The sequence below is a fragment of the Cervus canadensis genome, chromosome 16 (assembly GCF_019320065.1).
Source record: "Cervus canadensis isolate Bull #8, Minnesota chromosome 16, ASM1932006v1, whole genome shotgun sequence".
Classification (NCBI taxonomy): domain Eukaryota; kingdom Metazoa; phylum Chordata; class Mammalia; order Artiodactyla; family Cervidae; genus Cervus; species Cervus canadensis.
In genome coordinates, this window is record NC_057401.1 from 25,444,614 (window position 1) to 25,516,702 (window position 72,089).

General features: G+C 37.1%; 1 long non-coding RNA gene across 1 annotated transcript; it reads right to left on the bottom strand.

Annotated features, from left to right (window-relative positions):
• Positions 1-20,924: 20,924 nt before the first annotated feature.
• On the bottom strand, positions 20,925-46,852 carry LOC122454545. Its single transcript, XR_006273434.1, has 3 exons — positions 46,795-46,852; positions 41,565-41,567; positions 20,925-21,012 (listed from the first exon to the last, which is right to left on the bottom strand). It is a non-coding gene; the product is annotated as an uncharacterized LOC122454545 (long non-coding RNA).
• Between the last annotated feature and the right edge of the window lie 25,237 nt (positions 46,853-72,089).

Consider the following 72,089-nt stretch of genomic DNA (forward strand, 5'->3'; position numbering starts at 1 on the left):
ACAGTTAGTAACAGTTCTGGAACTAAACTGCTGCAGACATCACTTAGACACAAGACACATTGTTCCACCTCTACCCCTTTAAGTGAACCTTTAATAGGTTCATTTGGTAATAAGCTCAAAGGGGAGAAAAACCTTGTGCCCCAATTGCACTGTTCATTCACCTGTGCAAACAACTTGAACTCTACTTTTCTTCCAATGGTTTCCTAGTAATCTTCCCAATGTACAGCTGCTATATATAAAACATGAATTATAGTAGAGACGATCCTGCTGTGTTGTGAATCACAGTGCACTCGACCACACTTCAGCAGGTTATGGGATGAAAAGAATAAAACGTCTGCAAAGGCCTTATTCCATCCCCTCTTCCAGCTGCTATGGTCAACGCATGGCAGCTTCCTGGAATGCTTTATTCTGTATCCAGCTGTACTAGACATGACCCGTCCCATTCCCTTGCCATCCTTTCATATACAAATAAATGGTGAGAGCATCTTTCCTTTCTTGAGGCACTGGGGGCCAAATCAATTGCCTAATCAAGTGAAAACAAAACATCTGTGATGTATGAACGGGAGGATGGCTTTCTCTGGAGATTTTTATAAACTGATTAAGTCAGGGCACCGCTAATCCTCGATGCTGCACTTCAGATGTTACATTGACAAGGAAGATTAGAGTGAAAAGATAATGGTCATGTCACCAGTGTGCAATAAACAACCTGTGAAGAGCCATCAGAGGTTCAGAAATGTTCCCATTACAAATGTAAATGTGAACTTTAGCAACTGGGCTGGAGAGCACCGTGAGAGACGCCTGCCTGTGTGTCAAGGAGATACAAAGGAGCAGAGAACAGAAGAGGGGTTTGTTGTAATAACATGAGACATCAACCCCCATGTGCTCGTCAAATTAAGTTTAGGATGTATGAATTTCATATGATAACATCTGTGCTACTTAATAATGGAGTTGTTTTGGACATTACATTAAGTGATATTTTGAAAGTGCTTTTTAATTCAAAGGAATCCCAAACAGTGGTAGTTGTAAATTGGTGGAATAGTGCAAACATAAAACCAAGTTCTAGAGAAAGTAATCTTTGGAGAATAAAGCTTTGGTTAGAGCTGCTCAGAGGATCCAAGTTATGCGTTAGAAGGAATCATGAAATAAATCAGACATCAGGGTTTCAGTTCATACACACACCTGTTTATGTATAAATCCAGCCTGAGTACATATTGCTTTGTACACAAATTCCTCAGGTGATGAAGTTCATTGCAATGTTACTTTTGTATTTGAAGTTAGTTCCAATTTTGAAGTTACTTCTTCCTTTAATCTTCCACACAGCACATATATAAAGGTTTTGATATTTTAGAAAAACTTTAAACTTGTAGAAGACAAGAAAATATAAGGACAAAATAGCATTATTATAAAAAAGATTACCAGGTGAAGTTACTTCCAATTTTGAAGTTACTTCTTCCTTTAATCTTACACACAGCACATATATAAAAGATGTTGATATTTTAGAAAAACTTTAAACTTGTAGAAGACAAGAAAATATAAGGACAAAATGGCATTATTATAAAAAAGTTTACCAGGTGAAATAGTTACCTACACACTGGTAAAAGAATAATTAAATGCAAATGCATTTTAAAAAATTCTGTGCTAATTTATAATTTTTTTCTGGCCATTCAATATTGATGCAAATAGAAGAAAACACTAGTATTGTTAGTATGCTAAGAACAAAAACTAAAATATATATGGTGGAAGATGATAAATGTTTTTGAGAACAACATATTTTCCTCAGGATAAAAGGTGATTAGGGAATATTTGCTGTGAGGCAACAGACTTCAGGATTAAAAAGTTATTTTTTCCTGTGTCTGAAAACTTTACAACCAGGGGAAAAAAAACATGGGTAAATGTATGATAACCATGGGTCTGCTGGGAGGCACAGTGATAAAGAATCTGCTTGCCAATGCAGGAGACTCAAAAGATGCGGGTTCAATCCCTAAGTTGGGAAGATACCCTGGAGGGGAAAATGGCAAACAACTCCAGTATTCTTGCCTGGAAAATCCCACGGACAGAGGAGCCTGGCAAGCTACAGTCCATGGGGTCACAAAGAGTCAGACATGACTGAGCGACTGCACGCACATGTTAACCACACAATGTGACATGTGGTCTGAGAACCAGTAACATTCTCTTATAGGAGAATGTGGGAAGAACGAAATAACTAAGATGGTGGGTTGTGGGGGGTGGAACTGGGAAAGAAAGAGAAGATGAGTTTGATGTTAATTTTTAATATAAAGCAAAATTATTGAAGAAAAGTTGGAAGGTGTTTTGGAGAGTAGCATGTGCAAAACTGGATTCATAAGATGTCATGACTCCTTTGATAGTTCAGGGTAAGAGGCTCCCACAAAAAGACAAGGAATGAAGAAAATATAAGGCTGCTTTGCAACCCTATGGACTATAGCCCACCAGGCTCTTCTGTCCATGGAAATTCTCCAGGCAAGAATACTAGAATGGGTAGCCATTCCATCCTCTAGGAGATCTTCTTGACCCAGGAATCGAACCTGGGTCTCTTGCATTTCAGGGAGATTGTTTACCTTCTGAGCCACTAGTGAAATCCCACATATAAACAAGAATCAGATCTGAAGAGTTGTATTTTCTTGCTATGGAATTTGGACTTCTGCTTGAGGATTCAGGTATCTATAGCAAATACTTTAAGATACTTGTTGAATGAATATGTGACTTTTTTTTGGCGGGGTGGGCGGGGGGAGATTTTTGGTAACATTTGATTAGATGATGAGATGGCTAGATGGCATCACCGACTCAATGGGCATGAGTTTGAGTAAACTCCGGGAGTTGATGATGGACAGGAAGGCCTGGTGTGCTGCAATTCATGGGGTCGCAAAGAGTCGGGCACAATTGAGCAACTGAACTGAACTGAACTTAGAAAGATCAGTCTGTTAGCAGTGTGGAAATTGAACTAGAGGGTTGATGCTTCAGGCTAGAGGACCAGTTAGGAAGCTTGCATGATTTAGGCAAGCAGTGATGAGGTCTTGAATGGCAGAGGAGGGCATGGGGCTGAAGTGTAGGTCATTGACTGTATTGGAGGTAGGATCAACAGGGTCTGTGGTACAGTACATTGAAGAGCTCAGGGTTCAGTGCCATTTTGCAAGTCAAAAAAATAAAATATGCTCGTTCTAGACAGATGAAGTTCCTGTAGACTGGTAGGCCAGAGAAAATTTTGTGAAAAATGTGTCATTTCCCTCTAACATAGCACATGTGCCCAGGGCACAGGCCTGGGGAGTGGATGGGGGTCTATATTTCAACCCCTACTTGTCATTGTAGCTGGATCCCTCTGTGTGGTGCACAAACTGCAGAGTCTTACGTAGCCATCTTCATGAGGAGGATGTTCTCAGGTTTCTGACTTGAATAACTTCATCACTGGGCAATTTGGTGAACTCAGAAAGTCATCCAGAAAAGTAGATATTGGGGAAAGAAAAATGATTTAGATGTATTGAATTTGGTGTGTCTGGGAATATTCAAATGAAGGTGTCTTGGTTTCCATTTAAAATATGGCTCTGCAGTTTAGATAATTGATTTGAAAATGAATTTATAAATGATAGAAAAATACTGGTATGAGGTGGTTCCAATTATTTTCTTCAGGACTACCTTTGGGATGAGAATATAGCTAGAGGTGGAGTGGGTGAAGACTTTGAGATTATGGTGATTGGAATAATCAAAACCAAAAATGAACTAGTAAGTACTATAAACCTGGTATTGAGGGAAGGTCAGGGTCAAAAGGGTTTTAGGGGATTTGCACCTAAGAAGTAATTGTGACCTTTCTAGGCAAAAAATACTTAGTATGATGATAAAAGCAGTAGGTATATTGGACTAAGTTTATTTTATTTTTAGTTAGGAAAGTTCAGATTATCTGCTTAAAGTCCATTTTTCTTCATTCCTTTATATTAGTAACATATATTAAACATCATGTTTACTGAGCTTTATTAACAATTTTCAGTTTTGTCTTTTACATATTTCAGTTCCAGCTGCATGATGGAATATGACCTTTATTTTGGAAAATACAGCAATAAAAACATAAAATAATGTGGACATATTTGATGTCAAGCATTTCTTCATAAATTCATGCATTTACTTATATATAATATTCTACTTATTATTTATACATTTATATAACTTAAGAAGTGAACAAATGTATAAGGGCTGGTTAGTCAGCCTCCAAGGTGACTTTCAATGAACCTCACTTCCTAATATTCACATCTGTTTGCAGTCCCCTCCCATATTGTACCAGGGTGGCCTGTATAACCAATACAATGTGGAAGAAATGATGCAATGTTACTTTTGGGACTAGGTTAGGGAAGAGTCTGGTTTCCATTTTGGTGTTCTTTCTTGGATCATATCACTCTTTGTGGGGAATGCTATCTACTGTGTCATGAGCAGCCCTGTGATGAGGAACTGGGGATTGTCAACAACCATTATGATTGAACTTGGCAGAGAATCCTTCACCCTCAGTTGAGCTTTTCTATGACAGCAAACAGGCTGAGAGCTTCATTCTAACACTGAGGGTACTCTTGACCTAGAACCCCCCAGCAGCTCTGCTTCTGGACTCTTAAACTGCAAAAGTTATGTGAACTGTGATGTTTTGGAGTACTTTGTTACATAGCATGTTTAAAGAACTGATGCTTTCAAACTGTGCTGCTGGAGAAGACTCTTGAGTCCCTTGGAAAGCAAGGAGATCAAACCAGTCAATCTGAAAGGAAATCAACCCTAAATACTCTCTGGAAGGACTGATGCTGGCACTGATTTTGAAACTGAAGCTCCAGTACTTCGGCCACTTGATGCGAACAGCTGACTCATTGGAAAAGACCCTGATGCTGGGAAAGATTGAAGGCAGAAGAAGAAGAAAGCAAGAGAGGATGAGATGGTTGGATGGCATCACTGATTCAATGGACATGAGCTTGGGCAAACTCTGGGAGATGGTGAGGGACCGGGGAGCCTGGTGTGCTGAAGTCCATGGGGTCTCAAAGAGTAGGACATGACTTGGTGACTGAACAACAACAAATGTTTAATACATATTTGGATCATCTCTATTTGCTGTTTATCAATTTCCTTCTTAAAAACTTTATTAAAAAATAAAAGCTAGATTATATATCTATATATGCACACATATATAAATATAAAATGCAGGTATGTTGTACATGGTTATTTTTTTACTCAATTTATTCTTTAAGATTGAAATAATATCTTTCATCCTCAGATTCCTAAGATTTAGGAAATCCAGTTTAAGGATTCAGGTTAGTCTATCTGCAAGGCCTTAATCTCCGTAAGTTAGATTATTGATTTGTGCTTCAACCACCTTCTAGAGCTTATGACTCTACAGAGCCCAAGACTCTATAGAGCCCCCCTCTGCACATTGGTTGTGCATGATTTTCTCCCTGTCCCTTCTCCTTTTCTCCAAGTTTGTCAATGTCACTGTCTTTGTGGGGTGGTTCTGGGATTGAGCAAGGTGGAGGCAGATTTCAGCTGATTCAAACACAGGAAAAGGGAATTTCCACATCATTCTTTCCCCCTCCACTCACTCTTCTCTCTGGACTCTATTACCTTTTTATTCCTTCTCTCTTTTTCCTCCCTTCTGCCATTCCTGCCTCTTGTTTCTCTTCTTAAATTATATAATATTTTTGGAGTGAGGTCAGTAGTCCTTCCTTGCCATTTTTGCATTTTCAGGTGATCAATCGAAAAGATCATGAAAAAGCATTTATCTATTGCCTTCTCCGGCCACTTTCAGTGAAGACAGACACTTGTAGAGGGGCAATCAGAGACTTTCTAAGTTTTAAACTTCTGGGTCAAGGAAAAAACAGGCAGGCAAAAAATTTTATGTGGCTGTGTGTATACAATATAGATGTAGATATATACACAGATATGCACTCAGATGCATGTATATCTGTGTTATACATTTTTATACTTGGTTTCAGAATACTTTTCATGAAAACATGAAAATATGCAAAAACTGTATGGCTTGATGTCTTAAATAACCGTACCATTCCATTTAATTTGAATTTATAGAACAATATGAGCTACCTAAAATTCTTATCAAGCTAACTGTATTTTACAAAAAAAAAAATCCTTTCTGAGTGGTGACTTGGGTTAAGTACAGTTTTTAAATGCTAGGTTCAAATCAATGCAAGTGTATCATGTGCAGAGTAATTCTCAATTGTTATAAAAATTATGTCCATTATGCTACTTGCTGGGATTCTAGTAATCATCTAAATTCCATAAAACTTAAAATTTTCAAATTATCCTCAGTAATTTAAATGTGTTATTAGGCCTTTCATGAAGCATTTTTCTTCTTTGAAGAAAACAAGCTAAGTTTCTCAAAAGCACTGCAGGATAAGTTATAAGTGACTTTCACTTGTAATTTGCAGATGCTGTAATAGGAATTTTCCTTTTACCACCATCTAAGTCCAACTATTTTGCATTCTAATTTGCAAGTAAAAAGTTGCTTTAAAAGTTGATATAGAAGTTTGCGAGGACTTTAAGAGATTTAAGGTATATTTTTCTAAAAGAGTCAGAAATCAGGCATGAACATGAAGATGTGACTTCTGAAAAAGAAGGAAAAGAATAGAAAGGAATAAATGAGGGAATATACATATCTTTTATTTGACATCTTACTTTGAAAAGCAGAAGATATCTTTAGGAGTTTGCCTACATCATATTAAATAAGCACGTGTTAGGCTCTAACTTTACTTATTTTTTTGGAAGGGAAATGAGGAAATGTCAATAGACACCCTACGGAGGGAAAATATTCAGATTTTACCCCTATAATTTGGCCATTTAGATATGACATTTGAGACAGTGAGTGTCTCAGTTTTACCAAAAGGAACGCTTTTGTTCCTTTTGTGGCTAGAGATATTACCATCTTATTAAGGCATACACCAAGGTCCATATCATTAGTGCTCAACATTAGGGAAAACCAATTTTCTTCACTAGAAGTCTTGGAGATTCATATAAGAAGACTAAATAAAAGAACATAGCTGCCACTTTGTTTTGAGTCTTTATTGCCATTACAAAAAGAACTGCTTATGGATTAATAATGTTTAACATTAGCAGCTCTTCAGTGATCACTAGGCTAAGAATCAGTTAAATTGAGTTGTTACCACCCTTCAAGAAGTAATTCAAAGTACTGCAATGGATTAGCTATTTCAAATGCCTGAAAATTCAATGAATGCTGAAATTTCATAAGAATCATAAATGCCAGAATTGGAAGGAACCTTTGGTATTCTCACATCTAGTCTTGTCATTTAGGAATGGAAACTAAATCTGAGAGGTGAAATGAGCACGACAAGAACATCTGGCTAAGTGACTATTCGGAGTTGCAGATCTGCTTTGTGCCATGTGCAGAGAGCCCCAATTTCTTTGGAAGAACTAAAAGCCAAATAAATGTACATGGTATGAACATATAAACCAGAGAAAGATAGCATATCTTTCTCACACTACTCTAAACCTTTTAAAATGTAGGTGGGATAAAAATTTTATATAAATACAGACATCATTCCTATACACTGGATAGCCATAAATAAAAATCTTAAATTAAAAATGCCATAACCATATTAAAAATAGGGAAGGCTTGAAAAAAGCTGAAATTTTCTTTATTTAGTTGTATAGTTAGTCCACTGAATTTGGCAAAAAGTAAGTTTATTGTGTTGTAAGAGATGTGGTACAAACAGTGACTTAGGATTCAGGGTTTAGAAAGTGGAGCTTCAGGTCCATGATGACACATGAATTAGTCTTATTGGCAAATAATTGATAAGTTTTCAAATTTTATTATTTAGTAGAATCCTTATAATCAGTAATGAAAAGGCCATATTTAAGAGAGAGTAGAGGATTTTTCCTTTGCCTTATTGCTGTAGCTAATCAACATAATTAAAATACTTTTCTATAGTTTGAAATAGGCATCATTTTAGGAAGAGGAATAATTGATCAGTCCTATTTATCAGGAATGTACTTTTTGATTGCTGTAAATTATGATTTATAATAGGAAATCAGTATATATATGTATATAAATAAGAAATGAATATGTATATATGTATTTACCCACAAATATATATAAACACACATATTTCTCATATAGTGGAGAAAGACATGGCTTTCTCTTGAAATGCTTTGCCTTTAAAGATAAGATCTTTAAAAATCTGTAAAAATCTGTTTCAAGAAAATTTTCTAAAAGTATGGGCCATATTATATTAAAAAGAAAGTACATGTGAATGTGGGCTGAAAACCCCCACAATAATCACCATATTAATGACTGTATTAATCACCATTAATAATGACTGTATCTATGGCTATAACATGCAATATTTAGTAGCTGTGATTTGGTAGATTAACAAAAGAAAGCTCTAAATGAATCAATTAGGTTTTTAACAAAGGAAATATATTTCTGCATTTTGCACTGTAGCAATTTCCATAGATGGTAGCAATTTACAACAAGGATTAATAATACAAATTTGAGCTTCCTGGAAGGGGTCCACATGCAGGCTGTTTCTTTGCCACGCAGTTCTCACAAACAATAGGCAACTATTTATTACTTTTACTGTGTATTATTATTACTTCAGCTTAAGATGGGGACAGCAAGATTCTCCAAATTGGATATGGCCTAAGAGGCTTGAAAGAACAATGGTTCCAAATGATCCTTATTGTGTATCAGAAGTCATGGTATGTCCAAGGAGAGTGTGTACAAGAAGGTGGGCTGAGAAGGAGCCCCCAGGAGAGTGCTCAGCATCACATCACCCACTGACATATAATTGCAAGGCTTTGAGTCCAATCCATGACACAATCCATGGTGATTACTCTACTCAAAAAAACCAAAAGACAGATAAAAAGTGCTTAATTTGCTTGTTCTTAAATGTGGCAATCTGCCTAACGAATGAAATTGACTTCATAAAATGCCAGGGATATCTTTTAGTTTCAAATCTGGAATACAAACATACCCCAGATCCCAGCGCTTGCAGCTATAATTGATTCAAAGTGAAGCACGTGGAGTAACACATGGCCACTATCCTACTGAAACAGGTCAAAATAAACAGAAGTGGTCAGAACAAAGATGTGGCTAATACCATTATACAGAGTGAAGTAAGCCAGAAAGATAAAGACCATTACAGTATACTAACACATATATATGGAATTTAGAAAGATGGTAATGATAACCCTATATGCAAAACAGAAAAAGAGACACAGGTGTACAGAACAGACTTTTGGACTCTGTGGGAGAAGGCGAGGGTGGGATGTTTCAAGAGAACAGCATCGAAACATGTATATTATCTATGGTGAAACAGATCACCAGCCCAGGTTGGATGCATGAGACAAGTGCTCGGGCCTGGTGCACTGGGAAGACCCAGAGGGGTCGGGTAGAGAGGGAGGTGGGAGAGGGGATCGGGATGGGGAATACATGTAAATGCATGGCTGATTCATGTCAATGTATGACAAAAACCACTACAATATTGTAAAGTAATTAGCCTCCAACTAATAAAAATAAATGAAAAAAAAAAAAAAAGATGTGGCTAATAGAACAAGAGAGAATCTCAAATCCTGGTCAACCAAGATTATTTCTAAACACTTGCAGATAGCGATACAGAGCTGTCATTTATCGAGCTATTTTCTTTCATTTCAGCATCTCTCAATAACATTTTATATTGCCTGAGTGACACTTGAATACAGTGAGGTAAGTACAAAAAGAAAGATTAACCTTTCTATTGCACATGACAGAAAAGTTCCAGAATATAGAGGGAGAATGTATAAACCTGATGAGTAGCGCTGCTGCTGATGGTGATGATAGTGTGCCTGAAGGCAGGGATTTTTCAGTTAAGCCCAGGGGATTATACCTAGAGCACAGAGCTGAAGGTAGAGTAATAGCTGCCCAAGGTCACATATTTTCACCAGTGGCAGAAATGAGAGTTTGAACCTGGACCTTAAGGCTTCTAATGTTCTGTATGGAATATGCTCTCTTAAAGTTGGCTCTGAATGTAGCCGCTTTTTGCAGTGTGTTCTCCACAGTTAACAGCCATGGGTAAGTCTAGCTGGATGACATCTTTTCTATAGAGAGTCATCCCTGTGGTTTTAAGGTCTCAGGAAGATGGCTGGGAAGTATTTATATTACAAGACTGAATGACACCAATCTATTATATTATTTTTGATTTCACTTTGCAGAGTTCAAAAAGGAATACATGAAACACAGTGCCTCTTGAAACTCATCAATTGTTGTAGAGCAGATATGAAAAGTGATGAAAATTTTAGAGAATGCAGCTTTATGTATTTCTTAAACAGAAAGAATAAGTTAAAAAGTGTAGAAGTGTAGAATATAGGAGACATTTAGATATTGAGTCATTCAAATAACTATCACCTTATTGATTCTTAAAATTGGTGAAACTAAAGGAGGGGCATTCTATCAGTGGGTGGAGTTTTATATAAATTGGAAAAGATGAAGCCCCCAAACAAGGGCTAAGAACCAATGGTGAGAACAAACTCAAAATATTCAGGTGCCAGCTTTTAATTATAATCAGCTAGCAAGTGCTTTTTTTGCATAGGCATTATGTGAATTTTTTAGATAAAGAAAAGGATGAGAAATTTGTGATTATTATTTTAAAACTGAGATTAGTAGTTGTTTATTGTTCAGTCACCAAGTTGTGACTGGCTCTTTGCAACCCATGAACTGCAGCAAGCCAGGCCTCTCTGTCCCTCACTGTCTCCCAGGTTTTCCCAAGTTCACATCCATTGAATCAGTGACGCTATGCAACCATCTCATCCTCTGCCGTCCTCTTCTTTTGCCTTCAGTCTTTCCCAGCATCAGAGTCTTTTCCAATAAGTAGGCTGTTAACATCAGATGGTCAATAGATAAGCATCTAAATCAAGAACTGGTGACTTTTTTCCTGTAAAGGTCCAGATGGCAGATGTTTTTCAGTTTTGTGGGTCATGTGGTTTCTGTCGTACCAACTCACATCTGCCGTTGTAACTCCAAAGCAGTCATTGACCCTGTGAAAATGAATGAATGTGGCTGTTTTCAGTAAAACTTTATTTACAAAATAGGAAGCAGATCCAGATTTCACCTGCCAACCCCTGAAAGTGAAAGTGTTAGCCGCTCAGTCATGTCCGACTCTGCAACCCCATGGACTGTAGCCTCTGTTCATGGGATTCTCCAGGCAAGAATACTGGAGTAGATTGCCATTCTCTTGGGATCCTACCAATCCAGGGATAGAACCCGGATCTCCTGCATTGCAGGCAGTTTCTTTACTATCTGAGCCACCAGGGAAGCCCTTAACTCTGTATTAGTATTGATTCTTATTGATACTAGAAAGCCAGAATTCAAGCCCTGGCAATAAGAGCGTCTTTTTTTTTTCTTGTGCCAATTGTTTCCCTTTTAAATATCCTATAAATATCAGCCTTATCTATTGATAAAGTAATAAGTGTACTGAAAAGAAAATAATTAAATATTTAATGTACCTCCTCTCCCTTAGTATATGAGGAATATAGTTGAATGAAGAATATACACTTAGAAGGTCACCAGCTCAAACCATTATTTCCATTCTAAATATATATCAGGATGACTAAAACCTCACATACTGTACTTTCTGAGTATTTAGTAGGAAATTAACTAGTAGTTCTACATCATACTTAGAAAATTAAATAATATCCATATGCAGTCATAAGGCAAAAGCTGAAAAGAAAGGAATAGGATTAATTTTCCCCTGATAGCACAACATGTGCTATCAGACCATGTTGGAGGCAGTATCCACCTTAGTTGCCAACAATACACCCAAGCTATGTGTGAATATATGCATATTTGTTTATTGATAATGTATAACTTTACAAAAATGCTCCCACTCACATAATTGTAGAAATAACCTAGTGAGATAAGTGTGGTAACTCCATAAGCACTTTGCTTTCCTACCTAATTAGACTTTTGGAAAAAGTGGCTTTTGCAAAAATTTTTTTTTTTTTGCAAAAATTTTATGAAGAAAACTTACATGCATTTTCTGAATTTAGAACTGAATAAGTTATCATCTTTAACCAAATGTGAAAGATATGATTCTAAAATGACAGTGTAGGAAAAGCAAGAAGTAAATACTAACGGCCTCTACTTCAAAGTATTGAAAGGCTTATTACTCTAGATCTGTTTTCTGTCAAATGCTTCCCTGCTCATTCTTATCCATTTTTCAATTTGGCATCCCCTTATGTTGCCGAAGCAGGTGCCTTGCACACAATAGCAGGAGTATGTGTTTCAAAGGGTCCCACAGGGAATCATTTATCATGCAAGATTACTTCATGACTAATGATGATCTCTGTAAACATTCAGGTGCTATTTGACTGCCTGGTTGGTGGTGGTCCAGCCTGGTGACAGTTGGCATGTGTTTCATCTCATCTCTCCTTCCACATTCTCAGCATAGTCTAATATATGTTGGAAAGAAACTCTGGGATGTTATAAGGAATAAAATGATGAATAGAAGCTATTAAATAAATCACTACAAATAAAACATTGAATGTAGAACTTTATCATCTCTGGCTTTATCAGTGACATAGGAGGTCTTTTTGAGGCTGTATTCCAAACCTGAAATGCTGACTGCTGGACACTGTAAGATAATGATAATCTCATTCGAGCCAAGTTTAGGATTGGGAATGTTGGCAGGGAGGAGAAAACTGGTAAAATTGATATGCTGCCCTAGCCAAAGCTTTAAAAGTTACAGATACCAATGCATGTGAAATGCTGTGTAAAGTAATAACACTATATGAATATGAGATGTCTTCTGTATTACTGTAATATTTGAATCATATATGTTTATGAAATAAACATTTTAAATGATCTAAGTTTATCTTTTTTAATTGTGATAATCAACTCTAGTCATTTTGAACTCATTCAGCTGTATCAACAAGGGAGCAAACACAAAAGCCAAATATGTTTCTAGACTAAAACAACACAAAATGTTTTGATATTAGCAGCTGCAACATAAGACCATACTGTTTATAGACATGCTCTAAAACTGATAATTTCACTTCTGAGCATAATTGAAGGTAAAAACTATTTTAGTAGTAAAAATTAGAAAGCTACATAATTTTGAGAAATATGCCTAAATTTTAAACATTTCAGGCTGCAGATAAATCACTATGGAAATATTTTAACCAAAACAGAAATGATCTCCATCACCATGTCCCTATTACATCCAGCATAGTTTGGTGACCTGAGCAAACCAGTAGAATATCATTTTCAGTTTTTTACATTTTTGGTAGACAGGTTAGTATTTTGCTACATGACTATAATTTACAAGCTCTTTGTTTCTTCCCTTTTTTCATATAGACATTGAAATTACAAAGCTCTTCAAAACTTCCTAATAAATAGGAGAATTGTAGTTAGGAGCACTGATTTAGGAGTTAGATTGTGGACCCTTGCTCTCCTATATCAGCTATATCATTTTGGGCAAATGACTTGGTGTCTTTGTCCTTCAACTGCTTCAACTATAACCGAGGAGGAAGAGTAGTGGCCACTTTCTGGGATTATTTTGAGCATTAGAAATAATGCATGTAAAGAATTAGTAATGATTTTTGACACACAAGATATATTCAAAATTATTCTATGTTAATATTATTATCTCTTTTATTTATTTTTAAAGTATATATTCAAGTTTTTTGGGGAAAATGGCATCAGAACGTGGCTACTTGCTGAGCTGTTGTGTTGCAGGCACTGCTAAGCTCCATCAGACCTGAAGAGTGTTTGCCTCACTCACCACAGCTGCTCTAGGACCCAGGAGAGTGTCTGACGTTAGGGTGCATCAATACCTGTCAAATGCATGAACAAATGAATGCATTAATGAACTAGACCTCAAGGCCAATGGAAAAGACTTAAATGTTTTCTCATTGCCCAAAAACAGCCAAAGAAGACTCTATAAACTAAGGCCTGCTTAATCTCAGGTGCCTTGTGTCACTGTGTCCTGTCTGCTTTGGCCTTGGAGCTTTGCCCTATCATGGAGTAAATGTTCTAATTTGGTATCCATCACTTCAGAATATTAGTTGTAAACTTCTGTGTTGATTTTTCCATCCAAGTTTGAGAAACTGGATTAAGTAAGGCAGGACTTAAGATAGAAGATATGTGTAGATCTCCAGAATATTATTCCTAGTTATAATAGCACCTGTATGTATCTACTGCTATAGCCTAGGTATAAAAATATATCCTCATTTAATCCTCATACAAATCCTGCAAGGATATTATCTCCATTTTAACACAGAATAAAAAATGAACACTACAGAAATTAAATTTATTTGCTGAGATCCTACAGCTCAGTTAAATATTAATCAGCACTACTGGCTAATATTTATTGAATGCTAAGTGCCAGACATTCTTCTGTGCCTTCTCTATGTGTGTTTTCATTTGTAATACTATGACATGGGTACCATTATTATAGTTGGAGAAACTGAGGGTAAGAAAGATTATGTAATTGGACATAGGTCACACACTTAATAAACAGCACAGCCAAAATTCAAATCTAGGCAATTTCACTCTCAAGCCCACATACTTAACCATGGGAATGGGAGGACTGCCATTATGAGGTCAATATTTAAAATGATTTATGTTTTATTTCAAAGCCTATTGTTTTCTTTATGGTGCAACTCAACCTTGATGTCAGTTACAAATGGTTATGGACTTTAAAATATATATATTTCCTTATTCATTCTGGATATGGAATCTTTGCAAAGGCAATCTAGAGATTGAATATAAAGATGAGGTTACATTATTTAGTTTTCTTGTACACTATTACATTTATTATTTTTACATGTAAGTTGAAATTAAATCATAATGGTTAAAACTTTCAAGCATGATGGCATTTCCATATGGCATTTCCAGCAATACCATAATCTAAAGTTAGAAATGGCGGTAGTGTTCTTTGACAAACTCCTTTAATAAAGAAGCTAAATGAGATGAGTACATGACATAAAATTACATGTAACTTATGCCTTTTACATAACCATTGCACTTCATAGAAAACTGCCTCTGCTCCATCTCTACACATCACCCTGTTTGATGGACACACAATAGTCTTTTTATTTATAAATGTGGAGCTCTGGAAATTAGAATATTCTTTTTAGGAGAATGCTTAACTTCATTCACATGTCTTAGAGTTTAGGTTAAGCAGTAATTTAGCCCAGCTATAGATTAACATCTTTGTGAGACATCACAAGGAACTAAGGGAAATAAAGTAAAATTGTGCTTACCAAAAGAATCAAAATCAAGTAGACAATCTGGGTTTGGATAAGGGATTTATATGTTGAGTTAAATTTTAAATTATTTAAATAAAATAAAAGTTTCTCTCATGTTTTATAGTAAGATTAACTTTTTGAAATCCCAATTCAACAATTTGAGAAGGGGAAGACACTTCTTAGCTAGAAAATTAAGGTTAAATGTGTTTTTTTAAGGTTGTTGTTGTTGTTTTGATGTGGACCATTTTGAAAGTCTATTGAATTTTTAATAATGTTTCTTCTTGTTTTTTACATTTTTGTTTTTTGGCCATGAGGCATATGGTATCTTCACTCCCTGACCAGGGATTAAATCCACATCCCCTGCATTGGAAGGCAAAGTCTTAACCACTGGACTGCCAGCAAAGTCCCTAAATGTGTTTTACATTAACACCCAAAAATATCTGTTAGTGTGATATGGGATATAATGTAATTTTCCCCTCAAAACTGTCACTGGACATGTTTAAGTTTGATGAAATCAAGTTGGGAAAATCTTAAGATACCAACAATCAGTAAGAATTTCCTAATGTAGAGCTGCACAGCCCAAAAAAGCTATGTAGAAATTTGACATGTTAGATACTTACATTAAATGAAACAACTTGATAAAGTAGGCATTATTATTAGCATTCTGCAAATGAACAAATCATGCCTTTGAGGTATTATAACTTCCCAATGGGTTTATAGCTAGCAAGTGGTGGAGCTGGCATCTAATTCCAGGCTCTCTTTACTCAACGACTTGAACTATTTATACCACATTTTATTGTGTTGGCACACCAAGCAGCTGCATTCATTAACAATGTAAATAAAAGCCCCAATCGAGCATAAATTATGTGGTGTAAGTCAAGATATGTTCTTTAGATGGGAAAATAAAATAAGACACTCTAGTTTCTGCTCTCAAGGAATTCGAATTTAAGAAAAAAAAAAAGCTTCTTGAACAGTTACTTATAAAACAGTTTATCAGTGTAATAGCAGAGGTGATTACACTGTAGAGTGAGAGCCTAGGTGATGAATAAGCTGTCTTAAATGATGAGTTGAAAACTTTTCCAGATAGACCACAAGGGAAAAGTATTCCACCTAAGGAAAATCACATGTAAATCATGAAGCATGGGATACCATGGTATATTGGGGAACAGCAAGTGACCTTTCTTGAGCTGGTATAGAGGCAGTAAAGTGAGGTGGATAAAATCAGGGGCTCTTTACAGTCACAACAGCAATAGTTAAAAATTGTATATAATGAGTGTGTTTCCTCCCATTTTCCAACAAACTCCAACAGAGTCTCTTTAGAGCAATATTAAAGGCTCTTCATCCTCTTCCCCTTCTTCCATACCCCAAGTAATCTCCTTTCACTGTTCTCTTTGCAGATATTAGGCAGTATATACTATGATTCAATCATTCTTTTAAGTATTTAAGATATACCAACTCAATTATTCTATTTATTTTGAAACAATTTTAAACTTACAGAAAAGTTGCATGAGAAAAGTACAAAACAAAACTTCTTTACATGCTTCATGCAGAGGCCAGTAAGGATTTTGACAGCCAATCCTATGTGCTCTTTACAGGAAAATAAAATCCAGTTCAGGATCAAACATCACCTTTTGCCATGTATCCTTAGTCTCCTTCAACGTAAAATATTTCCTTTGTCATTCTCTGACTTTCACAACCTGTATATGTATAGGTATTAAAGGATACTATTTGTAAAATGTCCCATCATTTGGGTTTTTCTGCTGTTTCCTCATGATTAGCTAGCTTCATGTTGCTCATTTTTAGTCAGTATATTATAGTGGTACTACAATCTCATCACATGGTAAAACGATGCTTAAGAAACAAGATGCCAGCATAAAAATTTTCCACTAGATTTCATAATTCAGTCACTATTGGTGATTTGATGGTGTGCTTCACATGATTTACTAGCAGTCTGTCTCTATAACTGGAAGATGGTGAAAACACTTCAAGAATAATGACATATAATTTACCTACTTGGAAACCTCATACAATTCTCTGTGTAGAGCAAGTACTCAATATGAAGCTATCAAATTCATCAAAAGAAATTGAGCTGAACTTAAGTCACTTAGGTAACTATAAAAGGGCGATTCTAGAAGAGGACAGCAAAGAATAGAAATTGAGAGAGAAATGTTTTAAGAGTTTGGATTCAAAAGAGGAAAGTGAAAGGAGATAGGAATTTTAGGTCTTTTAGGGGAAGGTCTGGGTAAAGAAGGAATCACTGTGAGGCTGCCTAATTTCCTTCTAGAGAAAAAACAAATACATGTTTTACTAGCATTCTGAAACAATGGTAGTCAGATGTAAATGTTGCTATTTTTTCATGTTATAGACAAAGTGAAGGAGGAAACAGATAGAATAGGCTCCATCTTGAAAGCAGGACTCCATCTTGGGCCAGACTTTGAGCTATATGCCCAGTATCTATGGAAACAACATGCCAACTGGAAAGCCAGACCTGCTGGATGGAAGAGCCCCAGGGCTCGTACCTAGACTCTCTGTGCCTTAAAGAATACCCTAATTATCTGTGTAACCGAATAGAATCATAAATTCTATTATGCTTATTGGGGTATGACCACAGGCCTATTGATAATTGTCCACTGTTAACTGCCTAGGCTTAAGGCATACAAATCACGGGTTTAAGGCATGCGAATCACGGGTTAACTTTGATTGTATCTTTCTTTTCCTTTGTTCAGACTAGTTTCAGAGAATTTGAGGAGGTGGATTTGAGCACGCACACTTAGGGTATATAAGATTTTCACAAAAACTGGCTGGGGTCCTTGGCTAAGAAGAGACTCTGCCTTGGGCCGGCTGGTGTAATAAACTTCACTCCACTATCTGTATTGTCCTTCTGAGTGAGTTTGTTTCCCGGCACTTGTGGATACAACAAAAGAAGTTGTGACTAATTTAGCATCTTGCCTGAAGTCACACAATGGAGTGACAGACACAAGTTCCAAACCCTCTCATTCTAGTATCCTGATTGTTTGCAAAAGGGCTTTAAGTTGCATGATATTTAAGATAACTTACAGTTCAAAATTATATGATTAATGAACCTGAATGAGTTATACCTATGAGAACAGAGAAGAGAAACAGTAACTGAGGGAAAAGATCATAAGTCATAGAGATGGTGCAAATTGTTATTCAAGGGAGTCTTTTAAGTTAAGATGAAAACCTTCCAGCAAAAATAATAGTACTAGATAGAGGAAGAGGAGGAAGAGAGACAGTAAAGGCAGCTGTAGTGTTTATCATAGTAACTCTTGAGGGTGTCTGCTATGTACCATGCATTGCTTTATGTCATTATATAATGCTTGCTTACAAAATTTCTTCTCTGGAAGGAATTCCTATATTTTTAGATTTGGCACTACTTTTAACTATCAATTATTTTTATGTAGGCCTCTGGCATTTGAGATGAGATAGACAAGAAGATTTTTCTTTATTTTAAAATCCTCTCCACAAAAATGACCTTTAGGGCTCTAGTTCAGTTTTAATGGCAGGCAGGATGTAGCTGCTCTCATCCATGTCAAGCATCCATGAATCGTTATTGTTTTCTCTCTCCATTATCATTTAGACAATCAATAAGTATTTAGCTTCTTTAGTAAATAAGTCAATGATTCCAAGCCTTCACTATTATTTGAACTCACTCTAGCTTATGTCTTTCTGGTAATGAAAGGATGACAAACAATCATATGGTTTTCCAGAAACAGATCATTAGTTTTGTAACAGAAGGATTATCACCTTTTTTATGGTACAATACCCTTTTGAACCCCACTCAAAATATTTTGTGTGTATGTGTATATACTATAATAAAATTGTGTCTAATGGTACCATATTGATATGTATTACAATTTTATCTCTTAATAGTCATTTCTTTAGTTATTCTTTTATGTGTTTCTTCTTTCCCCTCTCCCATCCTCACACCAGTGATGGGGAGAAAGGTTCAGTTCAGTTCAGTTCAGTCACTCAGTCACGTCCGACTCTTTGTGACCCCATAGACTACAGCACTCCAGGCCTCCCTGTCCATCACCAACTCCCAGAGCCTGCTCAAACTCATGTCCATGGAGTTGGTGATTCCATCCAGCCATCTCATCCTTTGTCATCCCCTTCTCCTCCTGCCTTCAATCTTTCCCAGCATCAGGGTCTTTTCCAGTGAGTCAGCTTACCACATCAGGTGGCCAAAGTATTGGGGCTTCAGCTTCAGCATCAGTCATTCCAATGAATATTCAGGACCAAGTTCCTTTAGGATGGACTGGTTTGATCTCCTTGCAGTCCAAGGGACAATCAAGAGTCTTCGCCAAAACCACGGTTGAAAAGCATCAATTCTTCAGTGCTTAAAGGTAAGTGTTAGCAAATTCTAAATATAATAGAATTTCTAAAGTTTGCTTAGGGTAAAAATAAAGTGGGTATTTAAACACAAAGTTGTTTTGATGAAGAAAAATTTAAACAATGTAAGTCATGTGTGGAATACAATTAGCTTTTGCTGCGATAAAACTTACCCCAAAGCTAATGGTTTAAAATATATTCATTTATTTCACAATTTTGTGGAATGGTGATTGTGTCTAGCTTCTGCTGGCTAGCTCTAGTCTGGGACCGGTTTGGTTGATCTCACCTGGACTAATTTATCTGTCTCTCAGTAGTTGGCTGTCTGACTGTGGGCTATCTGTTTTATAATGTCCTTGGCTTTGACAGCTGTCATGATTGTGGTCTCTACAAGGTTTCTCACCCCTCAGCAGGCTAGGCAGGTATTCACATAAAGGCAGAGTTACAAAGATGTAGGGAGTTGCACACCAATGGGCATGTGCTTTTCCCATTCATTGTCATATCACATTTGTCAAACTGTCGTTTTTGCTGTTACCCATTGACTAAAGCAAGCCTTGTGGCCAAACCTAAAGTCACCATGGGAAAGCAAACAGCAAAGTGTGAGGACAAAGGGCGGGTGTGAACAAATTTACCATATTAAATTTGGTGAATGTGTGAAAGTTGCCTACAAATGCCCAATTAGGGCAGCATGTTTTCATTTCAATCCCAAAGAAAGGCAATGCCAAAGAATGCTCAAATTACCACACAATTGCACTCATCTCACATGCTAGTACAGTAATGCTCAAAATTCTCCAAGCCAGGCTTCAACAGGACGTGAACTGTGAACTTCCAGATGTTCAAGCTGGATTTTGAAAGGCAGAGGAACCAGAGATTAAATTGCCAACATCTGTTGAATCATCAAAAAAGCAAGAGACTTCCAGAAAAACATCTACTTCTGCTTTATTGACTATGCCAAAGCCTTTGACTGTGTGGACTACAACAAACTGGAAAATTCTTAAAGAGATGGGAATACCAGACCACCTGGCCTGCCTCTTGAGAAATCTGTATGCAGGTCAGGAAGCAACAGTTAGAACTGAACATGGAACAACAGATTGACTCCAAATAGGAAAAGGAGTACATCAAGGCTGTTTATTGTCACCCTGCTTATTTAAATTATTTGCAGAGTACATCATGAGAAATCCTGGTCTGGATGAAGCACAAGTTGGAATTAAGATTGCCGGGAGAAAAATCAATAACCTCAGGTATGCAGATGACACCAGATGACACCACCCTTATGGCAGAAAGCAAAGAAGAACTAAAGAGCCTTTTGATGAAAGTGAAAGAGGAGAGTCAAAAAGTTGTCTTACAACTCACCTTTCAGAAAACTAATATCATGGTGTCTCGTCCCATCACTTCATGGCAAATAGATGGGGAAACAATGGAAACAGTGACAGACTTTATTTTGGGGGGCTCCAAAATCACTGCAGATGGTGATTGCAGCCATGAAATTAAAAGATGTTTGCTCCTTGGAAGAAAAGTCATGACCAACATAGAATGTTAAAAAGCAGAGACATTATTTTGCCAACAAAGGTTTGTCTAGTCAAAGCTATGGTTTTTCTAGTAGTCATGTATGGATGTGAGGGCTTCCCTCGTGGCTCAGATGGTAAAGTGTCTGCCTGGAATGCAGGAGACCCGGGTTCAACCCCTGGGTTGGGAAGATCCCCTGGAGAAGGAAATGGCAACCCACTCCAGTACTCTTGCCTGGAAAATTCCATGGACTGAGGAGCCTGGTAGGCTACAGTCCATGGGGTCGCAAAGAGTCGGACACGACTGAGCAACTTTACTTTCACATGGATGTGAGAGTTGGACTATAAAGAAAGCTGAGTGCAGAAGAACTGACGCTTTTGAACTGTGGTTTTAGAGAAGATTCTTGGGAGTCCCTTGGACTGTGTGGGGATCCAACCAGTCCATCCTAAAGGAAATTAGTCCTGAATATTCATTGGAAGGACTGATGCTGAAGCTGAAACTCCAATACCTTGGGCACCTGATGCGAAGAACTGACTCATTTGAAGGAACCTTGATGCTGGGAAAGATTGAAGGCAGGAGGAGAAGGGGATGGCAGAGGATGAGATGGTTAGATGGCATCACTGACTCAATGGGCTTGAGTTTGAGCAAACCCCGAGAGTTGGCGATGGACAGGGAGGCCTGGGGTCCTGCAGTCCATGGGGTCACAAGGAGTCGGACATGACTGAGTGACTGAACTGAACTGAACTGTTACATACAGCTAAAAATATCAGTATTTCAGAAATGATTGGTGAGGTACATTTTAACGTTTTGGTAAATTAAGAGGTGATTTTAAAAAAAAATCTCACTTTCATCATTTTTCAGGGAATATGCAACTATTACAGACTAAAATGTTCTCAGAACTGCTTTGATCTATCGATATTTAGGGATTGTTGAGACAGAACCCAGAGTGGTTAAGAGTCTGTATTTAAATCTCACCAGAGGGAACAATTGAATGAGGGTAAAGTTGGTTGAGTACACCCTTTGTACCAGGACCACAGTGAGTCACAGGAGACCAAGAGTTGTCTTGAGCACCAGTGAAGAAGCTTTCATAAGGGCATGCCATTGCACTGAACCCAAGCTTAGAGACACACTCCCATGATACATATCAAAAACAGACTTGTAACAAACAAGCATACAGGCAACACTCAGATAAAGGATAGATTTGTCCACACACACTAGGATCCAAGAAATTGTAAACTCTCCTCTGTAATATGAGACTGAGTAATCTATATCCATCCAGTCTACATCCAGAGGTTATCTTGGAAAGGAAAAGAGGAATGGAAGATTTAAAAATTTGTTCCTATTGACATATTAGAAAGAGAATGAGAAAAAAAAATTTAAGACAGCATTTAATGTTTTAGATGAGACTAAATTTCAAACTGAATAAAACATGTAATTCTCATACCCCTTAACTATAATCTGGCAAAGAAGATGAGAGAACATATAAAAATAAATACTTTCCACTAGTCATGCATAGATGTGAGAATTAGTCCATAAAGAAGTCTGGATTCTGAAGAACTGATGATCTTGAATTCTGGAGAATTCAAAGTTTTGGTTTGAAGTTTTGGTGCTGGAGAAGACTCTTGAGAATCCTTTGGACTTCAAGGAGAGCCAACCAGTCAATTCTAAAGGAAATCAACCCTGAGTATTCACTAGAAGTACTGAATGCTGAAACTGAAGCTCCAATACTTTGGCCACTTGTTGTTACGAGCATGCTCATTGGAAAAGACCCTGATGCTGGGAAAGACTGAAGGCAAAAGAATAAAGGAGTAGCAGAAGATGAGAGGGTTGGATGGCATCATGGACTCAATGGACATGAGTGTGAGCAAACTCTGGGAGGTAGTGAAGGACAGGAGAGCCTGGTGAACTACAGTTCATGGGCTCACAAAGAGTTGGACACAACTTAGCGACTGAACACAGCAGCAATAACAACTATTTGTTAGAATTTTGGTACAAGTAAATACTGAGACTCAAATACATCACCATTTTAAGATTTTTAATCAATATATGTTATGTGCGCCTATTCCTTTAACTATCATTTGCAATCACTTTACTTTTATCCACAGATGAGATACTTGTGGTATAACATAAATAAAATATCTTATACAATAATTTAACTCCTCAGAGACTATATATAAAGAGTAATAGCCAGTTCTGACTTAAATAAATTGGATAAATGATAGTACCATTTACTGAGAAGGTGGCGCTAGTGGTAAAGAACTCACCTTTACAGGAGATGTAGGAGACGCAGTTCAATTCCTGGGTCAGGAAGATCTCTGGAAAAGGAAATGGCAACCTGTTCCAGTATTCTTGTCTGGAAAATCCCATGGACAAAAGAGCCTGATGGACTACAGTCCATGAGGTTGCAAAAAGTCGGGCACAAGTGAGGTCACACACAGACACAGACACAGACACACACACACACACACACACACACACACACACACAGAAAGTAAATCAAAAGCATGTGATATTTGGATGGTCTGTGTTTACAAGTTCAGTTTTAAATGTATTGAGTTTGAGGGGCTTGAGTCATCCACTAGGAAATGTCATATGGACTACTCGATTTATAGTTCAAAAATGTAAGTGTGGGGTTCTACTCACAGGATTAAAAAATTATTTCTCTTCAAGATTTGCATTTATTTAGACTTAAGTGGTTTCATCAAGAACAGTGAAATGATAAATACTTTTTAATTTCCAGGAGTACACTAGTGCAGAAATCAATGCTTTTCCAAGAAATAAACCCATGCACCTATGGGTACCTTATTTTTGACAAAGGATGCAAGAATATAAAATGGGGCAAAGACAGCCTCTTCAATAAATGGTGCTGGGAAAACTGGACAGCTACATGTTAAAGAATGAAATTAGAACATGTCCTTACACCATACACAAAGATAAATTCAAAATGGATTAAAAACCTGTGTAAGACCAGAAACTATAAAACTCTTAGAGGAAAACATAGGCAATACAATCGATGACATAAATCAAAGCAAGATCCTCTATAACCCACCCCCTAGAGTAACAGAAATAAAAACAAAAGTATACGAGTGGGACCTGATTAAACTTAAAAGCTTTTGCACAGCAAAGGGAACTAGAAGCAAGGTGAAAAGATGGCCCTCAGAATGGAAGAAAATAATACCAAATGCAACAACTGACAGAGGATTAATTTCCAAAATATACAAGCAGCTCATACAACTCAACACCGGAAAAGCAAACAACCGAATCAAAAAGTGGGAAAAAGACTTAAACAGACATTTCTCCAAAGAAGACATACAGATGACTAATAAACACATGAAAAGATACTCAACATCGCTCATTATTAGAGAAATGCAAATCAAAACTACAATGAGATATTATCTCACACTGGTCAGAATGGCCATCATCAAAAAGTCTAGAAACAATAAATGCTGGAGAGGGTGTGGAGAAAAGGGAACACTCTTGTACTGTTGGTGGGAATATAAATTAATACATCCACAATGGAAGATGGTATGGAGATTCCTTAAAAAACTAGAAATAAAAACACCATATGACCCAGCAATCCCACTCCTAGGCATATACCCTCAGGACACCAAAATTGAAAAAGACACATGTATCCCATTGTTCACTGCAGCACTATTTACAATAGCTAGAACATGGAAGCAACTCAGATGTCCATCGACAGATGAATCGATAAAGAAGCAGTGGTGCACATACAAAATGGAATATTACTCAGATGTAAAAAAGGAACACATTTGAGTCCGTTCTGAGGAGGTGGATGAACCTAGAACCTATTATACAGAGTGAAGTGAGTCAGAAAGAGAAAGATAAATATCACATTCTAAAACATATATAGAGAAATTAGAAGAAAGGTCTTGAAGAACTTATTTGCAGGGCAGCAATAGAGAAACAGATATAGGGAACAGACTTGTGGATATGGGGAGAGGGAAGGAGAGGGTGAGATGTATGGAAAGAGTAACATGGAAACTTACATTGCCATATGTAAAATAGATAGCCAATGGGAATTTGCTCTATGGCTCAGGAAACTCAAACAGGGGCTCTGTATCAACCTAGAGAGGTGGGGTGGGAGGGAGATGGGAGGGAGGTTCAAAAGGAGATTCATGTTGAGGTTTGACAGAAAACAACACAATTCTGTAAAGCAATTATTCTTCAGTAAATAAATAAATAAAAACAACAACAAAAAAGTTCAGTGCTTTTGTCTTTTTGTTAGACAATTGAATCATATATGCCTTTAAAATATATGTCTTTTTTATTGATTTTTTTTTTTTTTGGTTCAGTTCATTGCTTGCTAATGTCTCTTCCTTGGATTCCATGCCCTCTGACCATAGGCCCTTGGACTGGCTACACCCACTCCATCCTTCCAAATCTTTCCCTCCATTCTCTATTATTAAACATAGTTTTTAGATTTCTCAAGGAATACTTACTACTTTCCTAATGGGGATGATGTTCCTTATCACTCAGAGCATGATACCTTTCTTTAGGGGCATTTACCATCCTTGCAGTGTTATTCTCTTTGTGTTTATTTGGCTAATACCTTGCAACCTCTTAAGAATGTTGAATTCACCTTGGTCTACTTCAATACCCAATTCAACTTCTGACACATAGTAGTGCTCAATAAATATTTGTGAAAGAAAACCTAAATGAATCAATTAGAGAATAGTTGTTAAAATGTAAAGTGTTTAAGTAAAGTACTTTAAAAAATTCACTTGATTATTCATAATTTTTCCTATACATGAGAACTACTTATACTGTTAGATCTCTCTCCTAAGAATGTTGGCTTTAAAATATGATTTTTCAAGGGCTCTTTCTAAAATGTACTTGTCTTTGTCTTATTTCATGGGGAAAACTAAAATTATGTTCATCTTTTCTTGTTGACTTGGAGTCATTATGAGCATGCTTAATTACACTGTATATTATTAGAGTGGTATTTATCTTTGGTGTTTTTCTTAGGTATCCTTTAAATCTAATGTATTATTCTTTCATGTGTCACATTCCACCTATGCTTATAGACTCTTTGACTCTAACCAGCCTTTCTTCCCATCCCTTAAATTGTTCTTCTCATCCATTGTTGTCAAGGAAACAAACTAATCAAGCTTTTTAAAAAAAATAGTTAAAATATGAGCCAACAAAGAACTGAGTATAACTTTTAGGACTGCAGTAGAAAACATTAAAGCATAACAAACTTGTCACTTATTTTTGAATTTCAAGATTTATTAAGGGCATTGCTTTTTCTCCAATCCACACCCTCAAGAATTTCTTCTCAAAAAGAAAATGATTTTTTTTTATTATTATTATTATTTTTTTTTCCAGTGGGTTTTGTCATACATTGATATGAATCAGCCATGGATTTACATGTATTCCCAATCCTGATCCCCCCTCCCACCTCCCTCTCCACCCGATTCCTCTGGCTCTTCCCAGTGCACCAGGCCGGAGCACTTGTCTCATGCATCCCACCTGGGCTGGTGATCTGTTTCACCATAGATAGTATACATGCTGTTCTTTTGAAATATCCCACCCTCGTCTTCTCCCACAGAGTTCAAAAGTCTGTTCTGTATTTCTGTGTCTCTTTTTCTGTTTTGCATATAGGGTTATCGTTATCACCTTTCTAAATTCCATATGCAGATGTGGTTAGGTGGACATTACCTGTAATAAGTCTATCTGTTTGGACCATGAGAACATGATCCAGACATCCCTTCACGTATGGCATCATGAATTCAAACTGAAGATAATAAACAACTTTGTGAGTATAAGCTGCTGAAACGCAAACCTATAGATATATACCACATCTGATGTGCTCAGTCTTTTGTCTATAAAGCATGTTCTAGAACTAAGAGCTTGAGCTCTCAATTCAGGACATGTATCCTAATTTCTTGTAGAGGTTTTAATAATTTTTCAAGTCTTATTTTCAGAGAAGTACAAAATTCAAGAGCTAGTATATCTGGAATGGATTCTCACATATCTTTGTATGTATGACTATCCACAGGTGATCCTATTGTGTGGGTGGATCAGGAAAAAGCATTATCAACCAGACAACTGCTGAATTTCTAAACGTCTACAGTGTAATTGCACCCTAAACTTTCATTCTTGGCTCTGAAATAATCAGCACTACTGCACTGTGGTGAAAATCTCTCTGGCACTCATAGGTGTTGGGTTGAATATTCGCCAAGGTTAATACAGAGGACTTTATTGCACACATTTACGAATTTGTGCTCAGTGTGTTAGAGGCAGACTTCCCAGGTGGCTCAGTGGTAAAGAATCTGCCTGCCAATGCCAGAGATGCAGGGGACATGAGTTTGACCCCTGGGTCAGGAAGATCCCTGGAGAAGGAAATAGCAACCCACTCTGGTATTCTTGTCCTGGGAAAAAAAATCATGGATAGAGGAGCCTGGCAAGCTACAGTCTGTAGGGTCACAAAGAATTGTACATGACTGAGCAACTGAGCATACACACACATGTTAGAGTCAGTTATGTCAGTCATAACATAACATTGTTATGTCAATTTTAGAGCTTCAATCAGGTATAGGGCTGCCATATAATTTGTCATTTATATTAACCTCTTAAATTGGGAAAACCAACAATTTAAATCTCTCAAGTCCAGCTCTAGGAAGTAAATAGATTTATGTACAACAATAATGTTAAGAATATAAAGGGAAAGTATAGCTAAATTAGGGTTTTTCTAAATGAACAGACACTTAAGGTAGACTACAGAAACCTTTTAAAGCACCATGGAAAGCGTTGTCTATGATTGAGATGTTCAGTACTGGTCAACATCTACATCTTTATCAGGAAAACTTCAGCTCAGTCTGTGCTATTAATTAATTTAGGCACAATGATATGTGATTTGATTTATTGCATATACTCATGATAACATGAATCAATTTGGGGAGAGAAGGACTATGTTTTATATCTTTTTTAGCATCCTACTTATTTTACATTTTAATGTAACACTTATTTTTATTATTTAATTAAATTTTACATTAACACAATAAGCACAGACATCAAAATGATACTAGTAAACATGTAAGGAGAGTGTCCTCCAAGAAGGATAACCTTGAATTTGGCATCATAATTCTATTTAAATTCCACTGCTGAGAAAATAGTAACATATACCATTTAGTTCAATGAGTGCTCACCTTTCCCCTAAAATTATTATGTATGTATGTTAAGTCGCTTCAGTTTTGTCCGACTCTTTATGATGCTGTGGAACATAGCCTGCCAGGCTCCTCTGTCCATGGGATTCACCAGGCAAGAATACTGGAGTAGGTTGCCATTCCCTTCTCCAGGGGATCTTCCCCATCCTGGGGTTGAACCATGTCCCTGATGTCTCCTGCCTTGGCAGGTGGGTTCTTTCCATTAGTGCTACCTGGGAAGCCAAAATTATTTAATGTGTATTATTATAATATTCTATCAGTAAGGTGAATCATTGGCTTCCCAGGTAGCATAATGGTACAAGTGAGTGAAAATAAGAACACAATTTTGTATGTAATGTAAGAAGTCCTTTGGAAAGTTCTTTTAGTTCCCAAGTTAGAGCGATCATGAGTACCCAGAGAGTTATTGAGAAAGTCTTCCACTGAATCACGTCAAAGATAAGAAATATCAATGTAATTGAACTGCTTTATAGCCTTTGTAGTTAGCAGACTGAGGACGACTACAGTGGACTGCATTAGAGGTCCTTCATGAAGCTGCAGAGTCTCAATGTATACATTAGGTCAAAAGCTAATCTGTTTGATGTCCTATAGGATGTTAAATGAAGAATAAAAACCTTGATTACATTTAGAAAGAACTAAAAGTTACAGAATTGTGCCAATTTAGAGAATCAGTCTATAGAACTGATATCTACTGATAATTGACCTGAGCATGTTTCTATGAATCTGACTTTAGTTCTACTCAATGCCCACGAAAATTGACATTTTAGAAATTGTGTAAAGACTTGGAACTTGCTCAATGTTATGTGCCAGCCTGTATGGGAGGGAGATCTGGGGGAAAATGGATACATGCATATGCATGACTGAGTCCTTCACTGTCACCTGAAACTACCGCAACATTGTTTTTCTTTTTTTTTTTTTAATTAATTAATTAATTTATTTTTTCAGTGGGTTTTGTCATACATTGACATGAACCAGCAATAGATTTACACGTATTCCCCATCCCGATCCCCCCTCCCACCTCCCTCTCCACCCGATTCCTCTGGGTCTTCCCAGTGCACCAGGCCCGAGCACTTGTCTCATACATCCCACCTGGGCTGGTGACCTGTTTCACATAGATAATATACATGCTGTTCTTTTGAAACATCCCACCCTCGTCTTCTCCCACAGAGTTCAAAAGTCTGTTCTGTACTTCTGTGTCTCTTTTTCTGTTTTGCATATAGGGTTGTCGTTACCATCTTTCTAAATTCCATATATATGTGTTAGTATGCTGTAATGTTCTTTATCTTTCTGGCTTACTTCACTCTGTATAATGGGCTCCAGTTTCATCCATCTCATTAGAACTGGTTCAAATGAATTCTTTTTAAAGGCTGAGTAATATTCCATGGTGTATATGTACCACAGCTTCCTTATCCATTCATCTGCTGATGGGCATCTAGGTTGCTTCCATGTCCTGGCTATTATAAACAGTGCTGCGATGAACATTGGGGTGCACGTGTCTCTTTCAGATCTGGTTTCCTCAGTGTGTATGCCCAGAAGTGGGATTGCTGGGTCATATGGCAGTTCTATTTCCAGTTTTTTAAGAAATCTCCACACTGTTCTCCATAGCGGCTGTACTAGTTTGCATTCCCACCAACAGTGTAAGAGGGTTCCCTTTTCTCCACACCCTCTCCAGCATTTATTGCTTGTAGACTTTTGGATAGCAGCCATCCTGACTGGCGTGTAATGGTACCTCATTGTGGTTTTGATTTGCATTTCTCTGATAATGAGTGATGTTGAGCATCTTTTCATGTGTTTGTTAGCCATCTGTATGTCTTCTTTGGAGAAATGTCTGTTTAGTTCTTTGGCCCATTTTTTGATTGGGTCATTTATTTTTCTGGAATTGAGCTGCAGGAGTTGCTTGTATATTTTTGAGATTAATCCTTTGTCTGTTTCTTCATTTGCTATTATTTTCTCCCAATCTGAGGGCTGTCTTTTCACCTTACTTATAGTTTCCTTTGTTGTGCAAAAGCTTTTAAGTTTCATTAGGTCCCATTTGTTTAGTTTTGCTTTTATTTCCAATATTCTGGGAGGTGGGTCATAGAGGATCTTGCTGTGGTTTATGTCGGAGAGTGTTTTGCCTATGTTCTCCTCTAGGAGTTTTATAGTTTCTGGTCTTACATTTAGATCTTTAATCCATTTTGAGTTTATTTTTGTGTATGGTGTTAGAAAGTGTTCTAGTTTCATTCTTTTATAAGTGGCTGACCAGCTTTCCCAACACCACTTGTTAAAGAGGTTGTCTTTTTTCCATTGTATATCCTTGCCTCCTTTGTCAAAGATAAGGTGTCCATAAGTTCGTGGATTTATCTCTGGGCTTTCTATTCTGTTCCATTGATCTATATTTCTGTCTTTGTGCCAGTACCATACTGTCTTGATGACTGTGGCTTTGTAGTAGAGTCTGAAGTCAGGCAGGTTGATTCCTCCAGTTCCATTCTTCTTTCTCAAGATTACTTTGGCTATTCGAGGTTTTTTGTATTTCCATACAAATTGTGAAATTCTTTGTTCTAGTTCTGTGAAAAATACCGTTGGTAGCTTGATAGGGATTGCATTGAATCTATAGGTTGCTTTGGGTAGAATAGCCATTTTGACAATATTGATTCTTCCAATCCATGAACACGGTATGTTTCTCCATCTGTTTGTGTCCTCTTTGATTTCTTTCATCAGTGTTTTATAGTTTTCTATGTATAGGTCTTTTGTTTCTTTAGGTAGATGTACTCCTAAGTATTTATTCTTTTTGTTGCAATGGTGAATGGTATTGTTTCCTTAATTTCTCTTTCTGTTTTTCATTGTTAGTATATAGGAATGCAAGGGATTTTTGTGTGTTAATTTTATATCCTGCAACTTTACTATATTCATTGATTAGCTCTAGTAATTTTCTGGTAGAGTCTTTAGGGTTTTCTATGTAGAGGATCATGTCATCTGCAAACAGTGAGAGTTTCACTTCTTCTTTTCCTATCTGGATTCCTTTTACTTCTTTTTCTGCTCTGATTGCTGTGGCCAAAACTTCCAACACTATGTTGAATAGTAGTGGTGAGAGTGGGCACCCTTGTCTTGTTCCTGATTTCAGGGGAAATGCTTTCAATTTTTCACCATTGAGGGTGATGCTTGCTGTGGGTTTGTCATATATAGCTTTTATTATGTTGAGGTATGTTCCTTCTATTCCTGCTTTTTGGAGAGTTTTAATCATAAATGAGTGTTGAATTTTGTCAAAGGCTTTCTCTGCATCTATTGAGATAATCATATGGTTTTTATCTTTCAATTTGTTAATGTGGTGTATTACATTGATTGATTTGCGGATATTAAAGAATCCTTGCATTCCTGGGATAAAGCCCACTTGGTCATGGTGTATGATTTTTTTAATATGTTGTTGGATTCTGTTTGCTAGAATTTTGTTAAGGATTTTTGCATCTATGTTCATCAGTGATATTGGCCTGTAGTTTTCTTTTTTTGTGGCATCCTTGTCTGGTTTTGGAATTAGGGTGATGGTGGCCTCATAGAATGAGTTTGGAAGTTTACCTTCTTCTGCAATTTTCTGGAAGAGCTTGAGTAAGATAGGTGTTAGCTCTTCTCTAAATTTTTGGTAGAATTCAGCTGTGAAGCCATCTGGTCCTGGGCTTTTGTTTGCTGGAAGATTTTTAATTACAGTTTCGATTTCCTTGCTTGTGATGGGTCTGTTAAGATCTTCTATTTCTTCCTGGTTCAGTTTTGGAAAGTTATACTTTTCTAAGAATTTGTCCATTTCATCCAAGTTGTCCATTTTATTGGCATAGAGCTGCTGGTAGTAGTCTCTTATGATCCTTTGTATTTCAGTGTTGTCTGTTGTGATCTCTCCATTTTCATTTCTAATTTTGTTAATTTGGTTCTTCTCCCTTTGTTTCTTAATGAGTCTTGCTAATGGTTTGTCAATTTTGTTTATTTTTTCAAAAAACCAGCTTTTAGCTTTGTTGATTTTTGCTATGGTCTCTTTAGTTTCTTTTGCATTTATTTCTGCCCTGATTTTTAAGATTTCTTTCCTTCTGCTAACCCTGGGGTTCTTCATTTCTTCCTTCTCTAATTGCTTTAGGTGTAGAGTTAGGTTATTTATTTGGCTTTTTTCTTGTTTCTTGATGTAAGCCTGTAATGCTATGAACCTTCCCCTTAGCACTGCTTTTACAGTATCCCATAGGTTTTGGGTTGTTGTGTTTTCATTTTCATTCATTTCTATGCATATTTTGATTTCTTTTTTGATTTCTTCTATGATTTGTTGGTTATTCAGAAGCGTGTTATTTAGCCTCCATATGTTTGAATTTTTAACAATTTTTTTCCTGTAATTGAGATCTAATCTTACTGCACTGTGGTCAGAAAAGATGACTGGAATGATTTCAATTTTTTTGAATTTTCCAAGACCAGATTTATGGCCCAGGATGTGATCTATTCTGGAGAAGGTTCCGTGTGCACTTGAGAAAAAGGTGAAGTTGATTGTTTTGGGGTGAAATGTCCTATAGATATCAATTAGGTCTAGCTGGTCCATTGTGTCATTTAAGGTTTGTGTTTCCTTGTTAATTTTCTGTTTAGTTGATCTATCCATAGTTGTGAGTGGGGTATTAAAGTCTCCCACTATTATTGTGTTACTATTAATTTCCTCTTTCATACTCGTTAGCGTTTGCCGTACATATTGCGGTGCTCCTATGTTGGGTGCATATATATTTATAATTGTTATATCTTCTTCTTGCATTAATCCTTTGATCATTATGTAGTGTCCTTCTTTGTCTCTTTTCACATCCTTTATTTGAAAGTCTATTTTATCTGATATGAGTATTGCGACTCCTGCTTTCTTTTGGTCTCCGTTTGCGTGAAATATTTTTTTCCAGCCCTTCACTTTTAGTCTGTATGTGTCTCTTGCTTTGAGGTGGGTCTCTTGTAGACAGCATATATAGGGGTCTTGTTTTTGTATCCATTCAGCCAATCTTTGTCTTTTGGTTGGGGCATTCAACCCATTTACATTTAAGGTAATTATTGATAGGTGTGGTCCCTTTGCCATTTACTTTGTTGTTTTGGGTTCACGTTTATACAACCTTTCTGCATTTCCTGTCTAGAGAAGATCCTTTAGCATTTGTTGAAGAGCTGGTTTGGTGGTGCTGAATTCTCTCAGCTTTTGCTTGTCTGTAAAGCTTTTGAATTCTCCTTCATATCTGAATGAAATCCTTGCTGGGTACAGTAATCTAGGTTGTAGGTTATTCTCTTTCATTACTTTCAGTATGTCTTGCCATTCCCTTCTGGCCTGGAGGGTTTCTATTGATAGGTCAGCTGTTATCCTTATGGGAATCCCTTTGTGTGTTATTTGTTGTTTCTCCCTTGCTGCTTTTAATATTTGTTCTTTGTGTTTGATCTTTGTTAATTTGATTAATATGTGTCTTGGGGTGTTTTGCCTTGGGTTTATCCTGTTTGGGACTCTCTGGGTTTCTTGGACTTGGATGGCTATTTCCTTCCCCATTTTAGGGAAGTTTTCAGCTATTATCTCCTCGAGTATTTTCTCATGGCCTTTCTTTTTGTCTTCTTCTTCTGGGATTCCTATGATTCGAATGTTGGGGCGTTTCACATTGTCCCAGAGGTCCCTGAGGTTGTCCTCATTTCTTTTGATCCTTTTTTCTTTTTTCCTCTCTGTTTCATTTATTTCCACCATTTTATCTTCTACCTCACTTATCCTATCTTCTGTCTCCGTTATTCTACTCTTGGTTCCCTCCAGAGTGTTTTTGATCTCATTCATTGCATTATTCATTTTTAATTGACTCTTTTTTATTTCTTCTAGGTCTTTATTAAACATTTCTTGCATCTTTTCAATCTTTGTCTCCAGGCTATTTATCTGTAACTCCATTTTGTTTTCAAGATTTTGGATCATTTTTATTATCATTATTCTAAATTCTTTTTCAGGTAGATTCCCTATCTCCTCCTCTTTTGCTTGACCTGGTGGGCATTTTTCATGTTCCTTTACCTGTTGGGTATTTCTCTGCCTTTTCATCTTGTTTAGATTGCTGTGTCTGGACTGGACTTTTTGTATTCTGGAGGTCTGTGGTTCCTTTTTATTGTGGAGAGTTTTCCCAGTGGGTGGGGTTAGACGATTGGCTTGTCAATGTTTCCTGGTTAGGAAAGTTTGCGTCGGTGTTCTGGTGCGTGGAACTTGATGTCTTCTCTCTGGAGAGCAATGGAGTACTCAGTAATGAGTTTTGAGATGGGTCTATGTGTTAGGTGTCACCTTGGGCAGCCTATATGTTGACGTTTAGGGCTATGTTCCTGCGTTGCTGGAGAATTTGCTTGGTATGTCTTGCTCTAAAACTTATTGGCTCTTGGGTGGTGGTTGGTTTCAGTGTAGGTATGGAGGCTTTTGGACGGTCACTTATTACTTAAAGTTCCATGTAGTCAGGAGTTTTCTGATGTTCTCAGGTTTTGGCCTTAAGTTTCCTGTTTCTGGATTTCGGTTTTATTCTTCCTGTAGTCTCAGGACTTCTCCAACTATACAGCACTGATAATAAAACTTCTAGGTTAATGGCGAAAAGATTCTCCCCTGTTAGGGACACCCAGAGAGGTTCACAGAGTTACATGAAGAAGAGGAGAGGGAAGAGGGAGATAGTGTTGAGCAGGAGGAGAAAAAGGGGGACTCAAGAGGAGAGTGACAGATCTACGCAGTTGTCTGTTCCCAGAATATTCTCCGTAGCCCAGACACCCACTAAGATTCACAGAATTGGATTGGGAAGAAAAGGGGAAAGGAGGAAATAGAGGTGTTCTGAGGTAGAAAACAGAGAGTCAAGATTGGGAGAGAATAATCAACACACTCCTGAATAAAAATGGGAACTGAATATTGGATTCTTAAATGTTCACAATTTATATCATATATTGAAAAACAAAAATTAAAAATCTAGAGTAGAGATTAGACTCTTAAAAATACTATATTAAAAACAAAAACCAAAACACACACAAAAAATTTTTTTAAAATATATATGAAGTTCAGTTTAAAAAATAGGGCTTTCTCTTTTTTTTTTTGGTAAGGTTATAGTGTATTGAAAATGAAAATTAAGGAGTAGTAGAGGAGTACTAGAGGACTTTAAAAGAAATAAGAGAAAAAGAAAAATAGAAAATAGAAGAGAAAAAGGAGAAAAAAAGAAAAAAAAAAGATTTTTCCCTAATTAAAAAAAATTGTAAAAATCTATGAAAATGAAAGTTAAGGAGTGATGGGGGAGTAATAGGGAATTTTAAAGAAAAATAAAAGAAAAAATAAAAAAGAAAAAATTTAAAAAAAATTGTTTTTTCTTATTAAAAAAAAAAAAAGTAAAAATATATCTAGGAATTTCTCTGGAGCTGTTGAGGTCAGTGTCGGTTCGGCTCAGTTTCAGATATCTCCTCATTCCAGCTTACATTTAGGGATTTTAATCTGTTGCGCTGGTCCCTTCTGAAGCGGTTCCCTTTGTTTATTTGGCTTCTGTTTGCCGGTTTCTTCAGAGCCTCATTTCCGCCCTGACACAGGCGGGCGGAGGTGGACTCTTATTCAGGTAGCTAGTTCTGTCGCGCTGCTGGGAGGGGCTGACGCTGCGGGGAGGGGCTGGCGCTGCTCAGGCTCCTGGCTGCTCTATATGGAGCGCGCCGCGCGCAGCTCCAGCCCTCCGGTGTTCCACAAAAGCGTGGAACAAAAGGCTGCGTCCGCTCTTGTACCTTCCCCGTCAGAGAGGTCCAGGCAGCCAGGAGCTTGACAGGCGCACTCTCTCCGGGTGCGGTGCGCCCACTACCTTCCGCGGTCCCAATCTCGGTTTCCGCCGGCGCCAGTCGGGTGTGTGCGCCTTCTGCCCTCTGCGTCCCCAGCCCGTCCCCGCCCGCGCCGGTCGGGTGCCTGCGCCCTGTGTCTCGCCGCGACCTGCTCCCGCCTCCGGCGGGTCTGGGCCGGTCCGCAGTCTGCGAGCTCTTCTCTGGACTTTCTCGGTCCCTTTATTCTGCGAACGGCCGGCAGCGTGTTCGGGCCGGTTAATTTTCTCTCTCTTCCCTGCTCTCCCACAGTTCAAGTTGGCAACTCACAAAAGCTCCCTCTGATTGTCCTCAGGGCACTCAGGCCCGGACCCTGCCCCAAACAATGCCGCCGGCTCCTCTCCGTGCCGCCCCCACTTGCTGGTGGCGGATGCGGGTGTCTGGGGCACTTTTCTGCTGAGAGTTGCTTTTAGGCACGTAATCTGTGGGTTTTATTTATTGTTTCCCTCCCAGTCAGGTTGCCCTCCTAGATTCCAACACTTCCCCCAGGCCCGACAGTGTGAGGGTTTCCCGGTGTCTGGAAACGTCCTCTAAAGACCCGCTTCCCCGGACGGATTTCCGTCCTTAGCTCTTTTGTCTCACTTTTTATCTTTTATATTTTGTCCTACCTCCTTTCGAAGACAATGGGCTGCTTTTCTGGGCGCCTGATGACCTCAGCTAGCGATCAGAAGTTGTTTTGTGAAGTTTGCTCTGCGTTCGGATATTCTTTTGATGAATTTGTAGGAGAGAAAGTGGTCTCCCCGTCCTACTCCTCCGCCATCTTCACCTCAACATTGTTACTCAGCTATACCCCAATACAAAATAAAAAGTTTAAAATATGGAGGGGAAAAAAAAAGAAATTGTGTAAAGAGGTTAAATTAACTTTGACTTCCTTTGAGGTTAAACTTCATAACTATGTACTAAATAATACCTAGTACAGGGCTTCCTGGTGGCTCAGATGGAAAAGAATCTGCCCGCAATGTGGGAGACCCAGGTTTGATCTCTGGATCAGTAAGATCCTCTGGAAAAGGGAATGGCAACCCTCTCTGGTATTCTTGCCTGGAGAATCCCATGGGCAGAAGAGCCTGGTAGGCTACAGTCCATGAGGTTGCAAAGAGTTGGATATGACTGAGAGACTAACACTTTCACTTTCGCTTCAAATAATAATCAGACCCTGACTCTGGGAAAGATTGAGGGCAAGAGGAGAAGGAGGTGATGGAGGATGAGATGGTTGGATGGCATCATTGACTCAATGGACATGAGTTAGAGCAAACTTCAGGAGATAGTGAAGAACAGGGAAGCCTGGTGTGCTGCAGTCCAGAGAGTCACAAAAGAGTTGGACATGACTTAGCAACTGAACAAGAACAACAAAATAATACTTATAGAGTGCTTACTATATAACAGAAACTATTCCAAACATTTTACATAGACTAAATCATTTAATTCTCACAGCAACCCTGTGAAGTAGACACTATTACTCTCCTTATTTTACAGGTGAGGAAATGTTAAGTCAGAATCCAATGCCTCTATTCCTACTGACCATTTAAGTAAAATAATTTGTGTTTTATCCACTTGTTCTGATATCATACAAATATGAAAATAGTAGACAATAGTAATGAGTAACAGCAAGTTTTTCTGATTTCTTAAAACTATTGCTTATTAGCTTTTCAATCATTCTTTAGCTTCTAGAGAAGCTAGAAGAAACTACCAGTAGGATTCTTGAACATGAATAAGAAAGGCCATAGTAGGTGCTATTTCTACATGTGGAATTTTATTTGGGTCAAGAGTAAATAAAGAAATCAATACAAGAATGGTATAATTCCACATATTACAAGGATAAATTATACCCATACATCCATTTATGTGTTCCAGATTAGGCACAACTCTGAATATTTATTTTCAAAGTGGAAAGAATCAAAGGGAAGAGGCTATTTTTTTTTCTTTTTATCTTAGGATACAATCATTTTACAAAATGAAGAAAATTATATTTTTAAATTTGAATCTGTTTACATCTGTTTCTGTGATACTTTCATAGTAGAAAATAAATGTCCTCCTTTCCCTTTAGTGTGGGTGAAAAGTCCCCATTTTAAAGAAAAGCAGCACAAAATTGTGAGTTCTGAATCATCACTGTTGTTTTCTATCGTGGGGATCCATTTGTGACATTGAGCCCTGCCCAGCTGAGATATGTCTTGACAACTGTTTTACTTGGGGTGCTGCTACTGAAAGCATCTTAGTTGCCTGATTTGTCTTTTGAGTTATCTTCTCTTTTACCTTCATTATTGTGGTCCTTTCTAGTTTTACTGAGCATGCCCTTCCCATGATTTTTTGCTCATTTTTCAGTCTTCTGGGGGGAAGCAGAATACATATTTACAGTTAGGACCTCACTGTAATTTCACAGTGCTTAATGTTGCCATAGATAACAATAAGACTTGCTACATACTTTGAAAGCCAGGGCCTACCATTTCTGAAAGGTAATTCTGTGGACTTCTTTCAGGTTAGTTGCCTAACCTGGATATTAATTGAATTGAGATTTATCATATCTTTTTTCACTGAAATGTTACTTTTAACTTCAAAGTCTCAGCCATATTGTGTACCTCTGCTGAGTTTTTGGAATTCTTTACAGCCTAATTCAAATATGAGATTTTGACTTACTTCCTCATAATGTCTGCACTGATTATTAATGCCAAATCACTCTAGCTCTCTTTTATCGCTGTCTCATATGCACTTCTGGATCCATCTGAGTCTGTCACTTCACCCTGGCTGGCGTGTATATGGCAATAATGTGAATATTCAAATGTTCTTTTTTCTTTCACACTTCCCTTCTATAATCCATGGTTGTGAATATAAAATAGAATTACTCAACACAATTCTCTGATATGCTTCATATGTTCTCTAAAAAAATGGTGAAAAATTTGCTCTTCCATTTCCTGAGTAGCTGCTATTTGCCATACATCATGCTAGAAAATGGATGAACAATGGAAAGCTTATGTCTAAATAGAGGAGACAGATAACGAAGAAGGAAATAAATGATAAACATGCAAATTACAGATTTTGGAGAGTGATACAAAGCAAACATATGGTGTTATGCTATAAAATATTGGAGGACGGGGGATATTGATGGAGGGAAAGAGTTTAAGTGGCATGGGTCAGCAGCAGAGAGGGTGTGTCCTTTATACAAGAGAAGAGAAGGAACCAGCAGTGTAATGAGACTGCGGACAATACAGAGGGCAGAGGGCATAGCACGTGCAACAGGAAGCCTCAGGAGAGTCTTTGATGACTTATTGAAGGAACTGAAGCAAGATGAAGCTGAAGAGGTTAGAAAGGAAGACACTTCATTGTGGAGAACTCCGCAGTAAATGATGCAGCAGAGTTTCCGTTCTTTTTAAAGGCAATGATAAGCCATGATAAATTATCAACCATTTCCCCTGGACTTTCATGCAATAAAAGGCCTGCGTAGGTAAAATGCTTTACCTGGCTTAGAGTTGATCAAAGAACAGTGTATTTGTGTGGAGGGGAAAAGGCTATCAAGGTGATCAATTCACATCTCTGATCATTGGTATCCTATTTTTCTGAATTTGGATCAAGTCAACCAGGTTACCTAACATGTACATAAAAGACATGGTCCTTGTAAATATAATGAATCTAATTGTGGAGGATTTTACAGTACATTTGATAATAATAATTGACTTAGTATTATGTTACTATATCCGTTTTTTATCCTTTACTTTTATGAGAAAGATAATTACATTTGTTAAAATATATATAGTGCACTTGATGTGAATGCACTTTTTACAAAAGAGACTATGCCTCTTTTTAGCATCTTATTTAGGCATTTAATTTGAGCAGTATTACAAAATAGCTCCCTATCCTTCAGATTAAAAAAATACAACAGGGCTTTGAAAATAAAGTTGAGCCATATTTTGCCAAATTATCATGAACATATATCAAGGCTTATCTGTACAGGTGGTTCTTGTACAGGAAACAGCATTATACACAGTTTGACTAAAGGTCACAAAGGAATAAATGCAGTTCTTTTTGAACTTGACGATAATTTATTGGAACGTAGCTTGCTTTAAGTAACAAAGTGGCAGCCTAAGCCTCAAAATTCTCCATTGTATATACTCATTTCACTGACTTGACTAATTCTGGGGATGAACTTGTCCTAAGTGAAACAGAAGGAAGTTTGTGTTCAAAGATGCAATGTTAACCCTTTAGTTAATACTACACTAAGAGGCTTACAGGAATACTGGTCTTAATTTCCATTATCTTTGGCAGATTGAAATCCAACAGTCAGTGATTCAGGAGTCCATCTTTTATTAATCTAGGTATCTAATCTATCTATTAAAATTAAGTCTAATGTAGAATTTGGGCCTAATCTCAGTATATCTAACTAAGATGTATAAACACACAAACTGCAAATTATAGCTTAAATATAGAGTACTTTCTTTAGGTGCTTAAATTCAATGGAGCCCTCTGTCCAGTTATGGTTTGTTAGATTTTCCTCTGTTTCCTGAGTTTATATTTTCCCCCTTTACCCTTCCTCTTGATAAAGGTAGACAGGATGGCAAAGATGTCAGAAAAAATACTTTTTATAGAATTTTATTTTATGTAGGGAGAGAAAATATGTTAAAAAATAACAAACATTATTATCCTATCTCTATTTTGGAAAAAAAATTCATTTTCTAATTTGCTAAAGTAAAAGTGGGAAAGTTGCTCAGTCATGTCCAACTCTTTGTGACCCCATGGATTTTAGCCTGCCAGGCTCCTCTGTCCATGAAATTCTCCAGGCAAGAATACTGGAGTGGGAAGCTGTTCCCTTCTCCGGGGATCTTCCCAACCCAGAGATCAAACCCAGGTCTCCCACATTGTGGGTTCTTTATCTTCTTAACAACCGGGGAAGCCCAAGAAAACTGGGGTGGGTGACCTATCTCTTCTGCAGGGGATCTTACTGACCCAGGGATTGAACCAGGGTCTCCTGCATTGCAGGCAGATTCTTTACCAGCCGAGCTACCAAGTATATATTAAGCAAGTAATTCATACATCACTTTGCGTTAGGAATTGCCCATGAACTCCACTCCTTGTGTGATCCAGGATTTATCTAAGCACTTTCCTCTGGCAAACCACAGTCTATTTTAGTTGCTTCAGTGGATATTCTTGTACACATGCTTTTGTAAAAGTCCATGCTCTTACACATTGTAATATATGCTCCAAAAGTGCGAGGAATCATCTTTTACGAATAAGTATTTTATGTTTAGCAGAAAGTGAAAAATGACTGAGCCTAAAAAATAAAGGTGACATATGGAGCAAGGTTGATGTTTGGAAGATTATTAGTAAGGAGCTAAGCATCTCATTAAACGCTACAGAAAATACCGATCCTGTTTCAGTGATGAGTTTCCCCAGGCCACATCTATATTGATCTTTGTGGAATTTATAAGTAGTCTGTGAGGTCTGGATTGGTATGTCTATCATTTTTTTCTACCTATTTAACTGCTATCTTCCTATAGAGATTACTTTCTATATACTTCTTTTTTATATAACAGTTATTATTGTTAGCCTAAATTTATAATGCTCCCAATTGAATTCTAAATATTCTCCCTTGTATAAAGGATAGATTATGAAACTGAAACCAATGATTGTATTTTGGATTTCTGTCTCCACTCCTTTTTTTAAAGTTTGCAATAATCTCTTTACAATTAATTTTTATTGAAATACAGTTGATTTATAATGTTGTGTTAGTTTCTGCCATAGAGCAAACTGAATAGTTTGTGCATATATATATCTCTTTCCACTCTTTTTTAGATTGTTCTCCCATATAGGTCATTACAGAGTATTGAGATCCCTGTGCTATACAGTAGGTCCTTATTAGCTCTTATTAGTCATCTATTTTATTTATGTGTGTATTTCAATCCCAACCTCCCAACTTATGCCCCTCCCTTTTCCCCTTGCTAGCTGTAACTTTGTTTTCTGGACCTGTAACTTGATTTCTGTTTTGTAAATAAGTTCATTTATAGCCACATTCCCTCAGAGCTTCAAAAATGACTAAGAAGTCAATTTTTAGATAAAGATAAAAGACTGTATTGTCCTTTTGGTTGGTCAGAGAGAAATGGAAAGAAATTTATATTTAATTTTAAAGGTGATTCACTTAAAAATAAAGCAGTTCAAAATAATTTGTTCTTTTTTTCAGCTAAATGTTTAATAGACTGGTGAAAAAAAGTGTGGTAATTTAGGAGCTGCAAGAGGACAAATCCTTTAACCTTCTGTAGATGCTACTTAAAATGGTTTCTTTGTTAATTTTTACAATTTAATATAAATTCAAAAAGATATAATTGCCTTAGTTATTTATCTTTAAGTTACAATATAAAAGCACTGTGGATAACTGTAAGTCCAGCCTCCTGAAACATGTAATAATAATGTCCAAGTGAGGATTAAAATGAGGATAAATGGCTTTTAAACATATAAGTCTGTATTAAACAAGTTCTCTCCTTTTATGAAAATGCATCAAATTTTAGGCAGCTAGACTGGAAGAGTTGATTATGTTAGAAATATATTATGGCTCCTGAATTTTAAATGAAAAGAAAAACTTTTTCTTTTTTGGTTCTCTAGTGCATAATACACTAATGTGTAAATGACAAGCTTTGTTGAGAGAAAATCTGGTTTTATAAGTAAACACTTTAATAAAGTGATCATGAATGGGAATATAATACTTTAAATGGAATAACACACTTATTTACAAATAAATATTCCTTCAAACTAAGAAAGGTAGGTAAAATGACATATTTCCTTTCTTAGGTTTATGGTTAAAATTATCCGAAATGTCAGCAATCAACTCAGAAAATGCCTCGACTGAACAAATTGAAATAAGATAGTTGGTTTCATGGATATGTGATTAAAGACGCTCTATTCCATCTAGCAACTACACAGAGTTCTCAAGGGTAGCCACAAATTTATAGGCTGAAACAAGTTTCCCTATAATCAATTTATCAGAATTGAACAGTAGGGGACGATATTTCACCAGCTTGTGCAAAATCCATCAACATTAAAACAGAAAAAAAAAAAAAAAAGTCTTTAATAGGGTGACAGCCAAAAGTCAGACAAACTACTTTTATTTTAAAATGTTTCTTTTTTTCTTGTTTATCAAAATCAGCTTTCGTTACTTGTGGAATATTTGACTGTACTCTTATCAGTATTTTTATTTAATATTTATTAATAGATTTTATTGGAAAGAAACACCATTATTGTTATTTCCATTACATCTTTTCAAATGGAATTATCTGTTGAGGAAGAAGTTACATTAAAAAAGATTGTTTTAAATTGGAAATATTTTATTCTCTGGCTATGCCAAGAAAAAAAATCAGGAGGGCCAATATCACTGGCTGTGTTTCAACAGACTTTATATCAGTGCTTTTAATTATATTCTGTGTAATATTCTGGACAAAAAAGAGAACCTTATCAAAATTACAGTTCTTTAATTGTGTTCCCAATAAAAGAGAAAATTCAGCAAGGAATTGTTCTAGAGCTTTCATTTACTACACTGAATGTCATAAAATAAATGGCAGAATATAAATCCATCTTTATATGCAGATAAAAATGAAGTGTGTTATATTAAAATATTCCAGAGTAGTTTGTTTCAGGATTTTGAGGTTTGCTGTGTATTTCTACCACAACATTGTCATGAAAACCAGAATCAGGTAATACATATTTTATTTTAAGTAGAATATATTTACTGGTAAAAATTATGTGGTTTTGGTATCAAGCATTTTAACTATATATACATTAATGAATTATTAAGGTTAATTTATAAAAACATTTACCAAGAAATTTTATAATTCATATTTATTTCTTCTAGAAATTGCATTCCTACTTACTATTCCAAGAAATTATGCTGAAGTAATTGGAGTACAAAGTCTAATATATATCTTAGTTTTTCATCAGTTTGCTTACTGTGAATTAGAATTCTACTTTTAACAATTACGAAGTATAATGCATTGAGTGCCTTTATGAAGACAAGGTCAGTAAATAGTTGTTAAAACAATGTTTCTGTGAGTTTAATTAATCTTGCAATACTGAATAAATTACCCAATCTCTATAAATCTTCCCCTTCATGGATCATAGCCTTGTTGTGGTGAAGGGGCTTGCATAACTCAGTGAAGCTTTGAGTCATATTGTGTAGGGCCACCCAAGACAGACAGGTCATAGTGAAGGGCTCAGAAAAAAAAAAAAAAGTGGCCTACTGGAGGAGGGAATGACAAACCACTCCAGTATTCTTACCCTGAGAACCCCATGAACAGTACACAAAGGCAGAAAGATATGACACAAGAAGATAGTCCTTCAGGTTAGAAGGCGTCCAATATGCTACTGGGAAAGAGCAAAGGGCAATTCTAATAGCTCTTGAAAGAATGAAGTGACTGGGCCAAAGTGGAAACAATATTCAGTTATGGAAGTGTCTGGTTGGTGACAGTTAAGAATGTAAAGCTATAAAGAACAATATTGCACAGGAACCTGGAATGTTAGGTCTATGAATCAAGGTAAATTGGATGTGTTCAAGCAGGAGACGGCAAGAGTGAACATCGACATCTTAGGAATCAATGAACCAAAATGGACGAGAATGGGTGAATTTAATTCAGAAATGACCATTGTATCTACTACTGTGGGCAAGAATCCCTTAGAAGAAATGGAGTTACCCTCATAGTCAACAAAAACATCCAAAATATAGTACTTGGGTGCAACCTCAAAACAACAAAATGATCTCAATTCATTTCCAGGCAAACACTTCAACATGACAGTAACCCAACTCTATACTCCAACCACTGATGCTGAAGAACCTGAGGCTGACTGGTTTTGTGAAGACCTACAGTGCATTCTAGAACTAACACCAATAAAAATAAAAATAAAAAAGACACCCTTTTCATCATAGGAGATTGGAATGCAAAAGTAGAAAATCAAGAGATACCTGGAATAATAGTCAAATTTGGCCTTGGAGTACAAAAAGGAACAGGGCAAAGGCAAATGGAGTTTTGTCAAGAGAAACCTCTCATCATAGAAAACACCCTTTTCCAAAAGCAAGAGACAGTTCTATATAAGACATCACCAAACTGTCAATACCGGAATCAGATTGATTATGTTCTTTGCAGTCAAAGGGGGAGAAGCTCTATACAGTCAGCAAAAACAAAACCTGGAGCTAACTGTGGCTCAGATCATGAGCTCCTTGTTGCAAAATTCAGGCTTAAATGGAAGAAAGTAGGGAAGACCACTAGGCCATTCAGACATGACCTAAATTAAATCCCTTATGATTATATAGTAGAGGTGATGAATAGATTCAAGGAATTAGATCTGGTAGACAAAAGAATGTCTAAAGAACTGTGGAGGAAGATTCATGACATTGTACAGAAGACAGTGACCAAATTATTCCAAAGAAAAATAAATTCAAGAAGGCAAAGTGGTTGTCCAAGGAGGCTTTATAAATACCTGAGTAAAGAAAAGAAGTGAAAGCCAAGGGAGAAAGGAAAAGATATCCCAACTGAATGCAGAGTTCCAGAGAATAGCAAGGAGAGATAAGAAGGCCTTCTTAAATGAGCAATACAAAGAAAGAGAGGATGGGAAAGACTAGAGATCTTTTCAAGAAAATTGGAGATACCAAGGGAATATTTCATGCAAAGATGGGCACAATAAAGGCCAGAAATGACAAGGACCTAATAGAAGCAGAGGATTAGAAAGGACCTCATAGAAGCAGAGATTAAGAAGAGGTGGCAAGAATATACACAAGAACTATACAAAAAAGGTCGTGATGATCCAGATAACCATGATGGTGTGGTTACTCACCTAGAGCAAGACATCCTGATGTGTGAAGTCAAGTGGGCCTTAGAAAGCATTACTATTAACATGGCTAGTGGAGGTGATGGAATTCCAGCTGAGCTACTTAAAATCCTAAAAGATTATGCTGTTAAAGTACTGACTTAGGATGTCAGCAAATTTGAAAGAATCAGCAATAATCAAATGAATGGACAAGGTCAGTTTTCATTCCAGTCGTAATAAAGGGCAATGCCAAAGAATGTTCAAACTACTGTACAAATTACCTCACTTTACATGGTAGTAAGGCTATGCTCAAAATCCCTTAAGCTAGGCTTTAGCAGTAGATGAATTGAGAACCTCCAGATATACGAGTGGGTTTACAGAAGGCAGAGAAACCAGAGGTCAAATTGTGAATATTCATTGGTTCGTAGAGGAAGCATGAGAATTCCAAGAAAATGTCTATTTCTGCTTCATTAAGTACACTAAAGCCTTTAACTGTGTGGGTCACAAAAGCTGTGGAAAATTCTTAGAGGTGGGAATACCAGACAACTTTACCTGTCTCCTGAGAAACACTGTATGCAGGTCAAAAAACAACAGTTATAACTGGACATGGAAAAATTGACTGTTTCAAAATTGAGAAAGGAGTTAGTCAAACCTGTATATTGTCACCCTGCTTATTTAACTTATGTGCAGAGTACATCATGGACATGCCGGGCTGGATTAATCACAAGCTGGAATCAAGACAGCCAGGAGAAATATCAACAACCTCAGATATACAGATGATACCACTCTAATGGCAGAAAGTGAAGGAACTAAAGAATCTCTTGATGAGGGTGAAAAAAGAAGGTGAAAAAGCTGACTTAAAAGTCAACATTCGAAATACTATGATTGTGGCTTCCAGTTTGATCACCTCATGGAAAAGAGATGGGAAATAGTGGAAGCAGTTACAGACTATTTTCTTGGGCTCCAAAATCACTGTGGATGGTGACTGTAGCCTTGAAATTAAAAGATGCTTACTTCTTAGAAAGAAATCTATGACAAACCTACTTAGCATATTAAAGAGCAGAGACATCACTTTGCCCACAAAGGTCCATATAGTCAACACTGTTGTTTTACCAGTAGTCATGTACAGATGTGAGTGTTGGATCATAAGAAGGGTGAGTGCAGAAGAATTGATGCTTTCAAATTTTCATGCTGAAGAAGACTCCTGAGAGTCCTTTGGACAGCAAGGAGATCAGACCAGTCAATCCTAATGGAATTCATCCCTGAATATTCATTGGAAGTATGGAATGCTGAAGCTGAAGCTCTAATACTTTGGTTACCTAATGCAAAGAGCTGATACACTGGAAAAGACCCTGATGCTGGGAAAGATTGAGGGCAAGAGAAGAAGGCAAAAACAGAGGATGAGATAGTTGGATAGCATCACCAACTCAATGGACTTGAGTTTGAGCAAACTCATGGAGATAGTGAAGGACAGGGAAGCCTGGCATGTTGCAGTCCATGGGGTTGCAAAGAGTGGGAGACGACTTAGCAACTGAACAACAAACATCTATAAACCTTAATTTCTGTGATTGTCAAAGGCCCAGAAAACCAAATGTAAATTTTATCCACTTTATAAGTTTGTCAGTGATTAGACTGAATTGTTTAGAGTACTTTCGTACTTTCTAATTTGGCTAAAAGAGAATTTTGCTGAAACAAATCATACTACAATTCAGAAATTATTTACTATACAAAAGTAGGATGTGTTTTAAGAGGAATTTCTCATACTGATCTTAGCATAATTGGAAAATAAACTAGACCTTAGAATTGGTTCTGAGTTTTACAATTAATAACACATAGGACTTGGAAAATGAGAGGAATAAGAAAAGATCAACAATGACAAAAGATTAAACAGAAAGAAAAAATATCTAAGCCAATGGACTAAGAGCATCCCTAAAGTGTATGCTGACCCTTACTTTTCTCACACCTGAGAATTTTGCAGAAGAAAGATTCTAGATTAATAGTATTACATATAGGATTGATTTTAGACTTGGTCATTGCAAAGATTTCATATACAACAGAGTAATAGATTATGTTTTATCTTTGAATATCTTTTCAACATACCAAACACAAAGAAAATACACCTGAAATAATGAAGTTCATGGTCTCATTGAGCACCCATCAAATTCAAGTTGCTTGTCTAGTCTTCTAGAATCCATCTGGCTAACAACAACAGAACAGAATCCTCTTCACCTCCCTAGGAGCATATGAGCCTTGTTTCTTAAGCTATGTGTGGGTATATGTGTAGAAGTTTAAAGGCACTAAAGTAGAATTTTAAATTACTCTAAGTAAAAATGGGCAATAGATTTAATGCAGTTTTTCTCCATGGGAGCAATTTTGTTCCTTAGGGGACAAATGTCCATAACTTGAGAGAGGTGCTGTTACTGGAAACTGGTGGGCAGAGTCCAGGGATAATGCTACATGACCTAGCATGCACAAGATATCCCATTGTTTCTCAAGACAAAGTATTATCTGACTCTCATCTCAATTGTGGCAAGGTTGAGAAATCCTGACTTACAGGGAATAGGAGAATGTTCAGAAAAAAAGAATTTTCTCTGCTAATTTTGAGGTCAAATGGAACAAGAGAATAAGGAAATAAGAAAGATTCTTTGGCTACAAGAAGGATGAAGAACGCTGAGAAAAGCCCTGTGGAGATTTTTCAAATAAATGCTGTGTGCTAAGAGATGTGATCCTTTCTTGTGACTTGGAAATCTTCAGTAAGGGTATGATGTATCTGTTGTGATTGATATACCTCTACAGTCCTGTGAAGGGACGGAGCTTTGCAATTAAGCCTGGTGGGTCCATGAGGATGCAAGAGAGCAAATGCCATTTTAGTCATTATTTAGTTGGTACCTGTTAACTCACTGATAGTTCAAGTGTTATATTTTCACAGTGGTTGATAATAATAACTATCTTGAAATCCCTGAGTGTTCTTGATATCCTGACTACCCTTTTAATTCTCACAATCCAGCAAGTAAAAGAATGATGTCTGACACAGTTGGGGGCCAAAACTGGGGTGCAACACAAGGCCAGTGTCTTTTCACATGGTTTTGTGTCCCTACTATACTATGGTTAAATATTTTGCACTTTACACTTTATACTTATTTTTTAATTTATTTTTAACTGAAGGATAATTGCTTTACAGAATTGTGTTGTTTTCTGTGAAACCTCAACATGAATCAGCCATAGGTATACATATATGCCCGCTTTTTTGAAACTCCTTCCCATCTTCCTCACCATACCATCCCTCTCGGTTGATACAGAGCCCCTGTTTGAGTTTTCTGAGCCATATAGCAAATTCCCATTGGCTATCTATTTTACATATGGTAACATAAATTTCCATGTTACTCTTTCTATACATCTCACCCTTTCCTTCCCTCTCCTCATGTCCAAAAGACTATTTTCTATGTCTGTTTCTCCATTGCTGCACTGTAAACAAGTTCTTCAGTATCACTCTTCTAGATTCTATATATATGTGTTAGAATATGATATTTATCTTTATTTTTCTGACTCACTTTACTCTGTATAATAGGTTCTAAGTTCATCCACCTCCTCAGAACAGACTCAAATGTGTTCCTTTTTATGGCTGAGTAATATTTCATTGCATATATGTACCACTGCTTCTTTATCCATTCATCTGTCGATGGACATCTGGGTTGCTTCCATGTTCTAGCTATTGTAAATAGTGCTGCAGTGAACAATGGGATACATGTGTCTTTTTCAATTTTGTTTCCTCAGGGTATATGCCTAGGAGTGGGATTGATGGGTCATATGGTGGTTTTATTCCTAGTTTTTTTAAGGAATCGCCATACCATCTTCCATAGTGGCTGTATCAATTTACATTCCCACCAACAGTGCAAGAGTGTTCCCTTTTCTCCACACCCTCTCCAGCATTTATTGTTTCTAGACATTTTGATGATGGCCATTCTGACCAGTGTGAGGTGATATCTCATTGTAGTTTTGATTTGCATTTCTCTAATAATGAGCGATGTTGGGTATCTTTTTGTGTATTTGTTAGTCATCTGTATGTCTTCTTTGGAGAAATGTCTGTTTAAGTCTTTTTCCCACTTTTTGATTTGGTTGTTTGTTTTTCTGGTATTGAGTTGTATGAGCTGCTTGTATATTTTGGAAATTAATCCTTTGTCATTTGTTGCATTTGGTATTATTTTCTCCCATTCTGAGGGTTGTCTTTTCACCTTGAATCTAGTTTCCTTTGCTGTGCAAAACTTTTTAAGTTTAATCAGGTCCCACTCATATACTTTTGTTTTTATTTCTGTTACTCTAGGAGGTGGATCATAGAGGATCTGGCTTTGATATATGTCATCAATTGTTCAGCCTATGTTTTCCTCTAAGAGTTTTATAGTTTATGGCCTTACATTAGGTCTTTAATTCATTTTGAGTTTATCTTTGTGTATGGTGTAAGGACGTGTTCTGATTTCATTCTTTAACATGTAGCTGTCCAGTTTTTCCAGCACTATTTATTGAAGGGGCTGTCTTTGCCCCATTTTATATTCTTGCATCCTTTGTCAAAAATAAGGTACCCATAGGTGCATGGGTTTGTTTCTGGGCTTTCTATCTTGTTCCATTGGTCTGTATTTCTCTTTTTGTGCCAGTACCATACTGACTTTATGACTCTAGCATTGTAGTATAATCTTAAGTCAGGAAGGTTGATTCCTCCAGCTCCATTCTTATTTCTCAAGATTGCTTTGGCTATTCTGGGTCTTTTGTGTTTCCATATGAATTGTGAAATTTTTTGTTCTAGTTTTCTGAAAAACGCCATTGGTAATTTGATAGGAATTGCATTGAATCTGTAGATTGCATTTGGTAGTATAGTCATTTTCACAATGTTGATTCTTCCTTCCCAGGAACATGGAATTTCTCTCTATCTGTTTATGTCATCTTTTATTTCTTTCATTAGTGTCTTATAATTTTCTGTGTATAGTTCATCTCCTTAGGTAAGTTTATTCCTAGGTATTTTATTCTTTTTGTTGCAGTGGTGAATGGGATTACTTAATTTCTCTTTCTGATTTTTCATTGTTAGTATATAGAAATGCAAGTGATTTCTGTGTATTGATTTTGTATATGGCAACTTGTCTAAATTCACTGATTAGTTCTAGTAATTTTCTGATACTGTTTTTATGGTTTTCTATGTACAGTATTGGGAAAAGGCAATGGCAACCCACTCCAGTACTCTTGCCTGGAAAATCCCATGGATGAAGGAGTCTGGTAGGCTGCAGTCCATGGGGTTGCTATGAGTCAAACACTACTGGGGACTTCACTTTCACTTTTCACTTTCATGCATTGGAGAAGGAAATGGCAACCCACTCCAGTGTTCTTGCCTGGAGAATCCCAGGGACGGGGGAGCCTTGGTGGGCTGCCGTCTGTGGGATTGCACAGAGTCGGACACGACTGAAGCGACTTAGCAGCAGCCTCAGCAGCATGTACAGTATCATGTAATCTGCAAACAGTGAGAGCTTTACTTCTTTTCTGATCTTGATTCCTTTTCTTTTTCTTCTCTGATTGCTTTAGCTAGGACTTCCAAAACTATGCTGAATAATAGTGGTGAAAGTAGACACCCTTGTCTTGTTCCTGATCTTAGGGGAAATGTTTTCAGTTTTTCATTGAGAATAATGTTTGCTGTAGGTTTATCATATATGGCCTTTACTATATTGAGGTAGGTTCCTTCTATGTCCATTTTTTGAAGAGTTTTAATCATAAATGGGTGCTGCATTTTGTCAAACGCTTTCCCTGCATCTATTGAGATGATCGTATGGTTTTTATCTTTCAGTTTGCTAATATGGTGTATCACATTGATTGATTTGCATATATTGAAAAATCCTTGCATTCCTGAAATAAACCCAACTTGATCATGGTGTACAAGCTTTTTGATGTGTTGCTGAATTCTGTTTGCTAAAATTTTGTTGAGGATTTTTGCATTTATGTTCATCAGTGATATTGGCCTGTAGTTTTCTTTTTTGTGTGTTGTCTTTGTCTGGCTTTGGTATCAGGGTGATGGCGGCCTCGTAGAATGAGTTTGGAAGTGTTCCTTCCTCTGCAAATTTTTGAAAGCATTTTAGAAGGATAGGCATTAGTTCTCCTCTAAATGCTTGATAGAATTCTCCTGTGACGCCATCTGGTCCTGGGCTTTTGTTTTTTGGGAGATGTTTGATCACAGCTTCAAATTCAGTGCTTGTAATTGGGTTGTTCATAAATTCTATTTCTTCCTGGTTCAGTTTTGAAAGATTGAACTTTTCTAAGAATCTGTCCATTTCTTTCAGGTTGTCCATTTTATTACCATATAGTTGTTCACAATAGTTTCTTATAATCCTTTGTATTTCTGCATTGTCTGTTGTAACCTCCTCTCCTTTTTCATTTTCTAATTTTGTTGATTTGATTCTTCTTTCTTTTTTTTTGATGGCTAAAGGTTTGTCAATTTTCTTTATCTTCTCAAAGAACCAGCTTTTAGTTTTATTAATGTTTACTATTGTTTCTTTCAATTCTTTTCCAATTATTTCTCCTCAGATCTTTATGATTTCTTTCCTTCTACTAATTTTGGGGGGTTTTGTTCTTCTTTTTTCAGTTGTTTTATGTGTAAAGTTAGGTTGTTTATTCAATGTTTTTCTTGTTTCTTGAGGTAGGATTGTATTGCTATTAACTTCCCTCTTGGAAATGCTTTTGCTGCATCCCATAGGTTTTGAGTTGTTATGTTTTCATTGTCATTTGTTTCTAGAATTTTTTTTATTTCCTTTTTGATTCCTTCAGCAGCCTGTTGGTTATTTAGAAATGTGTTGTTTAATCTCCATGTGTTTGTGTTTCTTACAGTCTTTTTCTTGTAATTCATCTCTAGTCTCACAACATTGTGGTCAGAGAAGATGCTTGATATGATTTCAATGTTCTTAAATTTACTGAGGTTTGATTTGTGACCCAAGATGTGGTCTATCCTGGAGAATGTTCCATGTTCACTTGAGAAGAAGGTATATTCTTGCATGTGTATGGAATGTCCTGAAGATATTAATGAGTTCCAGCTCATCTAATGTATCATTTAAGATTTGTGTTTCCTTATTAATCTTCTGTTTTGATGATCTGTCCATTGGTGTGAGTGGGGTGTTAAAGTCTCCTACTATTATTGTATTACCATCAATTTCTCCTTTTATGTTTGTTAGTTTTTGTCTTATGTATTGAGGTGCTTCTATGTTGGGTACATAGATGTTTACAATTGTTATGTCTTCCTCTTGGATTGATCCCTTGATCATTATTTAGAGTCCTTATCTCTTGTAATCTTCTTTATTTTAAGGTCTATTTTGTCTGATATGAGGATTGCTACTCCAGCTTTCTTTTGCTTCCCATTTGCATGGAATATATTTTTCCATCCTCTCACTTTCAGTCTATATGTGTATTGTGGTCTGAAGTGTGTTTCTTATAGACAGCATATATATGGGTCTTGTTTTTGTATCCATTCATCCAGTCTGTGTCTTTTGGTTGGAGAATTTAATCCATTTACATTTAAGGTAATTATTGATATATATGTTCTTATTGCCATTATCTTAACTGTTTGGGATTGATTTTGTAGATCTTTTTTCTTCTCTTGTATTTCTTGACCAGATAAGTCCATTTAACGTTTGTTGTAAAACTGGTTTGGTGGTACTGAATTCTCTTAACTTTTGCTTGTCTGAAAAGCCTTTTATTTTTCCATAATTTTGAGTGAGGTGCTTGTCAGGTACAGTAATCTTGGTTGTAGATTTTTCCCTTTCAGTACTTTAAATATATCCTGCATTCCCTTCTGGCTTGCAGAGTTTCTGCTGAAGGATCAGCTGTTAAGCATATGGGGCTTCCCTTGTGTGTTACTTGTAGCTTCTCCCTTGCTGCTTTTAATATTCTTTCTTTTTGTTTAGTCTTTGTTAGTTAGATTAGTATGTGTCTTGGCATGTTTCTCCTTGGGTTTATCCTGTATGGAGCTCTTTGTGCCTCTTGGACTTCTTTGACTATTTCCTTTTCCATGTTGGGGAAAATTTCAACTGTAATGTCTTCAAAAATTTTCTCATACTCTTTCTGTTTCTCTTCTTCTTCTGGGACCTCTATAATTTGAATGTTGCTGTGTTTGATATTGTCCCAGAGGTGTCTGAGACTATCCTCAGTTCATTCTTTTTACTTTATTCTGCTCTTCAGAAGTTATTTCCACCATTTTATCTTCCAGCTCACTGATTCATTCTTCTGCTTCAGATATTCTGCTACTGATTCCTTCTAGAGTATTTTTAATTTCAGTAATTGTGTTGTTTGTCTCGGTAAATTTATTCTTTAATTCTTCTAGGTCTTTGTTAATTAACTCTTGCATTTTCTCCATTCTGTTTTCAAGGTTTTTGATCATCTTTACTATCATTATTCTGAATTCTTTTTCAGGTAGTTTGCCTATTTCCTCTTCCTTTATTTGTACTTCTGTGTTTCTAGTTTGTTCCTTCATTTTTATAGTATTTCTCTGCCTTTTCATTATTATTTTTTAACTTATTGTGTTTGAGATCTCCTTTTCCCAGGTTTCAAGGTTGAATTCTTTCTACCTTTTGGTTTCTGCCCTCCTAAGGTGGTCCAGTGGTTTGTGTAAGCTTTGTATAGGGTAAGATTTGTGCTGAGTTTCTGTTTGTTTTTCCTCTGATGGGCAAGGCTGAGTGAGGTGGTAATCCTGTCTGCTGAATACTGGGTTTGTATTTTTGTTTTGTTTGTTGTTTAGATGAGGCATCCTGCACAGGATGCTACTGGTGGCTGGGTGATGCCAGGTCTTGTATTCAAGTGATTTCCTTTGTGTGAGTACTCACTATTTGATACTCCCTAGGGAGAAGGAAATGGCAACCCACTCCAGTGTTCTTGCCTGGAAAATCCCAGGGACGGGGGAGCCTGGTGGGCTGCCGTCTGTGGGGTCGCACAGAGTCGGACACGACTGAAGTGACTTAGCAGCAGCAGCAGCAGCAGGGTTAGTTCTCTGGTAGTCTGGGGTCTTGGAGTCACTGTTCCCACTCCAAAGGCTCAGGGCTTGATCTCTGGTCAGGAATAAAGATTCCATAAGTGGTTTTCTATGTCATTAAGTGAGATTAAAACAAATATCCAAAAAGGAGAAACCAAAGATGAACCCCAGACAAATGGCAGTTACAAAATCAGGCAAATAATAATTAAAATACTGGAATATGCACATATACATATACACCCATGAGCAAAGTAAAAACAGTCCAACAGAAATAAAGTGCAGTAGATTGACCTGGTGAACAAAGGAAATAAAAAATCATATTTACCAGTTAAGAACAAAACTCACTAAAGCACAAACTGGAAAAGAAAACGAAAGCAAAGTGCCAATTGGAGAATAAAGCAATGAAAATAAAATTAACAAATATGTTGAGAGGAAAGAAAAGAAAGAAAGAATAGATATGCAAAGTTAAATAGAGGTAGATAAAGAAGATTGATATGCATTAAAGCTAACTGCAAGGGGAAAAGAACAGTAGGAAAAGCAAACAAAGAAATAAATGTAGAAAAAATAGTAGTAGGTTTAAAAAATTAAAAGTTAAAATTTAAAAAAAGACAAAAGAAAAAAAAAGGCGGGGGGGACCCCACGGTACTGCAAAAGCCCAATGTGGAGGCAGAGGTTTATAAAAACAATAAAAAATGTGACTGAGGGGGAAAAAAAGCTTAAAAGCTTAATTGGATTTCATAGTGCCAATAAAATTGACAACTAAAACAGAATAAGAGATAAGAAAGAAAAAAAATATCCAAAAGAATCTACAGAACAAGTCAAGACATAAGAATAATAAATGTTTTTCTTGAGTCACTGCTGTCAGAGTCCTTTTCCTCGCTGGGAGTCGCAGTCCACCTCACCTCCCTAGGATGCCCTCCAACACCTCTGGACCTGCTGTGGGGCCAGCTCAGATTCTAATCTGGTCCTACTCCTATGTGTTCTTGCCTCCAATGTCCACAGCTCTCAGAACTAGTGTGTTTTCTTTTGTGGGAGCTATCAATGTCCTTTTATATCTTCCATAGATAGAGTCTGCCTAATTGATTGTGTGGATTTAATCTGCAGCTTGTACAGCTGGTGGGAAGGTTTTGGGTCTTCTTCCTTAGCCACACTGCCCCTGGGTTTCAATTGCGGTTTTATTTTCACCTCTGCATGTGGGTCGTCCACTGGGGTTTGCCCCTGTGAGGGCCAGCTGTGGGGGTGGTACGGCTGCTTGGGTTGCAGGGGTTCTGGCAGCACCAGGTACTCAGGGGAGTTGGCGGCTAGAGCAGCAGGAAATATAGTGCTCTAGAAGGGTATGGCAACCAGTATTGGTCAATACGCTCCAGTATTCTTGCCTGGAGAACCCCCTTTCTGACAGAGAAGCCTGGCAGGCCATAGTATACAGGGTTGCAGAGAGTTGGGCACTACCGAAGGGACACTGCGCGTATAGATGCAAGACTTTTTGGCCTGTGGCAACTCTGCCCCAGTGAGAGTTGAACGTGAAGGTGGCACAGCTGCTTGACTTGCGGGGACCCTGGCAGAGCCAAGTGTGCAGGGACATTGACTGCCTCTGCTGCAGGAGTTACGGCCCTATCAGAGTCTTTATTCAAGCCTCTTGTAGCCGGCGATCAGGAGGCTTCTTTGGCCCGTCTTTCTCCATAGGTCCACCTGTTCAGGCACTTAGAGGGCTCCCTTGCCTGGGGCTTCTCTGTTGTTCTTCACGTCAGGCACATAGAGGGGCCCCCCTGGCTGGGGTCCTCTGTCGATTGGCACGGCAAGCACTTAAAGGGGCACCCTGGGTAGGGTCCTACTCTGTAGTTGTGTGTTAGGCGTTTGAAGACCAGCATCTCTATTGTTCAGCTGCCTATGCTGGCGTGTGGGGAGAGAGAGGCTATGGTGATGGCTCCACCCACTATGCATGACTCAGCAGCCGGATTTCCTCCACAGGCATTTCCTACCACAATCTACTCCTTCACATCCCCTCAATCTGTCTCTCTGCAGTCAAAAGAAGCTCTCACCCTGGGATTGCTCCACAATCCCTAAATTCCAGCTCCCAGACACTGCACCTTCCAGGGGACCTGCGTCCTTGTCCAGGGTATGTATGACTGCAGCAAGGACTGTCTGATTCTCATTCCATTTTGGCTGCAACAGATCAGCTGTTTCACCCTCAGCCTTAAATGTTTCTCCTCTGACTCAGACAATTGTCCTGATGTGGGGATCGTACCCCTGCTTCAGTTCCCCCACCAGCCAAGGGCAGGTCCAGTCCTACTAACACTCCTGTTTTTCTCCTGCTCCTTCATCCTACTGAAATTTGCATGGTTCTGTATATTCTTTTCCACTGGCCAGGTACTCCTGTCCACTCTCAGCTGGTATTCTGTATGCATTTCTGTGTCTGAAAGTATATTCCTGATGTATCCATGGAGAGAGATGTACTACATGTCCACCTACTCCTCCATCATCTTGTTTTCCTCTACCCATTATACTTTTAATAAAATGAAACCTCAGTCCTCCAAAATTGACATCTAAATGACAACCTACATAGGGGGTCATGGGGAAGGAGATAAAAACCAGTTACTCTGTCATAAGTTGAGATTTTTCTTTCTGTTGCAAGACGGGATGTAAAGTTTTAGATTTATTAATAAAAATGGCATATTTTTGATGAGAGATGTAGTGTGTGAATCTTATCAGTATGCTAATTTTCACAGTAAAACTAAGAATATTATAAGTAGCATAATATTTGTTACTTATTTTAGGATCCTTAGAGTGAATATCGGAGAAAGCAATGGCACCCCACTCCAGTACTCTTGCCTGGAGAATCCCAGAGACGGGGGAGCCTGGTGGGCTGCCGTCTATGGGGTCGCACAGAGTCAGACACGACTGAAGCGACTTAGCAGCAGCAAAGTGAATATACTCTTAGAAAACTGGCTCAGTGTCAAAATAAGTAAGAGATATCCTTAAAAGAAAAATGAAGATGGGAATGGAAATGTCAAGTTTGGGCTGTGTAGATTCTCAAATCAATTATATCAAATGTATTTTCATTATCTGAATTTTCTTGTATATTTATTTTGAAGAAATTTTTATGGTTGCTTTAATACTCATGGTGCAGTAGCTTGAATTGGTTTGAATTTTTCCTAAAGGGAAATCTCTGAAATAATGTTGCAAACAGCAAAGTGAAACAGAGACCCTGAATACTGAAAGGCTATGGGACTCTATGATTGTGTGTAGGAACACAAGATCAAAATATAGCCTGGGCCAGAAAGTTGTATATATCTTTATTGTAAATATCTTTCTGTGGCATTTGAACAGTTATTTTAAAAATAATTTACACTTGAAACATATTTTATTTAAAATGTTCAAATGTACAACAAAGTGATTCAGTTATGTATAGATATATATTCTTTTTCAGATTCTTTTCCCATAGAGGTTATCACAGACTATTGAGTAGAGTTCCCTATGCTATTCAGTTCAGTTCAGTTCAGTCACTCAGTCGTGTCCAACTCTTTGTGATCCCATGGATTGCAGCATGCCAGGCTTCCCTGTCCATCACTAACTCCCAGAGCTTGCTAAAACTCATGTCCATCGAGTTGGTAATATCATCCAACCATCTCATCCTCTGTCATCCCCTGCTTCTCCTGCATTCAGTCTTTCCTAGCATCAGGATCTTTTCCAATGAGTCAGTTCTTCACATCAGGTGGTCAAAGTATTGGAGCCTCAGCATCAGTCCTTCCAATGAATAGTCAGCATTGATTTCTTTTAGGATTGACTGGTTTGGTCTCCTTGCAATCCAAGGGACTCTCAAGAGTCTTTTCCAACACCACAGCTCAAAAGCATCAATTCTTCAGTGCTCAACTTTATGGTCCAACTCTCATATCCATACATGACTACTGGAAAAACCATATCTTTGACTATAAGGACCTTTGCCCACAAAGTAATTTCTCTGCTTTTTAATATGCTGTCTAGGTTGGTCATAGCTATTCTTCCAAGGAACAAACGTCTTAATTTCATGGCTGCAATCACCATCTGCAGTGATTTTGGAGACCAAGAAAATAAAGTCTGTCACTGTTTCCATTGTTTCCCCATCTATTTGTCATGAAGTGATGGGACTGGATGCCATGATCTTTGTTTTTTAAATGTTGAGCTGTAAGCCAGTTTTTTCACTCTTCTCTTTCACTTTCATCAAGAAGCTCTTTAGTTCCTCTTTGCTTTCTGCCATAAGGGTGGTGTCATCTGTATATCTGAGGTTTTGATATTTCTCCCAGCAATCTTGATTCCAGCTTGTGTTTTATACTGCCCAGTATTTCACATGGTATACTCTACATATAAGTTAAATAAGCGGTATGAAAATATACAGCCTTGACGTACTCCTTTTCCGATTTGAAACCAGTCTGTGTTCCATGTCCAGTTCTAACTGTTGCTTCTTGATCTGCATACAGATTTCTCAGGAGGCAGGTCAGGTGCTCTGGTATCCCCATCTCTTTAAGAATTTTCCATAGTTTGTTGTGATCCACACAGTCAAATGCTTTGGTGTTGTTAAGAAAGCAGAAGATATTTTTCTGTAACTGTCTTGCTTTTTCTGGGATCCAACGGATGTTGGCAATATGATCTCTGGTAGACCCTTATTATTTATCTATTTTATAGATAATACTGTGTATCTGTTGGCTTCCCAGGTGGCGCTAGTGGTAAAGAACACATCTGCTAATGCAGGAGATATAAGAGACTTGCTTCAGTCCCTGGATTGGGAAGATACCTTGGAGGGAGGGCAAGGCAACTCACTCCAGTATTTTTGCTTGGAGAATCCCATGGACAAAGGAGCCTGGCAGGCTATGGTCCATAGGGTGGCAAGAGTTGGACATGACTGAAACGATTTAGCACATATACACTCACTGTGTATCTGTTAATCCCAAATTTCTAAAATTTATCCCTCCTCCCTTCCCTTTTGGTAATCATAAATTTGTTTTCCATGTTAATATATTTTTTATTTTATAAATAAGTTCATTTGTATATTTTTGTATTACCTATATATGTGATGCCATATGATATTTGTCTTCCTCTGTTTGACTTACTTCACATAGTATAATAGTCTCTAGGTCCATCTATGGGAAATCCTAAAGGTGCAATCAGAAAGCTACTCGACCTCATCAATAAATTAGGTAAAGTTGCAGGTTATAAAGTTAATACACAGAAATCTGTTGCATTTCTCTACACTAACAATGAAATATCAGAAAGGGAATTAAGAAATCAATTCCAATTACCACTGCATCAAGAAGAATGAAATACATAGAGATAAACCTAAGGAAGCAAAAAAGCTATACTCTGAAAAATATGACATATAGGAAAGAAATCAAAGGTGACACAAACAGATTGAAAGATATACCATGTTCATGGATTGGAAGGATAAATATTGTCAAGATGACTATGCTACCCAAGGCAATCTACAGTTTCAATGCAGTCCTTTTCAAATTACTAATGACATTTTTTTTTTTTTGCAGATCTATAACAAAAATTCACAATGTGAATGGAAATACAAAAGATCCTGAAAAGCCAAAGCAGTTGATAAATAAAAGCAGCCGGAGGGATCAGGCTTCCTGAATTCAGGCTATACTACCAAGCTACAGTCATCAAGACAGTAAGTGGCTGGCTCAAAACCAGAAATACAGGCCAATGAAACAGGATAGAAAACCCAAAGATTATTATATCAAATAATATAGACTTTAAGTCAAAAACTGTCAAAAGAGACAAAGAGGACATTATATAATGATTAAAGGATCATTTTACCATGAAGATATAATTTTACACACACACACACACACACATATATATACACACATCAGAATCCTCAAATATATGAAGCAAAGAAAGGGAGAACTAAAGGGAGCAACATAGTTCCCTTAGAAAGCAACACAAAAATAGTGGGAAATTTAGTGCCCCACTTTTGATAATAGATAGAACATCCAGACATAAAATCAATAGAGAAACAGAGAACTCAAATGATATGATCAACCCAAAGTATCTAACAGACATAATGAGAACATTCCAGCCAACTGCAGCAGAATATACAGTCTTCTCAAGTGCACAGGAAACATTTGCCAGTAGAGATTGAGGGTTAGGTTACAAAATTAGCCTTAACAAATTTAAGAAGATTAATATCATACTAAATATTTCAACTATAATGGAATAAAAAATAGAAATTAATGGCAGAAAGAGAACTTGAAGAGTTGTGAGCAGGTGGAAATTTAATAACACACTGTTGAGCAATCAATGGGTCAATTAGATGTCAAAAGAGAAATTAGAATATATCCTGAGGCAAATGGAAATAAAAACAGAACACACGAAAGGAAGAAAAAGTAGTATTAAGAGGAAATTTTATGATGATACACAAATACATTGTATAACATAACTTTAAATCTCAAGAACTTAGAGAAACAGAATGAAGGAAATGATCATTAGACCAGACAAACATGTAAAACATGAACTAGAGAATAAGAAAAAAATTATAGTAAAACTGAGAGTTGCCTTTTTGAGGAAATCACCAAAATTTACAAACCTTTAGCTAGATTAACTAAGCAAAAAGAGAAGACTGAAATCAACAACATTAGAAGTAAAAGAGGAATCATTAAAACTGATACCACAAAATCAAAAAGGATGTAAGAGACTACTATTAACAATTAAGGCCAACAAATTGCGTTATCTAGAAGAAATGGATAAATTACTAGAAGCATACAATCTATCAAGATGTAACCATGAAGAAATAGAAACTCTGAACAGACATATAACTAGTAAGGAGATTAAATTAATAACCCAAAATATGTTGACAAAGAAAACCTCAAGACAGATCACCTCACTGGTAAAAGCTATCAAATGTTTGAAGATGAATGAATGCCAATCCTTCACAAATTCTTTCAAAAAATTGAAGAGGACGCAGCACTTTCAAATTCCTTTAATTAGGTCTGTAATATCTGATACCAAATTCAGAGAAAGGCACTACAAAAAAAGAAAGTGACAGGCCAATATCCCTGATGACTATAGATGCAAAAATTTTCAGCAGAAAATAGAAGAAACCAAATTTGATGGCATTTAAAAAAATTATTTATTTTTTAATTGAATGATACTTGCTTTATAGAATGTTGTTGTTTTCTGATGGCATATTAAAAGGATCATACACCATGATCAAATGGGATTTATCCCTGGGATGCACAATGTTTCAGCATATGAAAATCAGTCAATGTGATACACAATATTAATGGAATAAGGGATTAAAAATCACAGTGCCATGTCAGTAGCTGCTGATAAAGCATTTGACAAAATTCAGCATCCTGTCATTATCAAAAACATTCAACTAAGAATAAAAGGAAATTACCTTAACATAATAAAAGTCATAAATGAAAAAAAAAAACTCATTCCACATCATACTCAATAGAAGAAAAAACTGACAGCTTCTCCTTTAATATCAAGAATAATGCAATGACACCTACTCTCATCACTTATATTCAACGTGGTACTTGAAGGAATAGCATGAACAACTAAGTAAGAAATAGGAATTAAATGCATCAAAGTTAGAAAAGAAGAAGTAAAATGATCTCAGTTTAAAGATGACATGATCTTACATGTAAAAATCCTAGAGTCCACAAAAAATAATAAACCAGAATTAATAATTTCAGCAAAGTTTCAGGATATGAAATCAATATCCAAAAATAAATTACATTTCTACATATTAACAATGAAAGACTGAGAATGAAAAAATAAGCAATCCTATTCACAATAGTATCAAAAAATAATAAAATAATTAGTAATAAATTTTACCACTAAAGTTTACCACAAGTATATTACCTGTACACTGAAAACTACATATCATTGATGAAGTAAATTTATAAAGATACCAATACAAGTAAATGGAAAGATATCTGTATTATTGTTCATGGTTTGGAGAATTTAATATTAAAATGTCATAAAAAATTTTAAAAAAATGAAAAAAAAAATTAAAATGTCCATACTATCTGTGTGGCTGAACCACACTGACTGCACTTTGTCAGCTCTATCTTAGGTCTGCAGTAATACCCACTCACCCTACTGTGTGACTGAACTTTAGCCTACTCATAGAGAATGCATCCAAGCCAGATACATTCCTTGCCAACATTTACCTTTGCCTTTGTCTGATATGAAAACCAGAAGTGCATCTTTGGCTGATATAGATAGTGAATGGTGACAAGATCCCCCATGGGGAAGAGAAACCCCCATTTCCAGTCAGTGCAGATACGCTTCTCACTTGATAGACTCTGTTTTTAGTTTTGTTCCCTTAAATCTCCCTGTACCCATTTGGCTAGTATGGAGTGCAGCTGCAAATGTCTTTGGTTTGTCCATTCACCTTATATTTCCTGTCTATACATAAACTGCTGTGATAAACTGCATAATTGTGCTTTATGGAGTTGCCCACTTCACATTTCAGTCTGCTTCTCAGTTCAGAGGATAGTAAATATCTCCAACTCCCAAGACAATCCAAAGTAATGTGTACTTTCAATGCAATCCTTATAAAGAGCCCAATAGCATTCTTTAAGGAAATAAAAAGTTAACTGTAAAATTCAAATGCAACCTAAAAGGACCCTATATGGCCAAATTAATCTTGAGAAAGAGGAGCAAAGCTGGAGGCTCACACTTCGTGGTTTCAATACATATTATAAAGCTACAGTCATTGAAACAGTATGGCACCAGCATAAGAATGGTCATGTAGGTCAATAGAATAGAGAATCCAGAAATTAACCCACACATAATATGGTCAGACTTGATCATGGACAAGTGTTCCTAGACTACACAATGGGAAAAAGATAGTCTCTTCAAAAAATAGTGGATGGAAACTAGACAACCACATGCAAAAGGAAGAAATTAGATATTTTATATCACACACAAAAATAAAGTAAAAATAGACAAAAGACATAAACATGATACCTAACACTATAAAACTTCTAGAATTAGTCATGGGGGAAAACTTTCCTGACATCAAGCTTGGCAATGATTTCTTGGATATAACACCAGATATGCAGGCAACAAAGCAAATAGACAAATGAACTACAGTAACTAAAATGTGTGGTGCAAGAAAGGAAACCAATCATAATCCACCTATAGAATGTGAGGTAATATTTTTAAACCATAGGCCTAATAAGGAATTAATATCTAAGATATATTAAGAACTTTTTTTCTTCAATTGTAAAAAACAGATAAATAGACCAATTTAAAAAATGGGTTAAGAACTTGAATAGACAGTCCTCTATAAAGATTATCTGGATGCTCATGCTTACTCAGTCATGATTCTTTGGGCCCCATGGACTGTAGCCTTCCAGGCTCCTCTTTCCATGGAATTTTCCAGGCAAGAATATTGGAGTGGGCTGCCATTTCCTACTCCAGGGAACCTTCCCAACCCAGGGATCAAACCTGCATCTCTTGTGCCTCCCACATTGCAGGCTGATTCCTAACAACTGAGCCACCTGGGAACACTTCTTCCTCTAATGAAGACATACAATTGGTCAAGAGACATATAAAAAGATGTCAACACCACTAATGTTAAGGAAATATAAATCTAAATCACAGTGAGTTATCACCTCAGTCCTAAGATGCTTGGATTGATACTTACTTATATTGGCTGATGATTTGGGTGGTTGAAAAAATAAAAGTGATAATTAAGAAATCTGGATGAGAGGTATGTGGTTGGACCTGTCATAAATGGAATAGGGTGTGACAATAATAATACTCCACAAAATGCACTCCAGGTGCCATTCACTAAACAGAGACTCTCATTAAATAGGTAGACAAGATGACCTATCCTGAGGATGTCAGTTGGCTTATTTCCATAGACACCCTTGATCAAAATGCTTATAAATGAAAAGCCCATGGACACAGGGATTGAACTATGTTGGCTCAGCAACATGGACTTTATTTCATCAAGATTATTTTGGCTTTCTTCCCATTTGACTTTTCAACCTGCCAACATCAGAGGACATCCCTGATGCCCCCACAGGATACCAACCATTGCTGGCAGGTAAGTTACATTGGCCCTTTCCCATGGAGGGGAGCAGAGATTAATGCAAATTAGGTTTCTTCCCTTTGGGCAGTGCTTCTGTCATGCAACCATTAAAGGAAGTTAAAAATGCCTTACTTATCACCATGATAAAATTCCATACAGCATCACTTCTAATCAGATGCTTCAAGTTATGCAAAAGAAATTCAACAACAGTTTCTCCTAGAAATGTATCTAGACATTCTAGGAGGCTCAGTGAAACCTAGCTTTCATCCTCCAATAGCAAGAGCTTTGATAGGATAAATAAATAGCCTACTGAAGATTTAGTTTTGGTATTTTCTGGGAGACAACACTGTATCCTACTGGATACTCCATACACCATAAACTTGTGGTTGATAACCTTTGGTACCATCTCATACCCAGAACTTTTTTTTCTAGGGAAAAGAGGCTAAAGATAGAAGCGGTCCCTTCATTATTCCTAAATTACACACTGGACTACATTTCACTTATCTTCTCTGCTACCTTGGACTCTGTGTGTTTGGAAGTTCTACTTACTACTCAAGATTGGAGTAGTCTGAGAACGTTGTCCTATCTGAGAACATTGTCACAGGTCAGATGAGTTAGAAACTGAGGCCTTTCCTGGGTCATTTTGAGTATGTGTTTAAATAAATGTCTGAGAGAGGGGATCACATAAAGTCAGGAAGAATGATCCTGATTATCAATGAGTTTCAGCTACACATCTGAGGCAAGGATGAGCTAAGGGGAATTAGCCCTTAGCACTCTCTTGCCTAATATTCCTGTCAGTGAAAAGCTTTAGCAACTGAATAAAGATGTTGAAGAAGATCACCAACAACTCAAATCCTAGGAAAATGAAGGTTTGGTTCACTCAGTCAGGGAAAGGACACTATATTCATGCCCAGCTCATTGTGACCCCTTGGACTGTAGCCCACCAGGCTCCTCTGTCCATGGGGATTCTCCAGGAAATAATACTGGAGTGGGTTGCCATGCCCTCCTCCAGGGGATCTTCCCAACCCAGGGATCAAACTCAGGTCTTCCACGCTACAGGCAGATTCTTTACCATCTGAGCCACCAGATGAATACTGCTGTGGGGAGCAGTATTCCTTCTCCAAGAGACCTTCCCAACCCAGGAATCAAACTGGGGCCCACTGCATTATAGGTGGATTCTTTACCGTCTGCAACACTAGAGAAGCCCTGCAGTTTAGATCATGGATGACTAAAACTAAAGGAAATATGGATTATGTGGTGGAAGACAAAAACTGAAGTTTTCGATTTAGGCCTGATGATCAGGTATAGAAGCAGTATTATAGCAATGATATACTTTTTGTTTTTGTTTTGTTTTTTGTTCTTCTTCCCTTCCTTCCTTCCTTTGTTTTTTCTTCTTTTTTGATATTTATATATTTCTTTTCTTCTTATTTGCTTGTAACCTTCTGAAAATAGTTCAATAAATTAAATGTGAACTGAAATTATAACTCTGACTTAAAAACAGAAAAAAAAAAAAAAGATTTTACCGGGCAAAAATGTGTGGATTATACCCGACATTTTAAATTTTCCCTTCTAGATCGCTGTCATTTGACTCCTTGCTTATTTCTTTGAGAGACTAAGCTCTATGGACTACCTTATAGGACTCCCTTGTCTCTGGCTTTGGTTGGGTTAGGCCACCAGGAGACGGGCCAGGTGGTGTGTGAGGTCCTGTTTCCTTCCTTGTTTGCATTGGCTAGTTCCATTCCTCTATTCAATGTTGCATCTGCTGTGAGTTGACCTCTGTTTTGCAGTTACTCTCCAAGTTTCAGTAACCACGCCCTCTACTTGTCCATTCAGATCTTGTTCTAGGAACTGCATCAGTCCTTGTTAGTTTCCTTATCCCCAGTCACACATTTATAAACAGTTCTTTTACTAAATTCTCAAATGTGCTGTTTAAATGTGATTAATCATTCCAGGACCCCAACTGATAAAAATAAATAAACTTAAGCTGTAGTCTTTGTGGCCATACATGGAGGTCTATTTAGAAAACTGAGTGTTGTGGGTAGACAGTCCCATCCCAGAGCCTCTCTTAACTACTCTGTATCATCTGCAGGAAGTTTGAAACCCCTGTTTTGTAGTCTTTATCCTGATATTTTAACTCAGACCGAAGTTTGGTTACATTGTCTCATCCTTTGCTTCTGATTTGTATACAATTTCTTTGTTGTCTAGCCATCTAGCTCAAATGATGCAATGGAACTGTTCCCCATCTCAAAAGATCAGCATGCCAATTCATTTATCTGTGTAAAGCTTAGAAACGTAAAATGACTAACAACATACTGTAGATGTTTATATTTAAGTTTTATCTCTATAAATATTTAGGAACACACAGACTGATTATTGTATATCAGCTAAACCAATAGCCCCAAATAATTATCTCCTGGAGAGTCATCAATAATCTCACTTCTCATCCATCTGCTAATGAACTAAGGTACTTTCCAGTTAGATTTCCAATTAGTATTCCATTATACACAACAAAATATTTATCTTTTCTCTGATTTGTTTCTTAATGGGAAAAAAATCCCTTTCATATTCTTTTTATCCAAAATCTGAGTTTGGAACAAACTTTAAGCTCAAACAAATGGTACAATGGTTATTGGCAAGAAAAGAAAGAAAGGTACAGTGGCGTGCAGCAATAATGAAACACAAAATACTCAAAAGCATTTCAAGCAGGTGGTGCCACCTGTACCCATCTAATTCCTATCCTGACAGTCTGCCACCCACTTGTTAAAAGGATGGAGAACTTGATACTGGTCCAGTATTGGTGCGGAAAGGAACCTGTGGCTCTAGCTCAAGTACTAAGTCAGATATGGAGGAGGGGATTATTACTATTAGTGCCAGTGGATAATTTCCTTTCTGTGAAACAACTGTGGGGATCCCCTCAACAAATCTAGCTTTGATATTGGCAAGCTATCAAATGCGAGGCTGGACACCTGTGGGCCAGGAATTCCCAGCTGTACTTGTTGCCCTGCTGTTCCAGCTGGCTGGCATTTCCTTACAAAGAGTGTTGAAGAGGGTCTGGATGAGGGGGAGAGAATCCATTAGAGAAGCTCAGCCTGCTCTGAAATCAAGAAATCTATTGAGATTATTTTAAGTGGTGTCATCCTTGTGGAACCCATAGAAGAAGAATGAACCTGAATAAAGGAGTATCTTTTTAAGAAACTCCTAAGGTGTTCTTTATTTCAAGGTCATAATGGTAGGGATGTTATGTGATCAACTCTGAAAATAATGTGATGCATGTTGAATGAATAGACAAATGACAAATTGAACAAATCAATGAGAGTAATACCTTCCCCCTCCAAATACACACATCATGATCGGGCTAGGTATGCATAGTTCATGTTTGCATCTTTTTTATTGAAGGTGTTGTTATTAAAGATATTATCATGTCTGTCTTGTGTTGGGATATAAAATTTATGACAACTATCAATATTTCTGGCTCTGTTTGTGTTTGATCATAGATGAATCACTTCACAATGAGCTTTAGATTCCCCATCATTTAATACGTCTACACATCTTTATAGAAGACTTGGATGAATATTGTAAGAAAACATAGTGGCAACTTTCCCAGTCATGGGAAAACCCAAGCTTCTCTGATAGATAATTCTCACCTGAGGGTTTCTTTTTTAAAGAATTAAAACTGTTTGCCTTTGAGTAAATCTATCTATAAATATTCCTCATCAAATGATAATTTGCTTCAAGTTACTTCATGTTAAATTTCTTTAAGTTGTACTTCTTGAGTAAAATCACCAAAATAAGCCACGCCTTTGCATAACCCTATGACTTCTCATCATTGTTTTCTCTCTGGCCAGCCAAGGAAGAGAGCCATAATGGTGGTGATATCTTTAGGTTCAAACTCAGCCTTTAATTTATCCACTTCCCAAACATGAGGTTGTTTATGGACAAGAGTATTTATGTCATATTCTCCATTTACTTAGGTGTTGCATCTGATAACCCTAATGGTTTGTTTGGCCATAATAATCTAACAATAGTAGGTAATCTATGGAATTACCTCATCTCTTGTACTATGGAGAAGGAACAGGCAAAAGATATCTCTTGGAGAAACTACAGTAGCTAGCATTACTATAGCAATTATTGAGAGCTAACATGAGTTATCCAGGTTTGAAGTAGTTAAAATTGTCTTTTATAAGGTAATGTGTTCTTCTGCTATTAAGTCATTTTGTTATTACCTACATTCCAGTCTTAGAGAAGGAAGATCCTCTCAGCCCTGGTGGTGTGAGGTCCAAAGTAGTGTCTTGTTACTGAATTCCTTTTAGAAGCCTAGAATTTCTTCAAGAAAATGAACATCTTATGCTGCTGTATCTTAATGGACCAAAGGGGACTGTAATTTGTGTAAAACATCTATGTACGTGGCAGCATATCAGAGTTCTATGTTAAAATAAAAATCTTTCTAGTAGCAATATAAAGGGACCAAAAACCTAAGAAAAATAACAATGGAAACTTTATATTCATTTTCTAGGCAACATATTCAGATTGTTGCGTCAAACAGCATTCAGCACCTTACTTGAATGTCACACCAATCAGAGTAACTTATCTCAGCATAGTGGTGACAGGTGCAAGCCTTATGGCTTTTTACTGTAGGTTCACTGGGAAATGGCACCTAATAATGCTTCCCTGGTTCATAGTGATTCAGAGAATCTGCTTTCTTAAAATTTTAAGTCACAGGTTTTCTAATTTTTTTAAGAATGACTTTTATTTCTAATAGTAATCTTTTAGCTTGGTAAAAATATTTCCACTTTTCTTTTTTTCCACTCACCCTGTTGTAAAGAATGTTTGTCATTGTTGTTCTGTCCTTTTACTGGTAAAGAAGTAAGATTGGTTTAGAGGAATGTGTGAAATGGTCATGTGCAAATCACTCTGAATAAGAATATATTTAACATTTCCCCCAAAGAGCAATGCTACCTAAAGCAAATGTTTATTTAACGTTATGTCCAGAAAAGATCAGGTGTGCACTGTGACATATGCAAATAGATCCAACTGAGTTCCTTAATTATTTGTGTTTATGCTTGCAAATGGCTATAATGCCATCATTTATTTCTCATATCATTCCTGCTATCATGGTTCATTTGTATTTTTAAAGACATTAAAAGTATAGAATGAGCTCTTCTTTTGGCCAGGTATAGATTTAGATTCTCATTTACTGGCCCTTTTAAATTATAAGATACCTTTGTAATTTGGAGAAAAGGAAATATTATTTATAAATTCCTTTTACTTCATGATATAAGCAAATGAATAGCAAACATTACCCCTGCTATCCACCCCCCCCAACACATATACATACACAGAGACACATAGAATAACATTATAATTTAAGAGGAATTCACATTATTTCATAGTGAATATTTTAACATTTACTTATTTGTGGAGTTACAAGGGTTAGGTGGAGGAGCTTAAGGAGGAAGAGGGTGTGCTTGACTTGGTATGATTGCTGTCCCCTTGCCCAGCCTAAATTATTCTCCTACTGGAATCTCGCCCTTACTTTTACCTCTCAATAAAGATTCCAAATTACCTAAACTCATACATTGCTGATGGTTTGAAAACTACTCTCCAAATCACTAGCACAGACACAAATATAATGCTACCAATTCACGACAGGCATAAAGAGGTTCAGTAACTTCCTCTTACTTCCATGGCTTCACGGGCATGAGACCTGAGCTGTACAGGGCATCATGTTCAGAAGGGTCCTATTCTTGAATTAGTGCTCAGTTGTTACCCACTTAGTAATTTTTGAAACATGGTTTCTGCATTTTCATTTTGTACAGGGCCCCAAATATTATGCAGCTGGTCTTGTATAGGATACATCACAAGTTTTTGGTCAGTTTTTAAATTAATTTTTATTGTCAAGAGTTGTTTTATGATGTTGTGTTACTTTCTAGTTAATTGGATTCACTACTCTTACAACAATATGCTTTGAACTCAAACTCTTAAGTTTTAATATCTGTTGTTCATTGTTATCATTTTAGCTGTTGGTATGATTTGCATGGAATAGAAAACATAACTGGGACTGTGTATCAAGGCAGGATCATGGAGGGGCATGATCTAATCTGGATGTACCTTTTGGTACTACTGATGGACCAACTTTTGCCAAGGCATGTGGACATATAGGAGGAAATTAAATTCCTGAACAAAACTAGAATGTGTGAAGAAAGGAGAAAAGTAATTCTAGATAAACACACGACAATATTTACCTCAGCTCTGGATTTTTTACCTTTTGAATAGTAAGTTATCAATTCACTTCAGTCACTCAGTCGTATCTGACTCTTTGCGACCTCATGGACTGCAGCACACCCGGCTTCCCTGTCCATCACCAACTCCTGGAGCTCACTCAAACTCATGTCCATCAAGTTGGTGATGCCATCCAACCATCTCATCCTCTGTTGTCCCCTTCTCCTCCTGCCCGCACCCTTTCCCAGCATCAGAGTCTTTTCCAATGAGTCAGTTCTTCACATCAGGTGGCCAAAGTATTAGAGCTTAAGATTCAGTACTTCCAATGAATATTCAGGACTGATTTCCTTTAGGATTGACAGGTTTGAACTCCTTGCAGTCCAAGATGCTCTCAAGCGTCTTCTCCAACACCACAGTTTAAAAACAGCACTTCTTCGGTGCTCAGGTTTCTTTATGGTCCAACTCTCACATCCATGCATGACTACTGGAAAAGCCATAGTTTTGACTAGATAGACCCTTGTCAGTAAAGTAATGTCTCTGCTTTTTAATATGCTGTCTAGATTGGTCATAGCTTTTCTTCTAAGGAGCAAGTGTCTTTTAATTTCATGGCTGCAATCACCATCTGCAGTGATTTTGGAGACCAAGATAATAAAGTCTGTCACTGTTTCCATTGTTTCCCCATCTATTTACCATGAAGTGACAGGACCGGATGCTATGATCTTGGTTCTTTGAATGTTGAGCTTTAAGCCAACTTCTTCACTCTCCTCTTTCACTTTCATCAAGAGGCTCTTCAGTTCCCCTTTGCTTTCTGACATAGGGGTGGTGTCATCTGCATATCTGAGGTTAGTGATATTTTTCCTGCAATCTTGATTCCAGCTTGTGCTTTATCCAGCTCAGCATTTCACATGATGTACTCTGCATATAACTTAAATAAGGAGCTTGACAATACACAGCCTTGACATACTCCTTTCCTGATTTGGAACCTGTCTGTTGTTCCATGTCC